This window comes from Caretta caretta, chromosome 9, assembly GCF_965140235.1.
Source record: "Caretta caretta isolate rCarCar2 chromosome 9, rCarCar1.hap1, whole genome shotgun sequence".
NCBI classification, from domain to species: domain Eukaryota; kingdom Metazoa; phylum Chordata; order Testudines; family Cheloniidae; genus Caretta; species Caretta caretta.
The window spans coordinates 80,820,387-80,892,475 of record NC_134214.1 but is presented as its reverse complement, the minus strand read 5'-3'; the positions used below and the strand labels follow the sequence as shown (position 1 = coordinate 80,892,475).

The window sequence follows — 72,089 nt, the reverse complement described above, 5'->3', positions numbered from 1 at the left end:
GCACTTCCATCACTTGGAACATGGGCCTATGTCATGATGATACAATCTGGCTTCAATTCTGCAGACCCAAGAGAAATAGAGAAGGTCAGGTAGAATATCTGAATTTTTGGGTCACATCTGAACCAAACCATCAAATTACCACTTCGGTGCCTGGCTTCCTGATGTGAGGGATCCTGCAGTGCAAGTTAAGAACTGCCCTTCTCCTTCTCCACTGTTGTCAGAGCATGAACAGCCAATAATATTTTAAGGTAAATTTTAGATCTGAATAGAGTACTCTTCCCAAAAGGCTTCACTCACATAATTGAAAATACCTTTTGTTCTTGCAAAACCTCATAACTCCAACCTGCAGTGATTAAACTGAAATTCCCATCCCTGATCCATTGGAACATGAGTCATTAATAATAACTGCTGTGTCGCAACATCGCATCCAGCCATCCTAGTAAACTCTTTTAAGAAGCATCTGCAATCACGTTATTAAACCAGGAAAGGCCAGAGAGGATTTGCTGGTCTTGGACAGGGATTTTACTTAAAATAACAAAGTTCATGTCATCAGAATTAAAAACCCAGCAACAAGACAACATCCGTATTGTAAATCCCAGATACAGTAATAAACAAACTCTGCGTTTTGTGTCTCTTTAATGCATGACCAGGTTACATTCAAATTACTCACAATCAAAGAGAAATTGGACGGAGATTTTTTCCTCTACTATATGCTGCAATACTAGTTTAGATCCAATGCATTATTCAAAAAAGAAAGCATTGCTTCAGGTTTATCTTGGTGAGACTAAACTCCTCTTCTGTGGCAAGATTCAACTAATACAATATGGGCCCCCATGTTATGAAGCAGTAAAAAAAATATTCCTAAGGAGTGACGAATGAGTAACTGTCCTCTGCAGCACATTGCTCCTATGCGAGGACACCACAAAATCAGGATCAGGCATTTGAGAAAGTCAGGGTTTTTGTTTTTAATGAATCAGAGGGAGAAGTCAAGTTTTGAAGACAAACTTGCTGAGCATTTTCAGATGGCTAAGCAGAGAGTCCCTTATGTTATAAACCACACGTGGATAAATAGAGGATTCAGTTCATGCTCTTGACAATGTTGTAATATATGTAGAGGTTTCCATTCCTTTAGCAAAGCAAAAGCCCCTTTGGAAGAGCGCTATAATGACATTTGTTAACTAGGATCAATTTATGTGGGGTACTGATGCCCAGGCTTGAGGTCACAGAGTGATCTCCAGCTTGTGTCAGTTCCAGCTTCCTCTTCTCTTCAGTGAACAGTTACTGCCCAGTGGGGCTTATTCTGGAGGTGAAGCAGGTGCTAGCTGCTTCAAAGAAGCAGTAAGCACATGTCACTGTCCAAGAATACCAGATTACTGATCTGTTTCAGCATGGCAATTTTAAAATATGTATAGATAGCAGAACCTCATTGTTCCATTAATGTTCAACAAAACTCTCCCTTTGCTCCTACAGTGTAAAACTGTGTGGGACTGTCATCCTGCAGAATTGGCATCTGGTGACTGGCACCAGATTCTGAGCACCTGCATTAGCCTAGCCTAGATGTCAGTAGCCACATTCCAATGCCCTGCCTCAGTAACTGTGTCCTCACTGGTGCTAAACTCCCCTGTGTGTGTCGCTAGAACTTTTGGAGTCTCTGTGTTACACTAAGCTGAGTTAGGAGTCTTTTGAATTGTGGGAGAACTTGTTTGCTCACCTGGGCACCCTGGGCTGGAGGGAATTGTGGAAAGGCATTGGAAGAGTGGCTAGCCTGTGTTCTCACTGCAAAATGAGTGGGTTACCAACCCAAATGAAAGTTGAGTCCGGTCTCTAACCCAATCCCCGCAGCAGGCCAGCTAGCCTGAGCTGGAAGCACTATTTAACTCAGGTAACAGGTTTTGGTGTGGGTAGAAAGGGAATTAGGGGCAATAGCCAAGTAAGAGCCTGGGATAACTGCAGTGAAGACATACCCTAAAGGCCTGGTCTACACTAGAAAATTACGTCAGTTTAACTACATTAGTCAAGGGTGTGAAAAATCCATACCTGTCAGTGGTGTAATTCAGCTGACCTAAGACCCCATGTAGACCACCTCTTGGGGAGATGGATTATCTCCACCGCCAGGAGAATCCCTCCCGTCAGCATAAGCAGTGTCTACACTGAAGCGGCGCAGCAGCGCAGCTGTGCCACAGTAGCATTTTAAGTGTAGACAGCTCCTACATCAACTCCATTCCCATAATGGAGCCTGAGAGAGTTGTGGATCAAGTTTCAATCTCCTGTGATGGCATCACCCAAGTCTTCCATAGATCTTACCTAAGTCCTCCTAAAAGACAGGGGTCATTCCCTTTTTTTTTTTTTTTTAAAGTAATTTTTTAAAATCCTCCTGGGCTTTACAATTTCACTTTTATACATGATCAAGAAGCACAAACACATTTTTGTGTGTGTTTTGCAGTTTACCTTTGAAGAACCAAATCACGCAAAATGGCCTATATTTCTTTTCACATTGAGGTTGGTGGCTAGGCATTTAACCTCCATCATGATTGCTTTTCTTCCTTTTGATTATTTGTTGAAGTTACAGTAAGCACAGGGACTAGGTCAATAGGTCAGCGTCGTGTTTTGTTATACGGTTTCTGATAAATTACTCTCATTAAGTCTGCCGTTTCTTATTCTACAATGTCCTAAAGATAAGGAAGGCTTCAACTGTGAGATAATTAAAGAAGGGCTGCAGCCTACTTTCTGAAGGACTGAATTTAACATCTTTATTTTTCAGTAGTATGTACAAACACACACACACCCCTCTCAATCTGGCCTCTGTTGTAGGTGCCCTTATGTAAGTTTAAAAGATTATGAAGCAGAGTCCAAAGCCTCTTGTCTCACCCAAACTGAGAGTACCCGATTTCTCCGACACTGGATGGAACATATGCAGCTGAGCAGAAGTATAATGTATTGTATATATTAAGTAAAAGTGGATTCATGCAATAAAATTCAAATCTGGATTTTGGATAGCACAAAGTTTGGAGGTGTCCAGATCTGGGATTTTACTTCAGCCCTTTATGAAGATAGGAACGGTTTGCAAAATTACATCTGAATCCAGTTTTGGATTTCAAACACCCTTGCAGCTGTGGTCCCTCAGATACAGGGGTAAGAAATGTGTGCCGGAGAGGTGTGTCCTGTAGTCAGGACACAGGATGAGGAGCCAGGAAGTCCAGAGCTCTAAAAGCAGCTCAGCTAATGATTCCCTCCAGGCCTTTTCGGTAAGTCACTTAAGTATTGTGACACTGAGCGCCACAGCACCGAACTTCTGGGCACACAGAAAAATCACAGGAACAACACTGTGATTCACAAACCCAAGTTAAGCCCCTAAGCTCCTATACAATGAATGGGGAGACAGACACCTAGGAATGAGATCCACAAACCATCATGCTAGTCAATGGAAGGTGCTGACAAGAGGGATGCACGCTAAACCCTGTCCTCTCACAGAGATAGGCACCTAAGTCTGGGCTTTAGGGAGGCACCTGTCTCTGCCCAAGAGTCACAGACCAGGGGAGATAAAAGTGTTCAGCTGCCTAAGTCATGTGCAGGGCCCAATCTAGTAGGCATGTTCAGAGGCCACCTACCAGACGGGGGCCCTCAGGAGAGCTCACACAAAACAGCCAGGAGGATGGAAAAAGGAGGTGGAGGAAACTGCTCTCCTTCAGCATAGTGGATAGGGTACTCGCTCAGGCTGTAGAAGACCTGTGGTTCAATTCCTGCACCTCTGCCTGACAAGGAGAAAGGATCTGAACAGGGATCTGCTACCTCTCAGGTGAGTGCTCTAACCACTAGGCTATAGTGTCATTCTAACTCTTTATCTGGCCCAATATTTAATTATTCAACTATTTGATTAAAAGTGGAACAACTTCAATAGGCAAGCTTGAAGGACATCAGAATATATCATACCCTAGTGGCTAAGGCACTCACCTGGCTATTTTGTGTGAACTCTTCTGAGGGGTCTGATCCAGCAGGTAACTTCTGAGCATGCCTTCTGGACCATGCCCCGCAAACACCTTAGGCATTTGGCCACCTGTCTTCCCACATTTGTGAATCACTCTGGGGCTTAGGCAGGAGAGAGGCACCTGGGCACCTAGAATGAGGCAGTGGTCTGCATGCCCAGACTCAAAAACTTAGGGGCCAGGTGAGTTTAGATACCTACATGGTTAGGTAGCAGCTAAGTTGGAGTTTTGTGGATCGCAGTCATGCCTTAGCACATAAGTGCCTTCATGGATCGCATCCTTAAACTCACTGCCTCAGTTTATGTCTCTGTAAAGTGGGGATGCTATGCTGGAAGTTGAATGGAACCTCACTGAAAGCTGGTGGACATAACAGTCACCTTTCATTCAGGAGAAATGTAAGCAGCAGTTAAGCTCTTTTTAGAATAAGATAGCTGAAACAATAACAACCTCTGCCTAAAGCACAGACAACAGGCAAGGCTGGTCAGAAGCTGAGTTATGTGTTTGCAGGGGGTTTCCCTCAGGGCTGAATGCAAGTGCTTGTGGAGCTGTGTGTGTGTGGGAGCAGAAGCAGTCAGCAAGAGAAACACTGGTGATGTGGCCATGAGAGAAAGCCAAGAGGGAGAGCTTTTGGGGCAGTGTTGGATGGAAAGAGGCTTGGAACTGTGAGCAAAGGAACTACCTTGGGTGGTTTGATTTTTTTACTGTATTTGTGGAAACAGGACTTTGTGTTCATTTTTTGTAAATAAACAGAATTGTACCAAGGAAATATCTGACTCAATCATCAATTTCTCCTCCTAATAGAAACCCACCAGACCCTGAATATGAGCTAATCACGGAGGTCAAAAGGGGTAACAGGGATAATAAAACTTACTGACTTAACCCTTAAATTGCCTCAATGAGCTAACAACTACAGTACTGCACTTTTATCTCTTTTATGCTCCTACAACTTAAAAGTACCTTTGTTTGGAACCATCCAAATAAGCTGCAAATAATCACCCTCCAAAAAGCAAAAATTAAAGCTGTTTTAATGAAGACAAAAGACAATAATGATCCTCCTCAGAGCAGTGAGTCTGTGCTGTGAACAGAGTGATGGGAGGATAAGGGGGGGTTGCTTGCAGAGTATTTGGTTTGCTGCTTCCATTCTTGTCTCTGTTAATTGGCATTTTGCCACTGAGTACAATGAGAGCAGAATGACCCCTTCACTGGTGCTTTTCTGAATAGGAGTTTGTGCTGCTTTTCTCTGACTCAGAAAATAGGGGTCTCTCTTGGAATTTCTATCACCAAACTGATGGGAAGGCAGAGATGATTTACCTACTCCATGATGGAGTCACCCTCTTAGGGTGACCAGATGTCTTGATTTTATAGGGACAGTCCCGATTTTTGGGTCTTTTTCTTCTATAGACTCCTAATACCCCCCACCCCCGTCCCGATTTTTCACACTTGCTGTCAGGTCACCCTACCCCTGCTTTGCATACCGACCAAAGCAACTCTGCCAGAGAATTCATTAAAAACCCTATCCTGGGATTCAAAGATCTTCAGAAGAGCAAACATGTTGCATTGGGAGTGGTTTGGACTGTACCAAAACCTTCCTGGAGAAGGATATCCCCAGACTGCCCTAAAAAAGTCCCCATCCCTTGTCCCATTTCAAATCTTACACACTGAGCATAGGTGCTGGAACTAGGGGTACAGGGGGTGCTGCAGCACCCCCTGGCTTGAAGTGGTTTCCATTACATACAGGGTTTACAGTTTGGTTCAATGGCTTTCAGCACCCTCACTATAAAAATTGTTCCAGCACCTCTGAGATTGAGCATTCTGCTATACTAACAAGATTCTTGGCACATTGTTCAGGAATAAAATGCAGGCTAATGTAACTATTTGCCCAGTGGTATTGCCTCAGTGCTTGGCTGTGGTAGTGAGAAAGCATATTTTATTAAAAGGGAACACTGAAAACTAATATATTTCCTAGTCCCTTCAGCCTCCCCTGTGCAGCACACACTCTCCTACTAGACATAGTTTAATCTTAGGCCAAAGGGGGAAATGATTGTAGAAGACCCTTGTTGAAATACTGGCAGCTGGACACTGCTATGACTTCGACTGAAAACATCACATGCTACAGGTCTCCTAGGTCACTAATGTGTTTTGGTGTTAGAATAGAAATTAAAACAGTCAAAAGACAGTATTCTTTTTAAATGGGATTCTTTTTAAATAGCTGCTGCCTCCTGGTGGGACTAAGTATGGAGTCACAGACAGGCTTGATCTCAGTCCTCTGCAAAACCTACACACAGCAGCCTGCAGGACAGCTGTTAACACGTGTGAGCTCCATCTCCTCATAATTTACTGGTAAGCTGAGACTCAGCTGCAAAGAATGAACATACAGACCACTTGCTACTGTGCTAAAGAGCAATAAAATATGGACACTGAATGGCAGTAAAAGAGTGCGGGGGGGAAAGCCCGGGGAGAAGTAGCACCCTTCTGATGAAGTGTTAAAGGAAGGTCTGTCTTGTGCACCTATGGTGATTCTCTAGTGAGTTGATAGATACCCAAACTTTGCCATGCCAAAACCACATTAGCAGCTTGCTAAGACCCTGAATACGACACCTCATTTGTACAGGAATTAGCATTTTTTAACATCAAAAGTAAAAATATGCAACATGCCTATTCATTTGAACTTGTATCCTCAGTTAACAGGAGTCACTGGCAATAAGCACCTTCAGTTGATCTGCTTTGTTTTACTCTTTGCCTTGTCAATAGAAGGAGAGGGCAGCTGCAGGCAACACTTTTAGGCCACCGCAAGCTGCTGTTGGTGCTCAGGCACTGTTCTGCACTCCTGTGATCCGCGTGGAAGAGAAAGATACCAAGTTACTTTTCCAAAAGAAAAAGAGGGTAACCCCAGTTTCCTGTCCAACATATTTATGTTCTCTTAGTGAAAGCTAGTGGGTGAGATCAAGTGTTGGGATTATGGCAGGTACTTTAAGAGAGAGCCATGATGCCTGTCATGACAGGTGGTGAGATTCAATGAAAGGGGGCATCCTTTCATTCCAGCAGCTGAATTCCATCTCTGGATATTGCTGAGCTCGTGATGGGACGGCTGCTCTATTTGTACACACAGGCCACCATTCTGCCCACAGATACACAGGTGCCCCCTTCCATTTACATCAGCATATCTCCAGGCAAAATTGAGTCCCTAGACTCTGTGCTGCTTATAGTCTTTTGTGCAACCCATTTCTGGATACCCTATGAAAGATATTTAAGAAAGCTAAAATTCTCTTTTATTAAGCCTCATAATGCTGCTCATTAAAGGCATCATCCTGCATTCCTTATACACCCCAAACTCCCATGCAGCAGGAATTTTGGATGTACTGGCCATGCAGGATTAGGAGCTAGATATCATTCCCTGATTCAAACATTTTTAAAAGTCTCGCCATCCCTTGGCACCACAGGCTGAGTTTGACGACAGGATGCTGCAGTACAGTCAATAGCTCCTTAAACCTTTTTGACAGGTTTCAGAGTAACAGCCGTGTTAGTCTGTATTCGCAAAAAGAAAAGGAGTACTTGTGGCACCTTAGAGACTAACCAATTTATTTGAGCATGAGCTTCATCAAGTGAGCTGTAGCTCACGAAAGCTCATGCTCAAATAAATTGGTTAGTCTCTAAGGTGCCACAAGTACTCCTTTTCTTTAAACCTTTTTGTCATTCCATTGACTGAATAATACCTTCAACCTTTCCCTCAAGCCTGGCATGCTCCCTTGCACTGTGTATCTACAGGACACCAGGCTCTGGTAGGATGCTAAGTGTTATCTCAGTTAAAAAGCAAGAGCCAGGTATACTTGCTCATACAGCAACTGCATAGTACCATCAGCAGGTATTTCCTGAGAAATACTAAATTTCTGCTCAATACTGAATAAAAGCCTGATGTTGCTTGATTTTCTATCAATCATAAAAATAGCACAAACTCTCTTTGTAACTGCATCGTAACAAAATGAAATGCAATGTGTGGGGACTGGATATTTACTTCTACACTAGATTGTTGTAATTCTATAACATTGCAATGTTCTAAAACATTGCAATGAAAACTGTAACTGTTCTTGAGGTTATTTGGTAAATTCCTGCATAATTATGAGGTACAGTCAATACAGCCTGTAATCACTATGAAGTTATAGGGTCTATACTAATGTGGTTACAAGCTATTTAGTGTCTTCTAAAAAAAAAAATCTGTGGAATTTTGACTCAGTGTCATTTGCACTGCAAGACGCAATTGCAGGGACAACGTCAGCAGAATTAAATGTCTGCAGTATGGATTCTTCAGTCTACATCACTGACCAGAGATTAGGGAACCTTTGTGAAACCTGCAAGTGACACTGACCAGTGATACTGATCACAGCCAAAGCCTATGCTCTGGAAATTCATCAGAGTTATGGCAAAGCCATAACAGTAGGAGATAGAGATTTTGGCCACTACCAGCTTTTCATCTCTGACTATCAGAATGCAGCTGGGTCACAAACAACTTTACATTTTTACTGAGCTTTTTACAAGCAAAAAGTCATCCCAAGGCCCTTTACAGGAAGGGAGGAGTGTTCATTTCAAAAGCTAAACAAATCAATGATGTCTTATGGTGAGATTTAAAAAACATGTAACAGTTTTAGAACCAAAAAGAAAAGGAGTACTTGTGGCACCTTAGAGACTAACCAATTTATTTGAGCATAAGCTTTCGTGAGCTACAGCTCACTTCATAGCTGTAGCTCATGAAAGCTTATGCTCAAATAAATTGGTTAGTCTCTAAGGTGCCACAAGTACTCCTTTTCTTTTTGCGACTACAGACTAACATGGCTATTACTCTGAAACCAGTTTTAGAACCATAATTATTTTGGTTTGCAAATATACATATGCAGTGTAAATTTAGTTATGGTAAAAGGAGCCGAACTGACAGCTCTGGAAACTGAAGTCCACTGTCTACAGTACTTGAAGAATTAAGTGCAATTCCACCAGTGGGTTATAAATCTCATTAAGAGAGCCCAATTAATTCTGTCTACAATGTTAACTGAGAAATGGACTCATTGATCAAGTACAGATGCTTATGCAGCCCTATGGTTAAAGAATATTGCAGTCTTAATGGAAAGAGAAATCAGAAAGTGTTCACACCTACTAAGACATTCAACAATTGTGTTTAAAATTTACCATAACAAAGGAAGAGATGGGCTACAATAAAAGCCTATCAGTGCTTCTCACACAGCACTATTTACGGTTCTGTGCAGCAAAGAACACCAAGACATTAGTGTTAGGAAATCTTAATAGTCTCTGACACAACTGGGTGGGCCATCCATTAGCACCGTCAAATCCTTTAAAAACAAATAACAGTTCAAAGAATTAAGCTGTTAAAAATATGAACTTCCTAGGCACCAAGTGGGACATGATAAACTGACCTATTTGGGAAAGACCTACAAAAAGAATTGTTTGTCTTGTGTAGCTATTATTACTTCTATTTATGCAGTGCCATCTTCATTTAAGTTGTGCTGTGTTTGTCACGGATTTCCATGCTGATTGGCTGATGGTGACAGCAGTTGACAGGAGCTAAACTGCTATCTATTACAATTCTGACCTTCACAGACATTTTCTGTCATGTCATTCTCTGCTATTCAGTGCTACCCTGTGCGAGAATATCATACCACTTCCTTAGCCATGGAGAACTGTATCTGCAACTAGGAGCAGGGGTTTGAATAAAGTCCCTTTATTAAAAGAAAACTTGCTGCTGTCTACTATCCAGGTAAGATGTGAAGAAGTTGAAAGCTTCAGCATAAAGATATAGATGTTCTAATAGGATTGCCTGGTCAGCACAGCATCAAAAGAAGTTCTCAAATCCACCAGCATGAATATTCATCCAGAACCTGGGTTAATATACAAGGAGTTTGCTGCTCTGATAGGAGTTGATCCTGCACAGTAAAGTGCTCAGAAAAGTCAGGTGCTTCTTAAATTGTGGATATGCTATCCACAGATATTCAGTCTTCTACCCTTGCAAAGTTTGCGAGGGCGATGAGACACATGCATCTTCCTGTGGTTTGATACTTAGCACTGTATTATACCCAAGAGCAATACTCTTGCTAGTTTGCTCTGCATTTGCTTTCTTTCTCATAGTATAACAGATGCACATGACACTATATTGGAGGGGTGGCCAAACTTACTGACCCTCCAAGCCACACACCACAATCTTCAGAATTTCAAGAGCTGAAGCACAGCTGTCAGGGCTCAGGGCTTCAGCCCCGCGGGAGGCACCTGCCAGATTGTGGGGCTTTAACCCCACTCCTGCTGAAGCCCCGAGTCCCGCCAGGCATGCCCTGTGAGGCTAAAACCCCAAGACCCCCCTCTCTGCTGGGCAGAAGCCCCTTCCCCACCACTCTGCTGCAAGGCAGAGGTCACAAGCTCCTCCCTTCCCCACCAGGGTCTGGTAGGTGAGGACGTGCAGAGCTCCAAGAGTCACATTTTAACACTAAAAGAGCCACATGTAGCTCACAAGCCACAGTTTGGCCACCTTTGCTATATTGCATGATTTATAGTTTAATGAGTATCAGAGTTGGCACCACATCTCGAATTACACTTGAATACTTGAAAGCCTAAACAATTGATGGCCACTGGTAATGCTAATACTTCATCATGCGTTGACTTAAATAAGTTCTAACGCAGCAAGTCTGTTGGTCATTGTGCGCAGGGATGTGAATTGTGTTTCCCACATTTAGTGCCAAACTCCCTGTAACATCAGCATTCAGCGTGCTCACTGCTTTTCACTTCTCCCAGATAACCCAGTGATCAGCCCTCCTCATCTGACCATCTCATTGTGGAGCCTTTGAGGACACGGAGGAAAAATTAGATGAAGAATCCAGGGACTCTTGGAAGCCCACCTAAAAGCAGATGCTAGTCAAGGTACCTATCAGAGGAACGGTTATAATAAGAATGCCCAAATGATGACTAGTGCTGCTCGAATAGTCAAATTCATGGTCTGTGAGGATTAATTTTTAAACTGGCAAGCAACCAAATTATTCACTATCTCTTCCCTGTCAATCATTGAACAAACTATTTGCTAATAATTCAGCCAGACCCCTGAAACCATAGGTGAAATCGGAGGCCTAATTACAGATGAAGGGGAAATTACTATTCTAAGGACATACAGCAAGACCTCTCACTTCTGACAATTTAGGATCTCATATGTCACCATCACCACATCTCAAGAACCCCACATTATACATGGTATAACTGAATATAAATGGGGAACGGTTGGATCTGTCTGTCATGAGCTGGTGTATGGACTAAAACTTGCAGTTCACTCAGCCCACAAAATAGCCTTTTTTTCTGACAGGGACTGTAAGATGGTACAGTAGTGATGCCTCAATATGTAAGGAAATTTTAAAAATCTGCATTAAGCGTATTAGACTATGCAAATTAAATAATAAACAGGCATCTGAGGCCATTGAGGCTGCTGTCCAGAAGCAGCACTTCACGCAGTGATTTTTCTGGATTTTTGATCTTTTGACACTATCTTTTTTTCTACTTTGTAACTAAAAATACACATCTTAGTGTGCAGGAGTGACACTTAGGCTGCATTGTTGTAACAGTGTAAAAATGCCTGGAAAAGGAAGTGGTAACAGGTATGATATGCTTGCATAGACTAGCACTAAATGTCAGGATATGTGCCTTACTGATGGCTGTGAAGATCAGAATTGCCACAGATGGCAACTGTGCTCCTGTAAACAGCTGCCACAGTCAGCCAGTCACATGGAAATCCCTGACAAACACAGGACAACTTAAATGGAAACAGAACTACATAAATTATAGGGGGCCAGTCTCCAGACACTGGAAATAAATGGAGTTCTCAGTTATTTCAAGTTGCATCCAAATTAGAAAAAAGTTCATATTTACCATTAAAAAATTATTTATTTTCTTTTAAAAAAAATTATATAGGAAGTTTAGTGCTGGAAAAAGCTGACAGCCTAGGACAGAGCCAGGAAACCCTGCATCTATCACCAGATTAGGCAATGGCTGTGCAAGCTTTGCTTCCTGCCATCTAATGGGCTTCAACCCTAACATGATTCATTACCCTCTAGGGATGAAAGGGAATTTCAGTCTCCATGGCTCATTCAGTCCTTGGCCTCTCTGCAGAAACTGCCCACAGGAGGGCCAGTTAGTGGTGGTTTCTGTGATGCAAACCTGGTAGTATGCCTCATAGTAAGGAAAGAACTGGACTTGGTTGTAATGAATATGAAGGAGATTCTTCACTGAAGTTGCTGGACCCAGGCACTGTGGCTGCCTAATGTCACCACAAAATGTCTTCTAAATTCATAGCTTAGACTAATCACTTATGGAAGGGACTGGCCGCAGACCACCAATTCATTCCACTTCTACAAGTGAACCAGTAACAGTATTACATGGTAGTGGCTTTAGGTTACTACAGCTTTGACATGGATTCGCAACCCAAAGGGGAAAAGTTCCATACTCCATTACTGCATCTCATAAGCCCATGCACACACTGCAATAACAGAGGAGCTGGAACCAAACTTTCCCAAAGTTAGGAATTGTACAGAACTGGAGGGGTTTGGTTCAAGCCCACAGGGAGTCCAGGGCAATAAGACAGCTCTGGTAATTCAGCCAGTTGGTCCCTGTTTTCCAATCCACTCCAAATGTACATGGTGCCCCAAGTTCAGACAACTGAATTTTAAGTCTAGGATACTATCTACCCCACACACCCCTTTTGATGTAGTATAGTGGTAGCACTGAAACCTGTTGCACAGAGATCAGTATGGTGCCATGTCACGAAGACTATAATGCTTAAGAAGCATCTAAAAACGGAGAAAGATGATGAATCTCTCCAGTTGACATAACAAGACATTAACTGCATTTAATGGGATTTGTGAGCTGATCTTTAGGTATGCTGAAAATTTGCTTTCATGCACAGACATTGGCAACCCCCGGTGCACTTCATCATTTAACCTGTCTGCCAACTGACTATTGGCTTTCTGCCATCTCCATCTTCCTGTAGGTGGTTCTGAGACCCAGTAAAGTGAAAGACATGCAATTATTCTTCAGAAATATCCATCATATTACATTGTGAGAAATAGTATAAGATATATATATTAGAGGGCTTATCCTGCTATGTACTCAAGAACTCTATGGTATGGTGATTCACCCTGCATGATAATGTATCCAACGTGAAAGGAATAAGAAAACCAGAAATGGGAATGTATTTTTATGATGAGATTAGGAATGTTATGAAGGATCTGTGTCTTGTCATAGCAAGGGATGAGGAGTCAGGACTCCTGGATTCTATTTCTGAGTGAACTTGGGCAAATAATTTAACCTCTGTGCTTCAGTGTCTAACTTACATGTTTTGTGAGAATTTAATGTTTCAAATATGCTTTGAGATTCTGTGATGACTCAATGCAGAATTTGGCCCAATATCTATACACTGTACATAAAAAAGCAACCAATCTGCTCAGAACAATACATGACAGTATGCATCACATGAACTCTGCCTAAACCGTAAGAAATTAGATATTTTAATAAATTAATATATATTCCATAATCAAGCTACATGAATTTGAAATTCCTGGTGCTAATGGGAACTCACTTAAAGTTATTTTTCCCCCCAACTATCTCAATTTTTCCTACAATCAATTAAAATGCATCGGAGGGAATGACAACTCTGCTTGGTGGTTGCAATACCATTCAATTAACAGCCATTAATGTGTGCGCAAAAGAGGAGCTGGAGGTATCTTATTGATATCTGATGGCCGCAGCTAGCTATCAAAAAGGAGCTGGTAGCATCAGCTCAGTTTCTAGTGAACTGCCATTCATATCACGAGAGAGAAGGATAAGTGAACAGATAATATAGTAATGAATACAGAGCTAGACAGACATACAGACAGAATATCAGATGTCTGGAATGTTTGCCTTAGTCTATCACCCAAAAATAAAAATATATCAGGAGTTTATTGCCTGTTCCCTGACATGCCCCCTATAGGGTGTGTATATGTACTGACATACACACACACTAACTCAGGGGTGGGCAAACTTTTTGGCCCAAGGCCCACATCTAGGTATGGAAATTGTATGGCGGGCCATGAATGCTCATGAAATTGGGGGTTGGGGTGTAGGAGGGGATGAGGGCTCCGGCTGGGGATGAGGAGTTGGGGGTGCAGGAGGGTGCTCCGGGCTGGGACTGAGAGGTTCGGAGGGCAGGAGGGGGATCAGGGCTGGGGCAGGGGGTTGGGGCACAGGAGGGGGTCAGGGGTGCAGGCTCTTGACAGCACTTACCTCAAGCAGCTCCCAGAAGCACCAGCATGTCCCCATTCTGGCTCCTAAGCCGAGGCACGGCCAGGCAGCTCTGCATGCTGCCCTGTCTGCAGGTGCCACCCCTGCAGCTCCCATTGGCCACGGTTCCCAGCCAATGGGAGCTGCAGAGGCAGTGCCTGGGGTGTGGGCAGCATGCGGAGCGGAGCCCCTTGGCTGCCCTTACACGTAGGAGCTGGAGGTGGGCCATGCCGCTGCTTCCGGGAGCCATGTGGAGCCACAGCATGTGCGAAGCGGGGCAAGCCCCGACCCCACTCCCCGGCTGCCCACTGGGGCAAACTCTGCACTTCTCCCTGCCCCCCCAGTGGGAGCTTGAGGGCCGGATTAAAACGTCTGAAGGGCCAGATGTGGCCCCCGGGCCGTAGTTTGCCCGCTCCTGCTCTAACTAAAGAAAATGTCCATCTGCTTGTGACCAGATGCCAAATTCAAGGTTCTGGTGCCACTTTTCAAAGCCCTGATGGGATAAGCCCGAGCTACCTAAAAAATTGCCTCTTCCTCCACAACTATGACCATCTGTAATAGCTAGTCTGTTCCTCTGGAACAGGGGTGCCCAAACTTGGTTTGTGGCTTGTTCAGGGTAAACCCTCGGCGGGCCGCGAAATGCTTTGTTTACCCGAGCGTCCGCAGGTACGGCCGCTTGCACCTCCCAGTGGAAGCGGTGCGGGCCAGGCCACCACTTCCCGCAGCTCCTCTGGAACAATGGAATGCTGAACCACAAGGGTGAGACTCATGCTCACAGAAGACTTCTCAGAAACTGGATTGTGATTGTGTTCTTCATTTAAACAAGAGATTAGAAAGACCATGACTCTCAATGTCTTTGAAATAACATACAAAGTCACTTCTTCAGCTTGGATTTCTCTAATAACGATAGTATCCAATCAACAGAGGGATTGGAAGGGAGAAACAGAGATCCTTGCTAATGCTTTTAGAATCTGTAAAAAATTCTTAGATAACGCGGTGATAAGCATGATATAAAAACCTAGTTAAATATTGTGTTTAAATGGTAGAGCGATAAGTTAAAACACAGTGTTTCCGTGGAAAGGTTTCAATTTCTAATAGGAGGTATTTACTGAAGTGTCAAAATCGCTCATCATTTTGAAACAGAGTCTGACAGAGTCCAAAAGGGAGCCAACCTATTATTGAGGAAAGCCGATTAGCTGCTTCCAGTTCTGATCTGAGCGAAGCCTGTGTTGAGCTCTGCTTTCCCTTGAAAAGCTCTCCCTGGAGCAGCAGGCTGGGAGTGCTTCAGAAAAGTCCATGGAAAAATCCCAAGTGAAAATAATAAAAAAGGGAGAAAACTCAAGCGTTTACTATATATGTTCTGGATTCACTTCTCTTTCAAACTCTACTAATTTCAAGGATACACACAACCCGCCTAAAGAAACATAACTACAGATGCACTATATTAAAGCACCCTGATATGCAAAGAATCTCCAAAAAAGCATTTGCGATATTTGCAAACTAACTATTTTGCACTGGGAAGAAATGCACATTACCTTGCAAACAGGTACACATGAAGGCAACTGGTTAAAAATCCACATGCTAATTAAAGCACTCTGTATTTGGGAAGAAATCTAAAAATGATGAAAATGGGAAGACAGACAATAAGATAAAGATAGAGGGCTGATTTTGTTCTCCCACTGGTGTAAATGAGGAGCAGGGCCGTCCTTACCCATACGCAAAGTAAGCAGCTGTGTGGGGCACCAAATTTCCTGGTGCCTTGCGCAGCTGCATGCTGCTCCAGCCCCTGCTCTGGCTCTTCCCCAGGGCCCCTGCTTCATCCCACCTCTTCCCCGCCCCCACTCCCCTGAGCTCTGCAGCAGGGCCGGGCCTGCACTCACTGGTGGCGGAAAGTGCAGCGAGCCGGCCCCAGCCACGTTGCGGGTGAGTGCTGGGGGGTGGTTCCACCCTGCCCCCCCACTCAGAAGACTGCCCCCTCCCCCCCCGCCGCAGGGGGGCTGTGTAGGGCCCCAGAATAGCTAGGGACAGCTCCGATGAGGAGTGTCACATTTCAGAGCAATTGCACCTGTATTTCCCCTCAGTGGTCCTGCAAGGGCATCCACTCTCAGGCTTCCGGATTCCATGGCCATTTCCTCTCTTGGGTTGAGACCAACATCTCTCTCTCTTCTGACCAGGGTATTTCCAGGTTGTACAGTTCCCTGCCTTCACTGTGTTATCCCCAGCAAACGACAGTTTGCCTGAGCAGGCCTGCTTGTTTTTTATTCTGACGTGGTTAACCACACACTTCTTTCTAAGCACGGCTATTTTATCTTAAGGTAAAAGCATTAAGAGAAAACATGTTAAAAACAATAAAATAACCTACATGCGTGCAAATAAGCCTACCAGAGATCACCCCAACCCTAACATGGACTCTGGCAGGAGCAGTCCTTCCAAACCCCACCCAAAAGGGTTTCCTTGGGGTTCCAAGTATCTCACAACTTCAGCTCAGAACAAGCATACAGTCTTATATGGCCTCAGTAGGGCCAGTCCTTCCAACACTTCCCTAAAGATTGGGGCCCTCTGTGCTAGATCAAGAAGAAGGACCTGAGCCTGTATAAAACCAGGCTATTTATCCAAAAATCCTTTCTTTGTCGGTTGGTCCCTGGAGAATTGAGTTTAAACTAGTATGTGTGAACCTCTCCAGGGGCTGGCTTCAAAGGCACTGATAACCAGAGCAATTTGTATTAGCATCCCCCTCCTTCTAGAGGAGTTACATACAATCCACAACAACACATACACAATTGCATTTTTAATATAATGGACGCCAAAGGTATTAAACCCAATTCAATAAGGTTTAATTTAATTCAGTAAAGTTTATCTTAATTCCATAAGATTTGTCCAGGATGTTGCAGAATATTGTTCAGTCTGTCACAAGCAGCAACTCTTTTGAATTTAGTGGAATTATACCAGTGTAAGGTAGAGGAGACTCAAACCTAAGGAACCCAAGGACATGGAGGTGCAGGCAGAGACAGTTATTTTGAAGACAGCTTAATACTGGAACAGGGAACTCACTGTGCTTTGTTATTGACCCAGTTTGCTTGCCAGTTGCTGCTTGATAAACAGATGACATATAGATTTCAATTGAACTTGCCAGAGAAATTGATACAATGTATAGCATGAACATCATGAATTTAGCTATGCAATTTCCAAAAGAAGAAGGCATCATACTCTCCGGAAATGTTTGGCATGCTGAAAAATCACTGACATTGCATTACATATTCTTGAGCTCACAAGCGTTACCATTAAAATCACTCTCTGAAAAACATCCTTTTTCAGATGTTGTTCCCCCCGCCCATTATTTTCCCATCAAGGTTTAAAAAAAAAAAAATTGTTTGATGGTGTGTTTATGTTTCCTCATCCAGAAAGGCGAGTCTATCATCATTTTGGAGTGCTGGTGGGAGGAAGTGGCTGCACTTTCCTATGGATTTTAATGAGCTCCTCAAACCAATTTTAGGACTGTCTTATTTGAATTATGATCTGCTTTGTGTCTCATATTTTGTTTAATTACACTGTAATCATAAGATGAGAAGGATCCAAAAGCATCTTACAGTCTATATATGCCCTTCCCATTGAAATGTAGCCAACTGTGAGGATGAACATGTGTGTCAGCTGTTTAACAGCATATAGGACATTAGGACAAAAAGTAAATAATATATCCACTTGAAAGTGCAAATTAAAATTAGGAAAGCACGATATAATTACTCAGCTTGGAATCTGGGGCTACTCACCAAGCCTAATACCCAAATCCTTGTAAAAACAGACTTGGGATCCTTAGTGATCAAAGTGGTAAAGTATCTTATTGTTAAGTCTCATCTAAAGTCAACGCTTTCAGCAGCTTAATGTCCTCTAGCACCACATGGAGGCAACAGATTTGTACTGACATGGAGCAAAAAATGCTAATTACTTGATCTATCACTTCCTTCAGGACCAGTGGTTTCCTTGGAAGTCTCTCATCCACATACTTACCAAGACTGATCTAACTTTGCCTATTGTCAAGGTTCCTTCCCCACTCTGAACTCTAGGGTACAGATGTGGGGACCTGCAGGAAAAACCCCCTAAGCCTATTTTTACCAGCTTAGGCTGAAAATTCCCCAAGGTACAAACTATTTTACCTTTTGCTCTTGGACTTTATTGCTGCCACCACCAAGCATCTAACAAGGAAAGAGCCCGCTTGGAAACGTCTTTCCCCCCAAAATCCTCCCAAACCCTACACCCCCTTTCCTGGGGAAGGCTTGATAAAAATCCTCACCAATTTGCATAGGTGAACACAGACCCAAACCCTTGGATCTTAAGAACAATGAAAAAGCAATCAGGTTCTTAAAAGAAGAATTTTAATTGAAGAAAAAACAAAAAGAATCACCTCTGTAAAATCAGGATGGTAAATACCTTACAGGGTAATCAGATTCAAAACATAGAGAATCCCTCTAGGCAAAACCTTAAGTTACAAAAAGATACAAAACATAGGAATATCCATTCATTCAGCACAACTTATTTTATCAGCCATTTATACAAAACAGAATCTAACGCATATCTAGCTAGATTACTTACTAAGTTCTAAGACTCCATTCCTTTTCTGTTCCTGGCAAAAGCCTCACACAGACAGAGAGAACCTTTGTTTCCCCCCCCCTCCAGCTTTGAAAGTATCTTGTCTCCTCATTGGTCATTTTGGTCAGGTGCCAGCGAGGTTATCCTAGCTTCTTAACCCTTTACAGGTGAAAGGGTTTTTCCTCTGGCCAGGAGGGATTTAAAGGTGTTTACCCTTCCCTTTATATTTATGACACCTATAAAAGCTGGCACGATCACAATACAAGACAGTATGGCTGCTTCTAAAAAGGAAGTTTACCTTTTTCACAAAATATTGTAGCCCCTCCCCCATCCCATTCTCTAGCTCAGTGGTTCCCAAACTTGTTCTGCCGCTTGTGCGGGGAAAGCCTCTGGCGGGCTGGGCCGCATCCGCAGGTTTGGCCGATCACGGCTCCCAGTGGCCGCAGTTCGCTGCTCCAGGCCAATGGGAGTGGGTGGAAGCAGCGGCCAGTACGTCCCTCGGCCCGCGCCACTTCCAGCAGCTCCCGTTGGCTGGGAGCCGCGATTGGCCGAACCTGCAGATGCGGCAGGTAAACAAACCAGCCCAGCCCACCAGGGGCTTTCCCTGCACAAGCAGCAGAACAAGTTTGGGAAACACTGCTCTAGCTCAATGGAAATAGCACCCTACTGTGTCTTCTTTCTGCCAGGCAGAGCATAATTAAAAACAGACACCTGCTAGTCACTCCATTACTTTTACTGTAATAAAATGATTCTTTTTTATGTGCAGTGGCTCATGACTGGAGTTCTAAATATTTTTTACCATGGAGTCCCTATTCCCTTCTGCCTGGCACCAAATACTTATGCAATTAAGTCACTTAATTTTAACAAGGAGCATGTCCTTCAGCCAAATAGTCCAGCCAAGATGACATAAACTGCATGTTTCTATAGCCTCCAGAATATGAATAATTCCTTATTTTCAAGATTTAAATAATTCTATAAAATTCAATGTTTACCCATTAGAAAAATTCTTCAGTTTCTCACAAACACCAATCTGTAAAATTTTTGTTCCATTTCATCTTGCGGCACCATGTAATTCCTGTCTACTTAAACCTGTATAATAATGATGGCTATTAATATTTCATTTGTGTGCACAACTTCTGATCCGCCATGGACAACTGCCAGTCTCAAACAGCACTAGGCCGCAGACCAGTCCATTTCCTAATTGAAGATATGGATTAATGGGAATTGAAACCACCATTTTCAAATGCAGCAAGCCCTCTGCAGTAACCCCTCAGAGAGGGACATATTCCATATCATTTTCTGGGCAATATTTTTAAGTTAAGCATTCTGTTCAATGATTTACAGAGTCTGGGTGCTACTTGGCAGCACTTTCAATGTCTGTGCTGATAAAGAAAAAAGTATTGATATTTTTAACTCTAAACACTTATTTCTCAGATTTCAAATATTTGAGTTCTAAAGTTTCTGGGTGAAAACACCTGCATATATTTCATTAATGAGTTACATAAATTTTACCCATCATCAGAGTATGGTATAAGGCCAGTCCACCACTGGGTAATGAATTTCATTATGAGAGCCCAATTAGTTCTATCCACAAAGTTAACTGGATTACAGTTACCTAGGAAATGCACACAACTATCAAGTATGGATTCGTATGCAGCCCTATGGTTAAAAGGGATATTGCAGTTTTAATGGATAGAGACATCAGAAAGCATTTACCTGTACTAAGACATTCAACAATTGTGTTAAATTTAAACATAACGTATGATGAAGAGATGAGCTGCAGTAAAAGCCTGTCAACGTTTCTCACACAACACTATTTATGGTTCTGTATAGAAACAATTCCAGTACATTAGTGGTAGCAAATCTTGATATCCTCTGACACAACTGGGTTGGGCCATCTATTAGCATCTTCAAATCCTTTAGAAACAAATACTAGTTCAAATAATATGCTGTTCAAAATATGAACTTCCTAGGCATCAAATGGTACATTACAATGATAAACTGACCTGTTTAAGAAAGACAAAAAAAAAAATTAAATAAATAAAAATTATTTGTACCCTGGACTTCAAACCATGTGAAGACCATACTTTCCCTGAATAAATGTCAAAGGAATAAACCTGTGAGAGTAATATATTTCATGCACCAAATTATGAATTTAAAAGGGATTGGGAAGATCAGGAGATTGAAATGAAACTTCAGAATCTTTCATCTCTAGGAAATCAATTCAAATCCTGACCAAGTTAGTAACCTAAAGTCTGATCAGTGAGAAAGTGTTGAATTGTGGGGGACAGTGTTTAGTGGTGAACTGTAAGGATCTATCAGTTTTTGTTTTATTTGACATCTTAATTAGTGATCTGGAAGAAACTGTGAAGAGGTTGGCCTAAGCTGGTGATGATTTATGTCCCAGAGCAAGAAAACAGGAAGCCTATCTTGAATTATTCCAGATTGTGTTCTTATTCATTTTGGAATCTTGCTATGCTCTTAGCTTCACTAAACTCCTGAGATGGAAAAACAATAAATAATAGTTGAATCTTTGGATTAGAGATGTATTAGCTCATGGTACAAATTTTCTTCATATAGATGGCAGACCTTTCTGAATATATATATATATATATATATATATATATATATTATATATTTTCTCATTTTCTCACAGTGGACCACAATTATGTGTGTGTTCTCCTTTCACTGTCACACCACCAACTTTCATTTTCTGTCACATGGATTATTTCCCCTCCCATTCACAATCACACAAAATCTCTGTAGCATCTTTAGCAATTTCACAAATGGAAAATAATACGACGAAAGTATGTAATGTAGGTGTCGCTTTTTTGATTTGGCAGGCTGAGTGGAAAGGAGAAGGGCCAGCACAGTGTGAGCAGCCAGCTTCTCTGTACATGCCAACAAATGCTCTGCAGTCCCACAGCCTGAGAACCACTGCTCCAAAGCATTTCCCATCCATCTCCATCTTGCTCTTTACTGTCTCTCTCCAATTATGCAGTCATTAGCCACACTGCGTATCCTCATCTACAGTGGCTAACCTGTCTTTTGTACATTACTCTTTTGTATTACAGCCATGCCCAGAAGCTTCCTTCAGGATCAGGGCCCCAGGGCGCTAAAAGGTGCCCAAGGCGAGACAAACATGGGCGAAGGCGAGGTCCCTACTTTGAGGATCTCAATCTAAACGTGACCCCAACCGCGCAAGCCAAACGCAGCGTGAAGCGTCCATCGGGACGAAACACGCCAACGACATGCTGGGGGGCAGAAGGCCAGGGCCCCCCCAGAAATCCAGCATCTGGGGGTGTATTTTGTCCCACCCCAACCTCCTGGCCCGCACTCCTCTGCTTTGTCTTGACTAAAGCTACGTGCAAACCAAGGGCGGGTTTTCACGGTCAGCCAACTCCAGGGAGCCCGGCGCTGTCAGGCCTGTGCGGACACGGCCCCGGAGCCAGCGGGGGCAGACGGAGGCCGAGCTCCATCCGCTGAGGCAGCCGGGGCCCGCGCCCCGCCAGGCCGCCCCAGGCGCTTTCTCCGTGCGTCGCCGGCCGGCTCGGCGTCCGGGGGGCCCCCTTGCCGCAGCAGCAGCAGCAGCAGCGGGAGCGGAGCCAGTCGGGCGGCTGGAGAACCGCGGGCAGCGGCCGCGCTCGGAACCCAAGTGCGGGCTGTGGGGAGGCGCCGCCGCCGCCGCCCCCGGGGCGGGGAGAGCGGCCGGGCCTCGCTGCCGGGGCAACGGGAGCGGCCTGCAGGAGGAGGTGAGGCCGGGGCTTCCCAGTTCGGAGTCTCGTCCCCCAGACCGGCTCTTCCCGTGCGGGGGCGGGGGGGGGGACCCAAAGCCCCTCCCCTCCCCGGGTTCTGGGGGCTTCCTCTGCTAGTGGAGGGGGGATTTTCGTGCAGGAGCCTTTGCAATAACATTGGATGCATCTTTGCCGCAGTACGTGCTGGCCTTTTACATCTCTCATGCCCGGTGGGATCAAGCCTGGCTTAGAACTCAAATGGGAAGTGGGCAAGGCAACACTCCAGTTTGCAGGAAGTTGGGTTAGCACTTGGCAGTTCCCTGCGGTATTGTCCTTCACTGTGTCCTTCTAGAAGTGCTGCTATGGAAGGGGGTGTGAGCGGGTTGGGATGTGCACAAGAGGATTAATGCAAAGCTTGAGTACACACTGCTGGTCTAAGTCCCGCAGTGGATGAGAGCAGCAGGCCACATTCATTATTTCTTCCTTACTCCTGCACTCTGAAGCAACTGGATGTAGGCTGCTTGGTTACATGGACAGAGGAGGCTCTGAAGTTTATCCTGAGCTTGAGAATTCCTGTCCTCGGCCTTGCTGTACTTCACTGTATTTTCCACAAGCAAAGTGCTTTCTTTGTGCTTTTCTCCAATTTTCAGGAATATTTATGCTATATAAAGATCCTTCAGCTCATTTAGGAAGAATTGGGATGGTAACAGCAATGTATTCCTGATCAATTTCCAATTTGGGTCACTGCATTCTGCCTCCCTGTATTTTCCCTTCACTTTCAATGGAGTACAGTGCTTATCACTTCATGTCCTAAAATGTTGGATAATTTAGCTGTGAATTGCCCTATCCCACCCCAGAGTTGGCTGCTTTTTCAGTCATGGGGCAAACGATCCCCTTATAGTTTGCTCTGAGATCCTGGAGAAAGTATATATTATGCACTGAAATTTTCAATTTGCTTTTCTCCCAATGGCACATCTTTTCCTTCCCTTTTTAATAGCTGCCTTTTTATTTCTAATAAGAACTACAGCTAGAATTTGAATAATCAGAATTATAGATCCCTAATATGTATTTTTCAGTGACAATTTAGTAGCTGTTATTACATGCAAATATATGGGTTGTTTTCCCCTGCACACACAGGATAAAAAAAATATTTGAAACATCATTGTCTGTCAGATTACAGGAGTGTCTAGGAAACACCCCCACGTGACATGCCCTCAACTCTGTTCTTCCCCTCTCTCAGCTGCCAAACCTTCTTACAATGCCTAATGTAATTACCTCTCAACCACCTCCGCACTGCCAAACAGTTCTGCAGCCCTTATTCAGCCCAGGGGTACTAAACATTTCTGCAACACTTAATGACAAACACCCCCTAAATCCAGTATATTTTTGATGGTAACTTACAACACCAACTTAACCAGTAGAAAGCATCCCCATTCCTGACGGCCATACTACCAAATCCTGACACGTCCAAGTCCTCCTGATCACAAGCAGCCTCCTCTGCTCTTTGTCACTGTCTTTTTTCTATTGGGGTGTTTAGAATTGTACACGATATCCTAGGTGCAATGTTACCAATATCACACAAGGAAAAACTATGGCCTCCATAACTCACCACATGGTACCTCTGCATTGTGTTTTGGTTTTTTTAAAGAACATCTTAATGCACAATGAGTTGCCAGTTTTCCATGTCTTTGTGAACTTATGTGATGAGCTCTTATTTCTATGTGTGACATAAGCCTAATTAACAAAAATGTGATCTTTGTAAAACCTTCCTTTGCTATAAAATTAGGGAGTGTTTTGAAAGAAGATGTCACTACTAGAATTCCAAGGGAAAAGAGAGCGCAGTCAAAAAAAGCTAACAATACTAGGAACCACTAGGAAAGGGATAGATAATAAGACAGAAAATATTATATAAATCCATGGTACACCCACACCTTAAATACTGTGTGCAATTCTGGTCACTCCATCTCAAAGAAGATATATTGGAATTAGAAAAAGTACAGAGAAGGCCAACAAAAATGATAGAGGTATGAAACAGCTTCCATAGGAGGAGAGATTAAAAAGACGGACCTTTCAGCTTAGAGAAAAGTAAGGGGGGATATGATATAGGTCTATAAAATCATGATTCATGTCAAGAATGTGAATAAGGAAGTGTTATTTACCCCTTCATATAACATAGCAACTAGCAGTCACCCAATGAAATTAATAGGCAGCAGGTTTAAAACAAACATACAGAAATACTTCACACAATATACAGTCAACCTGTGCAACTTGTTGCCATGAAATGTTATGAAGGTCAAAAGTACGTTCAAGAAAGAATTAGATAAATTCATGGAGATTAGGTCCATCAGTGGCTATTAGCCAAGATGGTCAGGGATGTAACCCCAAGTTCTGGGTGTCCCTAAGCCTTGGACTTCCAGAAACTGGGACTAGCTGACGGGGAGTGGATCTCTCAATAAATAGCCCTGTTCCGTTCCTAGCCTCTGAAGCAGCTGGCTCTGATCACTGTTGGAAGACAGGATACTGCGCTAAATGGACCATTGTTCTGACCTAGTATGGCCATTCTTATATTCTTAGGAAGTAGACTGAAATGAGTGATGTAAATTTTGTTCCCTTCCATCCAACAAGTTACATACCCTGCAAGCAGAACACACTTAGGCCATGTCTACACTAGTGAGCTTACATCGGCACAGCTGTGCAATTGCTCATGTAGCTGCTCTGTACAGATGGGAGAGAGCTCTCCTGTTGACATAATTAAGACACCACCAGTGAGTGGCAGTGGCTATGTTGGCAGGAGAGCTTCTCCCGCCGAGATAGAAAACCCAGCGTGGGCAACACTGATGGTGTAACTTATGTCGCTCAGAGGGGTGTTTTTTCACACCCGTCGGCGACATAAGTGATACCGCCAAAAGTGCTAGTGCAGACATAGCCTTAGTCTATGACTGTGCAAGTTAATTTGCTGACAGTAGTTCATCATTGGAAACGTGCTGCCGCTAAGACTGCAAGTGGTCCCGGTGCTGGTGCCAACAGAACAGTGTTGCTAAGAGATGTCCAGAGTAGTGCTGGGTGGTAAACAGTTTTCCTATTCTACATAGGAATGAACTTGAAATCTTTAGAAGCTTTTTGTGAAAAACAAGAACAAGAAACCCTCCTTCACTCATTAGCTAATAGCTCACTGGTTAAGGAACTACTTATTTGGTATGTGGGAGACCCTGGTTCAAATCCCTGCTCTGCCTGGGTCAAGTCCTGCTCTAAATTACACAGAGCAGAGATTTGAATCAGGGTCTTCCTCACCCTGGGTGAGTACCCCCATTCACTAGACAATTGGCTATTCTGGGGTTAAATTCCATCCTGGACCTGAAAAACCTTTCCTGATGAGTGTTTCATTGAAGCTGGTACATTCCTGCAAGAAAAATTTGATTTCAACAAATCAATATTTTTCAGTTAAAAACACTAAATCAAAAATTTCCTGAATAGCTCTAGTTCAGAACATGTGGTTTGTGAAATCCATTTCCAAATGAGAAATATACTAATTATAGTATCATAGTTTGTGATAGAGCTTTAAAAAAATAGTTCTTCCTGCACAGGAATTCAGGAACGACAGGTCTTTGAATGTTTCTTTTTCTTTATTTCAAACACTAATCTACATAGCAAACAGTTTCTTCCCTGATTTTACTTGCTAGTGCTTTAAATAGTTTGAGAATGTGCTGGCCCATTTGTAGTGTGTATTACTGCCTGAGAAGAGAGCACCTCTTTTCCTCGGGGTTTCCTCTAGAATCCTTCCCATATTCTTTGGCCTCATGTTACAACACCTTTTATTGTCACTTCTGTAGCTGGCCAAGGGAGTTACTACAGAGCAATTCAAACCATATCCCCTCCATGATTCCTTCCTCCCAAAGCCCTTAATAGAGAATTGAGCCTGCTGTTTGCAAAAGCGAGTATATATCTGCTACATCCTCATTATACTACACAAGACCTGCTGTAGTAGGAGCACATTTACTTTGGTCTGAAGTCTGTTTAGCTGTAATTTCGGCTTTCCAGTATATTCCAGCCTTGTGTGAAAGGTTGCTGCTAATACTTAATTCAACTTGTTTAGTAACTTACCACTTTGTATTGTAAAGACAAGGTGATGTTGGTTACATCTGATGTTATGAAGTGATTCCAGCTCAGCCAATCCATCATTATGCTGTATTCCTCCAGTTCCTTCCCCTTCTACCTTCTATGCCCGCTGTGGCTGAAGCTTCTCTTAACACCAAGATATTAGGTAAGTGTGTGTGTTAGAGTACTAATTGACTTCCAGCTTGCATTTCTTATTGTTATCCTCCCGTGGTCTTGAACTCAATAACCAGTTTCAATCCTGCATTAATGCTGCGGTAACAAGCAGAAGAATTACATTAATGTTTATTAATATTAGACGTTTAGATCAGAAAGTTCTTTTGATTGTTGGACCAGCCTAAAAGCAAAATAGAAACCCTTTTACAATCTGACATTGAGACCCTATCCTATTGCCTTCATAACCTATTCATCATTATGGCAGCCACTAACAGATCCAGTAGATAATAGGCTGTGAAACACTAATTTGCACTTCCATAAGTAGCTCTTAAAGCTTAATTCATTACAAACCATCCTAAATTGAGCCTCACAACCTCCATATGTGATATTTTACAGATAGGCAGGCCAAAGCCTAGGGCTTAATTTCAGAGGTGCTGAATACTGGCAGTTTCTGTCAAAGTTAGTTGGAGTTGAAATAGAGCATCTTTGAAAATCTGCCCATAAGGGCCATACATTCAAAAGTATTTAGGTGCTTTAATACCCAATTAAGTGCCTAAGTGGGATTTTCAAAAGCACCTAACAAGATTAAGTATCTAACATCAGTGGAAATTAATACTAGTTTGGTGCCTACGTTGCTTTGGCACTTCTAAAAATCCCACTGCATCTTTATGTGCTTAGATGCCTTAGAAATTCTGGCTTTTACCAAGCTCACAGTGAGTCGAGCATACAGAACTGCAAATAGAACCCAGGAGTCCTACTCTAGACACTAGGGCCCACAATGGGACTTAGGCAATGTAGCACTCAGCATCTTGGTGCCTAAAAGCTAGAAACTCACAGGAACAGCACTAAGAAAAGGAGTACTTGTGGTACCTTAGAGACTAACCAATTTATTTGAGCATAAGCTTTCGTGAGCTACGGCTCACTTCATTGGATGCATGCTGTGGAAAGTGTAGAAGATCTTTTTATACACACAAAGCATGAAAAAATACCTCCCCCCACCCCGCTCTTCTGCTGGTAATAGCTTATCTAAAGTGATCACTCTCCTTACAATGTGTATGATAATCAAGTTGGGCCATTTCCAGCACAAATCCAGGTTTTCTCAAACCCCGCCCCCCCCCCCTAAACCCACTCTCCTGCTGGTAATAGCTTATTTAAAGTGACCACTCTCCTTACAATGTGTATGATAATCAAGGTGGGCCATTTCCAGCACAAATCCAGGGACAGCACTGTGATCCACAAAGCTTGAGTTAGGTGCCTTGGCTTCCTGCTCACCAGGCTACAGAGGATACGTCTACACTGCAATAAAAATATCTGCGGCACCGTGTCTCAGAGCCTGGGTCAGTTGACTTGGGCACAAAGGACTCTGGTTGGAGCCTTGGCTCTGAAACCCCATGAGAGGGTAGCGTTTCAGAGCCTGAGTTCCAATCTGAGCCCAAATGTCTATACTGCTATTTTTAGCCTGCAGCTCCAGTCAATTGACCCTAGTTCTGGGCTGCGATGCCTTGAGTTTTTTATTGCAGTGTAGCCGTACCCAGAGGCATTCTCACTTTCTTTCTCTCTGGTCTAATGACTATTAAAGTATTTATCTACAGTGGAACAGTCACTGGAGCAGAGAGAGATTGACTCTGTAGCCTAGAAGTGAGGGCAGCCAAATGGGAAATGGGAGACCAAAGTCCAGTCCCTAATCCCCCTTCTCCAGTCTCTCTTTCTTTAGAGACATTGGAACAGTGTCAATAGGAGAGATTGAGGGAGTCCCCACATCAGAATACCATATAGTCAGTGGTTAGAGTATTCACCTAAGAGGAAACCCCTCTTCAAATCCTTACTTCCCCAGTTAGTGGATTTCTCTGGGGCTTAGGCAGGAGATAGGCATCCAGACACCAAGAGCAATGCAGCAGCATGCATGTCCAGAGAGAGAAACTTAGGTGTTGAGTGAATTTAGGCACCTTCAAAGTTTGGCAAGAGTTTTGTGGATTGCAGTAGAGCTTAAAAGTGGGACTAAGGTGCATAAACCTCAAATTTAGGCATGTAAATCCAGGGTTTGTGGATTGGGACCTACTGTCAGGAGCCACGGCATGGGAAATCATGTCCAATGGTTAGAGCCATAGGCTGTCAAGCCTGAGGGGTCAAGCCAGAATCAGTAACCAGGATCCAGAGCCAAGGGTCCAGTTGGAGTCAATAGCCAGGAATCATAGCCCAGTGTCCAGCCAGAGTCAAATAGCCAGGAATCAGAGAGCTGACTGAGGAGGTAGGAACAAGGGGGTCTATTTCAGTAGCAGATCAGAGATTTGCCTTGATGCACAGACTGTTTCTTGGTATTCTCTCCAGGCCTAAATAGTAGGTCTGGGCCAATCAGAGGTGACAGGAGGAGCTGCCAGTTATCTCTACCATTGGTGGTACTTCCCTGGATGTATGGTGCATTGACAGTAGCATTGCTGAGTCTGCCTGTTAGCAGGTGGAAGAACTGCCCCCCGAAGCCCTGTAGACCCATGGTTAAGTCCGACAAATCCCCACACCTAGATCATACTACTTCTCTGTTGATTTTTAATTTTAAAAGGAAGCAAACAAAATATTTCAGCAAAATTAAAACAACATTTAGAGTTTAGGGAAAGATGTTTCTTGCCATATGAACTTTCAAGAGTCCCATATTGAGCTAATATAAGAACTGTTTTGACTGCTAAAATAATGTTTGGGGATAGTATCTCAGGAATTTATTGTCTATGGGTTTAGAACTATTTTTGCATTATTAGCTCATTCAGATTTGACAGTAGAAATAATGACAGACATGGCTGCAGGAGGTGGACATTTGTGTTCTGAAGTATGGGGGAACAGGAGCAGCAGCTATTATTGATCAGATCATCATTCAGGGACACATACCATAAACCAGTGCAATGCCATTGAAGTCAGTGTGTTCCCAAGTGGCAGAATTTGGCCCTTAGTGATATGTAGGGTTTGTTTAATTAGGTACTACAGAAAATTCTTTCCTGGGTGTCTGGCTGGTGAGTCTTGCCCACATGCTCAGGGTTTAGCTCAGGGATCGGCAACCTTTGGCACATGACCCACCGGGTAAGCCCCCTGGCGGGCTGGGCCAATTTGTTTACCTGCCGTGTCCACAGGGTCAGCTGATCGCGCCTCCCAGTGGCCGTGGTTTGCTGTTCCAGGCCAATGGGGGCTGCGGGAAGCAGTGCAGGCTGAGGGATGTGCTGGCCATGGCTTCCCGCAGCCCCCATTGGCCTGGAGCGGCGAACCACGGCCAGTGGGAGCCGTGATCAGCTGAACCTGTGGATGTGGCAGGTAAACAAACCGTCCCGGCCCTCCAGGGGGCTTACCTAGGCGGGCCGCATGCCAAAGGTTGCCGATTCCTGGTTTAGCTGATCACCATTATTTGGGGTCTGGAAGGAATTTTCCTCCAGGGCAGATTGGCAGAGGCCCTGGGGGTTTTTCGCCTTCCTCTGGAGTGTGGGGCATGAGTCACTTGCTAGAGGATTCTCTACACCTTGAAGTCTTTAAACCATGATTTGAGGACTTCAGTAGTTAGACATGGGTTGGGGTTTATTACAGGAGTGGGTGGGTGAGATTCTGTGGCCTGCGTTGTGCAGGAGGTCAGACTAGATGATCATAATGGTCCCTTCTGACCTTAAAGTCTGTGAGTCGAGGTAGACTCGTATATGTTTACTTTGGCAAGCTGATGATATTAGCTAATACCTGGATGTGACTTGGTATCAGGTCAGGTACTTTCTTATGTATGTTGTAACTGTATACTTAGGATTGAGGACAGATGAAAGAATCCTAGAGGATTTACATCACAAAGATTATTATCCAGCTTGTCTCAAACAAAATGCCATAGGTGATGTTATCAATACACCGTTCCGATAAGTTTTTTTTTTTGTTTTTTTTTTACATAAACTGTTCAAGGTACATGATAACATTGACAGAGGTAACACTTTTAGAGAGGCATTAAGTCTCTGATCTTGTACCCATAGGCTTGCAACATGACCCATATAAGATGGATTTACAAATATATTTCTGTTTAGAAATTACAAATGCCTGTATCTAGACGAGGTTGAGATTAATGTGTCACACCATTCAGCCAACTATAATATATCCTTTTTTTTTTTTGCCCTGATCCTCTGCTATGGAACTCAGTGGGAGTTTTGCCATTAGCTTCAGTGAGAACAAGATCAAGCCCTTTGTATTCTGGTCTTCTGTTCAATGTTAGCTGAAGTTTAGGAGTATACTTAGAATATTGAATGCAACACATAATTTGGAAATTAAATCTCTATGTTGCAGACTTTTGCTTTATGGCATTGGGAGGGTATGTATTCAGCAGGGTTTACTAAGATCACTTTAGTGTTATAATTGTCAATGGGAAAAAAGAGTGAGCTATTGATTACGTGGGGTCTGATCCTGCAGTCCTTATGCAGGGAAAATTTCCATTGAGGTCAAAGATGGCAGTTACATGTGTGTCTGAATGCAAAGTTAAATAATATGCGTGAAATCCTGTCACAGTTGCAGTCAGTGGCAAAACTCCTATTGGCTTTAATGGATCCAGGATTTCACCTTATGTACGTACTGCAAACTGAAGCATTCTAATTAGCTGTGTGTCACTGTGTTAGTTGTGTACCCGTGTTTTGCTCTCTTATTGTACCAACTTAATGTTTGTATGTAGTGTAGAGTTTAAGTGTAGGCCCTGATCCTGTAAATACCAATGCTAGTGCATAAATTTAAGCACCTGAATAGTCCTGGTGACTTAAAAAAAAAAAGTGTCAAAAGAAAACAGCACTTATATACATAATTGGTCAAGGATACATTTTAAAAACTTGATCTTGCTTATTTTATCCTCTTCCACTAGGATAGTGACCTACCCACTATTTCCTTATTCATGAAAATCTTTGCTCCAGTTTATATTTTGGGTACTCCGTGAGACTACTCATGCTTAACATTTAAGCACCTGCAAATTTGCAGGATTAGGGCTTTAGTCATTCATTCCAGCATTCTTCCTTTACAGGAGTTATTTTTTGTGAATCAGTTTTCAAATGTTGCCATCATTATAAAGACTTTGTTCACAGAATAAATCATTTTAACATGGGAGTACCTGTCCTCAGAACCTTTAGCCTCAGATAAAGAAAAATAATGACTTTCTCTCCAAGGAACAATTGTTTTGTTAAATTATAATATTTTTTTCAATAAGAGTTTGAGCTGTATTTAAATAGAGGTTTGCCTTTTTTTTTTATTTGACTTGGCCATTTGAAGTTTGGAACTGATCTGTTTTACATGAATGAACAAGAAATGTAAATTGGATCTAGAATGGATGGCAATTTTTATTGCTCAAGAAATGTGGGATTAATATTTTATTAAACAACCTAAATTAAAGACTAGGGAAGGAAGAGTACCTGTAAGTACTTTATCATGTGGAGACATTTGTAGGCATAAAAATACTCTGATCAGGCTGCTTCTAATTCCCTGTTTGCTATGCTATAACAGTACCTAAATTGAGCAGAGCGTTTCCATGATTAGAATAGAGGAAATGATGGTAAATACATAATCCTAATGAAAGAGGATAAAGTAAGCACATTTGATACTTTAAAATGTATCAATGACCAATTATGTATGTGAGTATTGTTTTCTTCCTGCAGTTTGGGTTTTTGGGTTAGTTTTTCTGTTTGTTCATTTTCTTTTTTCAGATCTGGAATAAATCCCCATTAATTTGAGTGTATCAAGAGTTAGTTTGAGTGTGTCAAGCAGTTGATGTCTTTAATATTTTCTTTCTAATTTTCAAAACATAAAGCTGAGTAGTCCAAGGAAGCTTTGTATTTCTGAGTGGCCAGTGAGAGGGAGAAAAATTCACACAGCAACATAACTTCAATTTCTTGGTCACTTTTTCATATTCATATGAAAAAATATTACCCACAATTTAGTGTAAATTCTTAACATTAATTCTTAATACCACGGTTGCATGGTTTCTTTTTAAAGTCCTGTTATGAAAGCTAAACTATCGTAAATTATGCTAGAGAAGGCAGTCATCATAAAGGGTGATAGCCTGAATTTCTTACTTAGGGCTACAACCTTGTTTACATTGAGTAATACATTACTCCAGGAATAGTGCTTCTATGAGTAAGGTTGGTAAAATGTGGTTGTCTGTTTCTACTCAGGCAAAATGTCTATTGATTTCAGTGGGAATTTTGCCTAAGTAAGGAATTCATAATTTGGCCTAAGTCTATTCAGATGCCTGTGAAAAGTATTAAAAATAGAAATCTAGCTAATTTGACAAATTGTCTGGTTCTGCACATTTTTAGAAATTAAATGACATTTTCTTATGGTAGTTTTGATACCAATAGACTTCAAGTATATAGTTTAATCTTTTGTGAGCAACTACAGCGATAAGCCACATTTTGTACAGTTATGGCTAAAGTAATGAGCTGTACTTATCTGCAGTAGTAGGTTAAAGGGTAATGTACATCTGCAATGATGTTAAAATAAAATCACTTAAATTTTGATATATTGCAAATTCCTGAAATAACTATTTCAGACTCATATTTTGAGACTGAACTATACCTTGTGCACACGCACACACACACAGAGAAGGCTGTAACAACTATTTGTAACTTGACTGAGTAAATTGCACGGATGATTTACAGACCAGTAGTCCAGTTGAATCTTTCTAAGAGCCATGTGTAACCAAATCTGTTATGGGTTTTTCTTCTTATTATTATTTTTAGTATTCCACTTTGGTGACCATCCGGATTGAATACTCAGTGCTTTGAAGAGGAGTACATGGACTCAGGCCAGAGTTACAGCACTACTCTTTCAGATTATTCTGAGGATACATTTGAATCCTTCAGTGAGGAGGAGGAGGAGGAGGAGGAAGCCTGCAGGCAATATGAGAGTGAACCGTTTGAATCTTATTATTCCACAGTGGAGTTGGAGTGGCCTGCTGCTGTGTCAGATATATCTGAAAGCGTAAGGCAGTCAGCAAGCCAGGATGATGAAGGTATGCAAGGTTTCTGTGCATTTGAGTCAGTCCTCCATTCAATTTTGAAATTACACAGAAGGGCTCAGATCAGGAAAAATAAAATTAAAATATTAAAATTACATCCAATTTTCTTGCTGTGCACAGCAACAGAAGCTTCAAAACATTGGCTTCCTCAGCCAGATCTGTAAATATTGCTGAAACAAGACTTAATCAAGGTGTATATGAGGAGGTATAATGTACCAAATTGGTTGTTTAGGTATGGAAGCCCTTATTCAATCTTTCTGTGTGCTGGAGTGTTATTGGTAGGATAAATCAGTCTTAAAGATACCTTGACTGAATTTCCGTATCAGAAAAATAGCTAGACTGTAAAATAGTTTCCCAAGAGAATTATGGAAGCTCCATCACTAGGGACACTTAAAAGTAGACTGGAGGAAGACCTGAAAATGTACTGTTGTTGTAACCATGTTGGTCCTAGGATATGAGAGAGACAGGGTGGTTGAGATAATATATTTTATTGGACCAATTTCTGGTGGTGGAGCAGAGAAGCTTTCGAACTTTACAGAACTCTTCTTCAGGTCTGATCTGGAGAAGAGCTCTGTGTAGCTCGAAAGCTTCTCTCTTCCACCATGAGAAGTTAGTCCAATAAAATATATTACCTCATCTACCTTGTCACTCTAAAACTATATGTAACATTAACAAACCTACAGCAGGTAAGGGTAAAAGAAGCAGAGGGAGGGGGATAAAACAACTGACCTAATAGGGGTGTCTTCCCTCTTTGACATTTTGGTAGTGTTCACCATCCTCTTGCAGTCTCCTTTTCTACCCTTTTGTTTAGTCTTGGAGATACAATGATGACTTCAAGCCATTGATCAGCTGCTATTTTTAAACCTGTCACATTCTCTTGGTGTAAGGGTTTGTCCACTCTAAGATAAATAATTTTTTTTAAAAATGTGTTAGCTAAAGTGGTTTAACTAACATCTTTTAAAAACTAATATAGACAGAGTAAGTTGCTTTTTAACTTGTAGTTATTTATGTCATAACCCAGCCTCCCACTTTGGGTTCACCTTGTCCGGCTAACAAATGTTAAAATATAGTTAACCCTGTCTGAACTAGAATTTTAAAGTGTGTGAGTTTAAAACATTAGCTAACATATGCCTTTTATCCTAGTGCTCCTTAAGGTACGTCTACACTGCAATAAAAGATCCAGGGCACAGCCATGGCTGGCTTGGGTCAGCTGGATTGGGCTTGGGGGACGCAGGCTGCAAGGCTAAAAATTGAAGTGTAGACGTTCAAGCTGGGGCTGAGGTTAGAGCCTGGGCTTTGAAACCCCTAGAGAGGGTGAGTCTCAGAGCCCAGGCTCCAACCCAAGCCCGACCATCTACACTACAATTTTTAGCCCTGTAAACTTGAGTCAGTTGATCTGGGCTCTGAGACTTGGGTTTTTTTTTGACTACGGGTTTGTTATTGCAGTATAGACGTACCCTTAGTGTCTTTCCTTCCCTCCCTGACCCAACAATACGTTTGACCTTTCTCTTTACAAAAGTAATTTGCACTGCTACAGTTAAGGATCCAGCATAAAAATTATTTAGGCATGAAAGCTCCTTACTATAGGCCAATTATTGCCCTTGGATTCACATCTCTTAAATGGATATCGTGCACCCAAGGGCAGAATTTAGCCTTATAGATCAATGTGTCAAAGATCTGCGTAATGAGATAATGTTTGCTTTGGTGACTTGTTTATGCCACATTATGTAAGTGTCGTCTTCTTCTAGCCTTAGTTCCATATGTTTAGGGTCAGCTCTTCTAGTCCTTCCATCTGGGAAATGCCCTAGTTCATATGGGGCATATTAAGGACTCATTTAATTGATTTATTTGGCAGTTTTACAGCCAGCTGCCAGCCTGACACCATTCCTCGTCCTTTTTCAGCCAGCCTTGGGACCAGATACAGTGGAATTTAAGTGAATTGTCTGATATGTTACATTTAGTGACTTGGTTCTGGATCTCTTTTTTCATAGTGTATACATTTTAATAAACTATTCCTTTTTCTGCAGAAGGTTTTTTTTAGAGTACTCTTTATACAGCCAGAACAGCATATCTAGAGGAATCATCATCCAGCACACAAAAGTAAAATATGGCAGAAATTGACTGGTTAAAGGAATACATATAAAAAGTGAGACAGCCTTTTCTTTTAAAGAATACTTGTTAAAGAGGGGGGAAAATATGCAAGATTTGACAGTTTTCAGCTGTGCGGTATACATGTTTTAGGGCAGGTCTACGCTTAAAATGCTGCATTGGCACAGCTGCGCCATTGTAGTGCTTTAATGAAGACTCTCTGCACTGACGAGAGAGAGCTCTCCCATTGACACAGTTAATCCACCTCCCTGATAGCTGTGTTGATGGGAGAAGCTCTCCCTCCGACATAGGGCTGTCTACACCAGGGATTAGGTCGGTATAACTGCATTGAATAGGGGTGTGGATTTTCCAGTGTAAGTCTGTAGTGTAGACAAGACTTTAAAGCAGGGTTAGTTTGCAATGTTTTCCATGTAGGGGAGGGAGGGCCTGCTGAGTCAGATTCTCAAGTGTTGTAACTCTACTGAAATCACCATCAGGTCCCATTGAAAACAGTAGTATTTAAGGGAACTCAGTACACTGCAGAAGCTGCTCAGCATTCTGCAGATTTGGCCCTAAGTTTCAGTCTCTGAAAGTTTCTCTTTGCATATCCTATACCAGATTTTTCTGATGTATTTAGAGAAGAAAAATTTAAGATGTTCTTAATAGTCTGTAATAGAAATTAGGTAATTTTTGAAGGTGAAAATCCACAGATTTCCTTCATATGTTCCTGTGGCTTTGAGTTTCTTTTCTTACATTTAGGTAGTGTTCCATTTCACAGAGTGAAATTCAGTAACATCCAGGCAGAGATTTCTTTGACTTCTCCATTTGGTTTTACTTTGTCTCACTTCTGTTCTTTCAGCAATGCATTATTCTAAGCTAACTTATTTTTATAGGTGATCAGTCTGAGTTGTCAGAGTCTGCAAATATAGAAAAAGAGTTGACTGGAAAATGGATCAGCCGTCTCAAAAATAAAGAAGATAACACTAAGCAAGGCAAATCTATCATCAAAACACATACAGGTGAGTTCAAAATCTGTATTAAAATCATTGCTTTTTAAACCTGAATTTTTAATATTTTAGCATGTATATTTTCAAGTCCTGTCCAATAAATGAAAAAAAAACACATTTTTTCTTTCATTCCTCCTGTAAGTTTATGTTTTAGAGACACCTCTTTGCCTTCTGCATCTTGTATAAATTTATCTGTGAAATAGTAATATCAGAGACCCCCCAGGCACATTAGTCATTAGAGCTGCATGACTTTTTTAAATTGAGATTTGACAAAATTTCAATTTTAGTTAAAAAAAAAAAAAACCTTCAAAATTCTAATGCATTTTTTTTAACCAGCAGCTATAGATCGGGTTAGAATTTTTTTGTTTTTATTTTTTTTCAAAAAATTTGTTTCCGTTACATTTTGTTTAATGAGATGTACATTTCCCCCCACCCCTGCAATGGTCATTAGCTGCTAATGGTTATTAGCCCCCCCCCAGATGTTCTGGTTTAACTTGGATTTAAACTTGGAGAGTGGTCAGTTTAGATGAGCTATTACCAGCAGGAGAGTGAGTTTGTGTGTGTATGGGGGTGGAGGGGATGTGAGAAAACCTTGATCTATGCAGGAAATAGCCCGACTTGATTATGTAAAGAGTTGTCACTTTGGATGGGCTAGCACCAGCAGGAGAGTGAATTTGTGTGGGGGGTGGAGGGTGAGAAAACCTGGATTTGTGCTGGAAATGGCCCACCTGTTGATCACTTTAGATAAGCTATTACCAGCAGGACAGTGGGGTGGGAGGAGGTATTGTTTCATATTCTCTGTGTGTATATAAAGTCTGCTGCAGTTTCCACGGTAAACATCTGATGAAGTGAGCTGTAGCTCACGAAAGCTCATGCTCAAATAAATTGGTTAGTCTCTAAGGTGCCACAAGTACTCCTTTTCTTTTAGCTGCTCCTAATCTGTGATGTTTTTATTCCTCTCCTGCACTACAGGAGGCAGCAGTGTTCTTGCTTTAAAATGAACAACATAACGGCTTTAACCAAGACAATGTAGTATTATATAAATAGAGAGAGAGGAATGCTATTTGTATGTGTTTGGCATGCCTACAAGTGTGCTCTCTTCAGGGAAAGGTGTTTAAGTCCCTCTCAAATTTTTCTATGGAGGTCAGAGCCTAAGTTCCCTGTAAGCTGCACAGCTGCACAGCAGAATATTAAGCACTGTGCAGGCGCTCAGGTCCCGCCCGGGGACCTGCCAAGGGAGGGGTGCCCCTCGCCCAGCCCCCAACCTGCCACAGCCGGAGCGGCCCCCCGGCTCCAACTATGCTGCAGCCTGGGGGAGGGGCACCTATCCTGCAACCCCAGACCTGGAGCTGCAGTGCTGGGGAGAGGCGCCTCTCCTCTCCAGACCAGGTGCTGCTGCTGGGAGAAAGGGTTGGGGGGAGTGCTTTCACCCCTCTGTAGTCCCAGAGCACCCTCCTGCACCCCAAGCCCCTCATCCCCAGCCCCACCCCAGAGCCTGCACCCCCAGCCGGAGCCCTCACACCCCTGCACCCCAAACCTCTGCCCCAGCCCTGAGCCCCCTCCCACACTCCAAACCCCTTGGCTCCACCCCCACCACGTGAATTTTGTTATGTGCACTGATGTGACGGTGATATGTCGCACATCACCTCCATATTGCTGTACATAACAGAATTCATTCCGCACATGGGTGGGAAAAATTAGAGGGAATACTGGTCAGAGGCACTGTTTTTGAATTTTAAAAAAAGGATGAAACAAGGACTTTGCCAACAACAATTGAAGTAAAAATGGATTTTCTTGAGTGAACGAACTCAGAAGTTTTGTGGGTCATCCCTAAGTCCCTGATCCAGCAATCGGATCTCTGCAAAGTGAAGTCCTATGGTATCTGGGTCCCCAACCCTTTTTAAACCCTCTTTATTCACCATAAAGAACCAAAAAAACACCCCAAAACAAAATTACAAAAACTGGGGGGGGGAGGCATTAAGGGGCCACAAGCCCAAAATCCTTTTAAAATCACTCTTAAGCATTTGGTCAGTAGCCACAGAGTTGTGAATTCCTGACTTCCAGTCTGCAGCTCTGACTGTTCTAGTACAAAGCTCAGGAATGCCATATAAGACAGTGTGATGGTGTGTATCTACCCTATGACACTTGGTGTAGAATGCTGGCAATGATAGGGACCTACTAAAAGGTCCGGATAAGGAGGAACAGGTGACAAAACCCTCACGGCTGATATGGAGACAGAGAAGCTCCTGAAGTGGATGCTGGAGAGCCAGCAGCAGCAGCAAGTGGCCCAAGAACAACAGCAGCAGGCCCAGCAGATAGTCACGCAGCAACAGTTCCAGATGGCCCAGCATCAGGAGCAGCAACAGCAGCTGGTCTGGGAGCTGGCCGCCCAACACCAGGCGTGGAAGGAGAGCCTGGTTCAACAGATGGTGACGCTGTTGCAACTGACCAGGCTGCCTAGACTTGCCCTGGCAGGACCAGAAGCAGGGGACTTCTTGGCGGGTTACTAGGTTGACTAGGGCCCAAGTGGCGGAGGCAGTAGCCTTGGGAACAATTCACCCAGATCCTCCCCACCGGGGGAAAAGAGTGGGTGCAATGTCACCACCTGGCAAACCTTGCAGAGGTGGTATCCTTGATGGAGGACTATCTGACCGCCGAAGGCAAACAGCAGAACCCTAAACAAGGGAAGTCGGAGGGGCAGGGGCCAGACCGCCAAGAGGGACGCATAGGCCCCAAATGGAGAGGCTCCAGAACAACGTGGGCTGCTGCCAACCAGCTCACAGCGGGAGCCGAACCATACATCCACCCTTCTTTGAGAAAGAGTCCCATCAGGTGGACTTGGGGTACTGAGACCTGACCCGGGCATGGGAATACCCAAAAGCTGATGCTATGAGTGTGGTCAAGAGGGGCACTTCCGGTGTGATTGTTGTTTTATGGACTGCAGCCATGGCCAGGTGTGGGTGGCAGGCCACCAGGTCCAGAAAAGGGGCTCATCCAAACTCCTGGTCCCTGTATGGGTGAACAGCACCCCGGTGACAGCCCTCATCAATTCAGAGTGCAGTCAAATACTGATCTGGACTAACCTGGTGAAGTCTCCGGACCCGCTGGGGGCTCCTGTCCACCTGCAGTGCATCCACGGGGATGTACCACCATGCCCGACCGCCAGGGTGTGCCTTGATGCAGGGTGCCACGGTGAAGTATGCTGGGTTGGCTTAGCTCCAGCACTGGTGTACCCAGTGATCCTGGGACATGGCTGGCATGGTTCAGAGAAGTCCTGCGTGAGTGGGAAAACCAAATCTAGGGGAAGGGAGCCCTAGGCTAGCAAAGAGGGGACTTCTGGGCCCTGAGGGACCTGAATGAAGGTCCCCTGAACTGGCCAGAAACACCAGTATGATGCCCCACCAAAACCAAGACATTGGATGAAGCTGAACAGGAATGCTTGGCAGTTGATAGGGACTTCCTAAGGGAGAAGAGGGAAGACCTAACCCTAAGTCAGGCCTCGAAACACGTCACAGACCCTGAAGAGTAGGGGGGCATACACCAACGGCTACCCCAGGGGACACATTTTGGGGTCCATAACGACCACCTTTACTGGCTGACCAAGGACCCTCAAACACAAGAGGAAGTGTGATAATTGCTGGTCCTCTGGAGATTCCGACAAGTTCTGTTACGGCTGGCCCATTCGGTGCCCTGGGCTGGGCACGTGGGGTGAGAAAAGACCTTGCAATGCGGGGCTGTGACTAGGGTTCCAGGGAAGCCACACTGAGATTGCTCAATTAGGGCAAACTGTAAAGAATGGGACAGACAATCCCCAAAACTGGTGGTTATTCTAATACTTGGATTTACCAAAACAGCTTTTACAGTACCTTACTGGTTGCACAGAAGCCAAAACACAGTTCCCTTAAAGCAACCCAGCCTTGGGCTTCCATCCAGACAGCCAAGTCTAATATGATGAGGATTATTGAAAATCTTGTTCATCATATAAAAAGTTCTACCAATCCCAAAGGATCGGACATATTACCTCCAAGGTAAATGAATATTTCAGATCTTACCCAAATACACGCTTACAGCCAATTCTTATTAACTAAACAAAAATTGATTAAAAAAAGAAGAGAGAGAGAATATTGGTTAAAAGATCATTATACATGCAGACATTAATACAATCCTTAGGTTAGTTTCTGAGCAGATATGGTGAGCTTTAGAATGGCTAAGAGTCCTTTTTAGAATTAGTTCATCAGGTTATAGTTCAATGTCCAAATATTCAATTTCAGGGTTGTCCAGATGGGACTGGAGACCTCAGTCTTACGACTCAAACTTCCTGTTAATGAAGCTTAAGCAGATGTGAGATGAAAGGATCAGGTCCCAGAGCCCTTTATACATATTCCAGGCATCCTCTTGACCCATGCAGTGCTTGGGTGAACAATAGGCTTTTGAAATAACCTTCTATTTCCTAAGCATCACCAGTAATTAGCTACATGGATTAACATAAGGCAATTGCCTATCTCTGCCATTTGCAGGTGGTTTGCTATATACTTCAAATGTTAATGTCATTTAAATGTTAATATCTTCTTTTTATCTCTGAATTAAGAGAATACAGCGATAGACAGGAACTATTTGATTACATTCTAACAATATATATGTAAACACACAAAACCACAAACATCTGTCAATATGTCTCTAAAGGTTGAATCTGGATCAATTAGCGTGCAAGTTGATTAACCCTTTCTGGCCCCTGTCACAATGGCACTTCGATTCTGGCCCGGCATGCACAGGGAGGTATGAGACTTTTGTGCCTCATGCCCATAGTGTCAGCAAGCCGGCCTGAGGGGAATACTGAGGGCAGCCCTGATCCCACTACCAGTGGTCGCAATGCCTTTGAGAGAATCGGCCTGGACTTGGTGGGATCCTTGGAGAAGAGTAGTTCAGAGTTCTGTTACATACTTGTAGTTGTTGATTATGCGACCTGGTACCCGAGGCTGTCCCACTATATGCGACCACAGCCCCCACCATAGTTGCTGAGGTCCACAAGATCTTTACCAGGGTTTGGATGCCCTGGGAGATACTAACAGACCGGGAAACAAATGTGTTGTCTAAAATGATGGCAGAATTGTGCCGCCTATCAAACATCTGAGCCTTCAAAGTGGTGTACCACCCACAAACCAGTGGCCTGGTAGAGAGGATCAACAGAACCCTGAAGGCCATGCTCAAGAAGTTTGTGGACGACGACCTTTGGAAATGGGACAGGCTGCTGCCCACGCTGTTATTTGCGGTGCGTGAGGTCCCCCAAGCTTCTACGGAATTCTCCTAATTTGTTCTCCTTTATGGGAGACAGGCCAGGAGAATCCTGGACCTGTTCTGAGAGCATGGGAGAAGTCCAGGGTCATGGGGTCGATCCCCTATACCTTATAGGTTTAGGAATGTCTCCAGAGGCTCAAGGGTTCGCACAGGAGAATTTACTTCAGGCACAATGAACCCAAGAAGTCAAGTACAATCGGGGGACCAAGCTGTGGACCTCTGAGTCCCGGAACAGGGTCCTACTCTTATTGCCATTGTCAGTGTCCAAGTTACTTGCCAAGTAGCAGAGATTATTTGAAGTAGTTCAGAGGGTGGGACCGGTGGATTAAGAGATCTGGCTACTGAGATAACTAAGGGATCTCCGGACATATCATGTTAAGCTCCTGAAAGTGTATGAAGGCCTGCTGATCACCCCTTACCCTCCCAAACCCAATTTGGGGCCGCTGTATTGGGAAAGACCTTGACCGGAGCAACAGCTACAATTACAACAGCTGGCCCAGGCCTTCACCACCATGTTGTCATCTCCCCCAGGCAGACGGATGTAACCAGCCATCATATAGTCACCAGCACAGGGCAGAAGGTCTGAGACCACCACCGTCTGCTTCCCAAAAGATGTGGGAAGTGATCTGGAAGGAGCCTGAGGTGATGCTTGCCCTGGGAGTCATGGAAGAGTCTCAGAGTGAAAGCCTTGCGGGACAGTGAGGTTCTGCATAGACTTCAGAAGGGTCAATGCCATCTCATGTTTCAATGTCTACCTGATTCCATAGATAGATGAACTGCTGGAATGGCTGGGAAGCGCAAAATTTTTATCGACACTAGGCTTGACCAAGGGATTCTCGCCCTCTGACCCCGACATCCTGAAAGAAGATGGCCTTCCCTACATTGTTCAGCTTATACCAATTCGTTGCCATGCTGTTCGGACTGCATGGGGCCGCAGCCACATTCCAATGGCTGATGGATTGACTGCTGCAGCCCCACAACTGGTATGCGGGAACCATTCCTATTTTATCTGGACTTTCAAACCCTTCATCCTCCAGACGGACACCTCAGAAGTCAGAGTTGGGGCAGTACAGTCACAGGAGCTGGATGGGAAAGAACATCCCATGCTCTGCCTAAGCCAGAGACTGGTCTCCTGGGAGAATAAATATTCAATAATCGAGAGCGAGGCCTGGGCGGTGAAGTGGGCATTCAAGGCCCTGAGGTATTATCTGATAGGGAGCCCCTTTCGCCTCATTACGGACCATGCACCCCTCCGGTGGATCAACACCATGTAGGACACAAATGCCCAGTTTATGCGGTGGCACCTCTCCCTCCAACCCTAAGAGTTCAGTGTACTACATCATCCAGGCAGGGCCCATGCTAATGAACACTTTTTCTCCCTGGTGGGAGGAGAGGATGAAGAGGGAGGGCCCTCGCCAGGTCCTATCCTGAGGGGAAGGGTGTGTGACGTGGTGTATCTACCCTGCGAAAGACACTCACAAATACAGACTCAGGTTTGTGGATCATATATCATCAGTAGGGGAGAGGCACTGAGGATTTATCTGGGGAATCCCTCTAAGACCACTGTTTTTAAAATACGTCAGAATAATATAATTTTCTCATTTAGAAAGATCTTTATACTGCTGAGCCCACTAATTTGCGCTCATTTAAGGAGTGATAAACAATGATATAGCATTAAGGAAATCTTTCGCCTTTGATTTTTTTCCCCTCAGGGTTTAATCCTTTGCATCCATAACTATATTATTACCAGTGCAGTGAAGGGAAAAAATGAAAGGAGGCGAGAGCGAGGGGGGAGAAAGAGTTTCATATGCTGTGGTCTAAAAATGTCTATTCCTCTTGGAGTTAATAAATGCTATAGTCTGTAGCCGTGAGAGCCTCTTATTGTTCTATCTACTTGGAGACTACCTTGATTACTTCTTAATTGTTTTTTTACATAATTGAAGATGAGCTCATCTAGTACTACACTGCTGTATAATTAATGTCCCATCAGTAAACTTAGTGAAATTCTCTCAGTATACACATTGAAATATTACTCTTCTGGTAGTGCAGCAAAAATTTTCCAGATCTTACCAGTGACATTGTTAGATATGAATAAATCACATGCCTACCTATGGGAATACCCTGGAATAATCTTTTATGTTTTAAGTTGTAGTTTTCCTTCTTTCAGGTTCCAGATAAAACTGGGATATTTGCTTTAAGAAAACAAGAACTCTTCTCTCTTTATTATTCTTTCCTTCTTATCGCCTTAGCCTGTTTTATTGAGTAGATGCACTTCAGAAATGACTGTATGCTAATTATACATAAGAAGATGTCATAGACCTATAAAAAATGACTAACGTTAACTATAAAATTTACCACGAAAAGCAACAATTCCTAAATTGCAGACGTCTGTATTTCTGAAACTTCAACTGGGAGAATTTAATAAAAACATTTAGACAAGTGCTTAATTTAGAAGTCTAATGTCACCTCTGTGGGCTCGTCTACGCTAAGCTTTTTCTCTTAAAATTTCTCCCATATGGTACCACTGCATCAGTTGAAGCAACAGCGAGAGGTCTAATACATCCATTTTAGCCGCTGGGCTGTCTAGAACTGTTCTGAACAGAGTTTGATGACATAGTGGTTAAAATACACATCAACACTAGCACTTCCAGCATCACTGGTGTGGAGGGAGCTGCACCAGTGGTAGCAACACAGGGAAATTTTAGAGTAAAAAAGGCTAGTCGAGATACAAGCAGTGAGTACATGTAAACTTCTGTTGTCAGTGAGGTATACGTGTTTTTGTATGTGCATAGCGGAGAACGGAGAGACCTATTTCTGTGCATCTGAGGATTTTTTTTAACCTGGCCTCATATAGCCCTGTCCGCTGAATAGATCTAGTTTTTCATTTTTGTGTGCACAGGTTTCCACATGCCCAAAGACAGTAACTATTGACATATTTAACACACTACCCAACTAGGCTTTAAGGAGCTGTAAGGTTGAGAGGCAAACAGTGATCATCTTGTGCTGGTCGATAGCCTCTTTCATCTGAGGACCTCTCCGCATGTAACATGCATTAATGAATTAAACATCACAGCATCCCTGAGTGGTGGGTGGGTATTAGCTCCCATTCTACAGAGAGAGGAACTAAAGCACAAAGAGACTGAATGACTTTCCAAGGTCACACAACAAACCTAAAGTAGTGCCAAAAAGAGATCCCAGACCTTTGGACTTTGCCTTTGCTGTAACAACTCATCCCTGCTTCCTGTCCTCTCTGTGCTCTCAAGAAAAGCAAGACAATGCAGAATAGTTAAGGCTGACCCATTCTGTTGTACTTAGATCTGACAAATACATGAAGGGTTATGGAATACATAGAAACATATGAAGTGTCACGCCACAGTGAACTAGTCAGGTACATTGCCTCTGGCTGATATTCTGGTTCTGATGTCAAACCTAAGTAAACAGGCTTGTCATAGGAGGGGATTCAAGAGGCAGGTTTTGGTGATGGAACCCTCCCCCCGCAGAAGCTGTGGCATGGCAGCAGCCTGCACTGGAGAAGGGAGAGTTTGGACAGAGTAGATCACACATAGGCAAAATCCAGTGGCTGCATACCTGGACCCACTGTCCTCTCCAAAACCTCCAGCACCATGGATTACAGTTCTGCAGCATGTGGGGTGTGTGTGTATATAATTACTGCATGAGCCCACAGCAACCTGCTCCCCTGTGTGGGAAAGGTCAGGGCAAGAATTCTGTCTATTCCCGTTTGAATTGCAAGATTTTTGTACGGCATTGGCTTACAGTTGACACTCAGAGGAAGGGAGAGGCGTCCCTCTCATAATGTTCTTGATTGTGCAATATGATTTCAAGGATCTGCTTCTTGACCAGACTCACCCTACCCCTTCCAACATGGACAGTTTGTTCCCTGAAACACGAGGGAGATATATACATTTGAGTTCCCTGCAATAGCTGCACACAATTGACCTAATTAAGAACACAGAGCCAGTCTTCTCTTTTAATCTGCCTCTTATTAGTTTGCTCAACAATTTTACTGTTGTCAGGTAAAATAATAATATATGGCACCTTTCCTCCAAACAGATCCTAAGACACTTCACAAATATGTACAATGCCACTGAAATCTGTCCGCCTCTGAGGTAAACTTCTAGTGCACAACCATGGGCTGTAAAGGAAAATGAGGAACTTTTATGGCCTTTGCTATAATGGAGGTCAGACTAGATGATCACAGTTGTCCCTTTTGGTCTTAGAATCTATGAATCTATAAACCCTCACCCTTAAGAAAAGTGCTACTAAAGCGTTAATGTCCACAGAGAGCCAATAAAGCAAAGATAAATACCTTTGTAATGTCTCATCTGGAAGACCTTGATCCTGCAAGGTGCTGAGTGCCCTCAAGTCCTGTTGACATCAGCCTTAACTTAACCAGGCAGGAGGCATTCACTCCTTACCAGATGTGGCTCCAAATGATCAAATACCTATATTTAATAATAGTAACCTGATTTACAAGCTAGCCTGTAGCTGCTCTGTATTATATACTATACACAAATATTGTGAACTCCTTTTTTGTCTATTAGGCATGCAGCCTGTTAATCCATATCTGAACTGTCTACATATTTAGAAAATTTTGAAAATCTATCTTGATATGCAGAGTTAAAATCCTTCTGAACAGCACTTATCATTCAAGCATGGGTGCTGCTTTTCACAATTAATTTTCCTTTACCCATTTTACAGTTTCTCTTTTTAAAATACCAGAAATTGGTAGAACAAAATAACAACAAAATGCTTGCCAAGTTTCTAGTATTAAATCAAAGTCTGATTTGAATGACAAAAAGTGCAAAATAAATCAAACACTGGAAAACTATACATTTCCTTTTATTTTATTTTCACTTATATAACATTCAAACTGTTTTTTCTAAGTGCACTTCCATGTGAAAAGCAAAAACCATGTAGGTCAGTGAGTTATAAACCACAAAGCAGGGTTTAAAATATAAACACAGCGACTTGCTTATCTACTTGGTGTGTGTTCAGTGCCATTATAATGAGAGCGGCTGGGTGATTCAGTTTGTTGGGCTTGAATTCCCTAATGTTCAATGTTTTATGATCTTATGAAGTATGTAAAATACAGTTCTATTTTGATGCCCTTCTCCGAGCCCCTGAAAATAAGGACTTGGGGATGACCCAACATGCAGGGTTCTGGGAAACCAAGCGTCAATGAAGCATGTTTCTGGAACAGTAATCAGCACTGTCAGGGATTGTCTGTAGAGAGATACAGAGTGACATTTATGTCTGCCACCACAAATGGAGAGTGAGCATTCAAGCATGTCTAGCCCAAAGATGGAAAGAAGAGAGAAAAGACAGAGAAAAAAATTGTATTAAAACCAAACACTCTGTGTATGCCCTTTCTTAGCGTGTGAAAGACAGGCAAATACTGTACATACATGTAGGGGTCTGAAAGGATTAGAGATTAATAACAATATACAATGGTATGGAAGACCAGGTTTTACAAATTTACAATTTGTATAACTTCACTCATTCTTTTTTATTAGCTGCCTCTTGTTTCAGTAAAATTTGAGTCCAAGGTTCTCCAACTGTTAATTTTTAAAAAATAGTCTGACGTTGATTGTGTCTGCTGAGACATTAAATCAGTGACTTACGATACGTTGTGCATCTAAGAGTCAAAGATCCCATTGCTTATTTAAAGGAATAAGGGACAGTCTCACTGCTCTTGCCAACCTTCTTTCTCACAATACATTCGATTCTTATTTCTAGATTCATAGTTTCCACATCCAGAAGGGACCATTGTGATCATCTCTAGTCTGACCTCCTGCATGGTGCAGGCCACAGAATATCCTCAAAATAATTCCTTTTTGAACTAGATCCTATCATCTAGAACAACATTGTCTTGATTTAAAAATACCCAGTGATAGAGAACCCACCACAATCCTTGGTAAATGTTCCAGTGGTTAATTACCCTGTTAAAAGATTATGCCTTATTTCCATCTATATTTGTCTAGCTTCAACTTCCAACCATTGGATCTTGCTGCTACAGGGTTCTAAAAATCCACAGGTGAGCATGAGCTTTTGCTGGGTTCATGGCAGCTAATGTGTTTGCATAGTCTGAACTAACATGTGCTGATGCAAATCAGATGTAATGCCATTTAAGTTAATGAAGTTAGGCTGGTTTTAAAATGGGGTGAGATGTGGATTGAACACCTATATTTTACTTTATTAAAATTTAATATATAACTTGGTAAAGTGCTACAACAGAGCTGGCATATGGAAGGCCATTTAATTGAAAAAAAATACATTTAATTCCATTTTAATTCAAATGAGCCATATACATTCATGCAGGCCATGATTTTAGTCATTGCTTGACAATGATTCTATGCACCACCTCCCACCTAGAATATTGCTTCTAAGAGGAATGTGAAAGTTTTTAGGGCAGCCTCGCAAAGTGGTGCATATTTACCAGCCTATGCACAGAATCTTTTTACCCAGCCTTAACATGATGATGAAAATATATATTTTACATGCCCATAAAAAAAGACAAAGAAAAAAGAAGACTCCCCCTTACCCACGCAGTTTAGTAGGTAAATAGATATTGGCAAAGAAGATGTAGATGTATTCCTAGGACAGGGAATAAATGTTCAAAAGTGTATGGGCTGTGTTTCTGTCCCTAAACCCTGCCTGAGAAATATTTAAGCCCTGCCTGAGAAAGTCCTCTATTGCTCCGATCCTCAGAGGTTCTGTGAAGTTACCTCTCACTTGATTTTAAAAGGAACTAGGTTTGGAAAAGAAACCCTTTCTTGGGAGCTTGAGCCTGAGAGGTGCTGACCACCTACAGCAATTCTGAGGATTATGACCAGAATTTGGTTGAGTGACTTAAGCCATAAGCATGTGGGCTCAAAATCAACCTTAAACTTGCAGCTTCCTGTTAATCATTTGATATTGGCAGACAGAACACCAGATTAGGGGGACCTGATCGGGCATGGTATTTCCTATCTTCCTATAATTTCTGTGCTTGACTGAGAATTAAAGACTATATACATAGACTTCGGGAGAAGTTGCTTAAAAGTGACCCGAAGAACTTTTTACTTTTCAGAAACTTCATTCAGGATTCTGTTTTTCTCTTGCCATCAGGTGATGGTAGAATTAATTCCAAAAGTGGCTGAAAGAGCTGTAATTCCTTATGGTGTTTTTGGTGCTTATGATGCTGTTAGCAAAGGAAGAGCTGAGTTTTCAACTGTTTTGCTTTCGGCTGTGTTAATTTGTAATTTTTAAGTCTGAACATACTATCTGTTATTGATTTGGGATTCTGTAAAAAAATTTCAGTTCCTTACTAACATGTGTTAAAGAAAGTATGTGCAATGACCGGGGAATGTGTGGGTCAGGCCTAATGGTCAGAGCAGAGGGTCAAAACCAAAGACAGAGTCAGGTACCAAGCCAAAGGTCAGAGTCGGAGTCAGGTGCCAAGCCAGGGGTCAGAGCCAGAGACAGCGTCGGGATAAGGCAGAGGAGCAGGGGCCTGGAGCAGTACCAGGTTTACCATGGCGCCAGGCCCAGAGTCAGAAGGGAACAGAAGGGGCCCCGGCCAGCCCGATCCCCTGGCCAGTTGAGCCAACCAGGAAAGCTGCCCCCGCCCCTGCTCCGCCACTGCCCCACCTCTTTCCCAAAGCCCCCAGCCCTGCCCCCATTCCACCCCTGCTCTGCCCCAGCCCCGCCCCCATTCCAGCCCTTCCCCTGAGCAACGGCCCGGGGGACTGCAGCGGGGTCAGGCGTGCCCTGCACTCACTGGGCGGCGGGAAGTGGAGCGACCCGGCCCCAGCCCGCTCTGCTCCGCTGGCTCCCAGCCACACCACCAGTGAGTGCTGGGGGGCGGTTCCCCCTTGCCCTCCAGTCCCAAGGCTGGGAGCCAGAGGAACAGAGTGGAGCGGGTTGGGGCCGGGTCACTCCACTTCCCGCCGCCCTGTGAGTGTGGGGTCGGGCCCGCCAGGCAATCACCGGGCGGCAGGAAGTGGAGCAGCCCGGCCTCAGCCCGCTCCGCCAGCTCGTGCTGGGGGACGGTTTCCCCCCTGCCCCCCAAGCCTGGGGAGGAGATGGAGCGGTGGGGAAGGGGCATGGGATAGAGAAGGGGATGGGGGAAGAGGCAGGGGAGAAGGAAGGGGGTGGGATGGGATGGGGAGGAGATGGAGTGATGGTGAAGGGCCATGGGATGGGGAAGAGAAGGGGTTGGGGGAAGCGGGGGCAGGGGCAGGGGAAAAGAGGCAGTGGGGAAGGAAGGGGGTGGGATGGGGAGGAGATGGAGTGATGGGGAAGGGGCATGGGATGGGGAAAAGAAGAGGATGGAGGAAGTGGAGGCAGGGGAGAAGGAAGGGGATGGGATGGGACGGGGAGGAGATGGAGTGATGGGGAAGGGGCATTCGATGGGGAAGAGAAGGGGATAGGGGAAGCAGGAGCAGGGGGAAAGAGGCAGTAGGGAAGGAAGCGGGTGGGATGGGGAGGAGATGGAGTGATTGAGAAGGGGCATGGGATGGGGAAGGGAAGGGGATAGGGGAAATGGGGGCCGAGCATGCGGATCCTGTTGGCAGCAGCTGGCACTCCCCGTTAAGCAGGCCATCAAACCCTCACCCTGACAAGCTCTACCTCCCCTGCATCTGTACCACCCTGATGAGCCCCCCAACACCCTCCCCACTGAGCCCCAACCACCTACACCTGGATTCCCCCCCAAATAGCCCCCCCCCCCCCCCGCTGCTGAGCTCCAACCACTCTCACTTGGTCCCCCCTGCAGATTCCCATTGCCCCTGCACCGGGAATCTCCCTCTGCATCCAGATCCCCCACAGAGATGCCTGCACCCAGACTGCCCCACACAGAACCCTCTTACCCCCATCTGGATCCCCCCACACTAAGTCCCTTTGCACTTGGATCCTGCTGCCAGGCTGAGCCTCCCTGCCCACATCTGGTGTGCCTGGCGCAAAAGGGGTAGGGCCCCAGGGTGTTTCTGTGGCAGGCATGGCCTTAGTGCGGTGTCAGGGTCAGATTCAGCCTCACTGCCAAGTCCCTGTCCCAGGGGGGTGGGGGAGGCTGCAGGGTATTCTCCCACCTCCATGCAGCCAGTGGTCTGTGCTCCCCACTGCCATGGTGGAGCTTCCACATTTATTTATTGTAAAAAAAAAAAAAGTAAAAAAATTGCAGAATTTTAAAATATTATGCACAGAATTTGATGCAGAATTCCCTCAGGAATATGGGGCTCTGTACAGCTGTGATGGTGAGACTGTGAAGGGGGTGCTGGACAGTATCTGTGGGTGGGGGAGCTGGGCAGGGGTATGGTGTGAAGGGTGCTGTGCAGCTGTGGTGGAAGGTCAGCGGGAGGGGTCTCTGGGCAGGGGGTGCTGGGCATAGCGGGTCCGGGGGCATTGAGCATAGGGATCTGTGGGGGAGGTCTCTGGGAGAAGGGGCGCTGGGCATAGGAATCTGGGGGGGAAGTCTCTGGGTGAGGAGGTGCTGGGCATAAGGGCAGGGCACTGGGCAGGGGGGCAGTGTGGAAGGGGCACACTGGCAGCGCAGGGCTGGGCGGGCCAGTGTACGTCTAGCAATTGTGGGTTTGTAAACAGTGCCCTTGTGCTGGGCTAAGTGGGGCCACTTCCGCTGCGCAGCGCTTCATTGCCCCCAACCGACCCCTCACTCTGCAGCCCGCCCCCCATCACGTCTTATTTCCCCAATGGGGGCCCACAGTTATGTTTGGTGCCCCGGCCTGGAGTAGTACAGGACAGCAGGAACTGGGAGTAGGTGGGGGTCTGGAATGGGAGGACAGGAACCAGGAGCATGCAGGAAACAGGAGCAGATAGGAATGGAGGGCTCAGGAGACAGGTAAGCAGGAAGCGTCCAACATCACAGCCAGCCAAAGGTTCCTCTTGTGCAGACAATTTCCTGTTGTTACTTCCTGGTTTATATAGTACTCCTTAGCCAGTCGGGGGGGCTGGATGTTTCCCCCAAGCAGGAGATTTGGAGACGGGGCCCTCTATGAGCTAGTCCTTCCCTGGACCCTTCCCTAATTACTCAGGTGAGCTGCTGGGTGGCCGTCGTGGCCTGAGGGCTGCCTGTGGGCTTGGGTTTGAGGCCTGTGATCCCTCACGGTATGTTGTAGATGTTAGGGGGCTTATTCCTTCACCCACTTACTTCCCTGGTCCTTCTCGCATGAACAGAGAGCAACAATACCCGAAGTCCAAAGGTGCAAACAATTTGATGTTTATTGGGGTGAACTTCCAGCAAGCATGATTCCAGTTTCCTTCCTTAGTATCCTCCTTCCCAGCTCTGACACCACAGAGCCTTACACCTGTGTCCCTGTTCCCATTACTACCCTGAGCCAAACATGATTCCAACTTCCTTACTCCCATTCCCTGTTCCCATTTCCCCCTTTAGCAAAACATGATTCCAATTTTCTTACCCCCATTCCCTGTTCCCATCTCCCTCACCCACATGCCCATGCCCACCCCCACCCACACCCAGTCACTTCCTCATTGACTACAGATTATATAGTAAAACTTGAGTTCTGCTTAGCTATACCTTAACCAATCATTTTCCTGAAATTTAACTAACCAATCCTAACATATTGTAACATGATTATGTAACCAATTATATCCCACCACCTTAATTAGTTTACACCCAGCAAAATTAATTATACAGCAGACAGGAACAATCACAGAACCAGACAGAGATTATACAGACAAACAATAGCAAAGTGGGAACTACAATGACAGGACAACACAGAAGCGAGGATTTCACATCCCAGCTATTGATAAGTGAGTTCTTGCCAGACAGGATGCTATCAAACTAAGTTTCCTTTTACATTTTCTAGGCACTTCCCTTTCTCTGGAGGTGATAGGAACTATCAGGACAGGATTGTATTCCTAACAGCTGAATAGCACCTTATTTCAGTGTGACTAGTTTGGAATGTGAGGATGTGACTGTTTGCTTCCCAGCTTATGGCTGCCTCTGCTGCTTAGCCAAAGGCCTTAGCCTAAGAACAGGGCCTCAGACTGTCACAGTAAGAGAAGGCCCTTACACCAGCAGACAGTGATTTTGATTCTTTCTTTTATACCTCTATCACTAGCCAAGTGATAAGAATACACCTAAATTCTTAGAGTACAGGCCTTTGCAGACAGGCCTGAATATCTATATCCTAACAGTAGATATGTATCTCTGCGAAATAAATACACTCAAGTACTGAATTTTTGCACTGGTAGTTTTCTTTTTTGCTTTATCCATTCTGAGTGCAGTACATGTGAACATGTGCACAGTTGATTAGTGTAATTAAAACTCGATGCCTCTCCAATGTATCAGTCCAACTTTGTAGCACGGCCTATGTGCTGCACTTGTAGGGGAAAGGACTTGATGGCTGCAATTATCTTTTCCAGTCAAACATCTATGATCTTACCTAAGAAAAAGGCAATTTTGTTGTATTGCTTTTAAAGTGAGGATCATTCTTATTCATGTAAGTGGGATATGAGGTAATACCATTTCTTGCTTTGTCATTAGTGGAATTGATACACTGAGTCATAAGGAGGAATAAATTACCTTGCTATAATTGATTCTGAACTGTGGCTGTTACAGTTCACTCACTTTCTTTGTCATCCATAAAGCAGGGCTTACTGATTTCAACTTCACTTAATCTTAAATATAGATCGCTTGTTTTTTATAAAGATAGGCTGCATTTCTGAAAGGATGTTCTGTTTCTTCCATGATTCCAGAGCTACATCTTATAGACTTCACATTAAATTCATCACAACATATTTAAGAGGAATTTTGTATGATAGCTTATTATTTTTTAATATTTGTATTGTGGGGATGCCCTAAGGCACCAGACAGAATTGGAGCACTACTGTGCTAGGTGCTAGGATGTAGCTCTGCAGTCTTGGTGTTTGTCCCTGAGGAAGACTTGGTGTCTGCCCTGAAGAGTTTACAATCAAATTTTAGACAAGATTCTACAAAGGAGTGGAACAGCCTATAGGAGGGAATTGTTACAGTGGTACAATTACACTGTCATATAGACTTGGCAGGGCACAGCTTGACGTTTCTGAATAATATGAATTTAAGCCCATACAGTTGGGTTTTGGCAATCATGGAAAAGCAAGTGGAATGTGGATATAGAGAAATACTCTTTATCCTCCATAAAACACTTAAAAACAGTGCAACAGATGAAAGCTGCATGGAGCCATCACTCAACAAAGCAATGCTGCTAACGAAATACGCAAATAGTAACGACAAGAAATTTGTTACTCATTTTATCTGTTCTTTATGGGCTGGATCCAGTGCACATTGAAGTCAATGGAATGACTCATAGTGACTTCAGTGGGTGTTGGGTATCGCCTTAAATTCATTATTATGCTTCTATCTTAATTGTAATTTCTCACTTTTTTATTTATTATTAAATGCCACCTGAAAGGAAGAAGGAAATGAGAGAGTGAAAGATGATGTTTAAACAGAATCAAATAAAGAATTTATTAAATGAGCATTGAAACTTGGGAGGAACGTGTTTGCTATGAAATAACATTTTCCTTAAAAAATGTGTGAAGATGAACTGTAGATTATAGAATATATTTTAAGTGTTTTCCAGCAGTTGCTTTTAATAGAACTGTAACTAATAAATATGTGTGTGGTTTGCTATCGGATCTGGAGTTCTTACTTCAAATGGTAATGCATTTTGCACTAGCAGATTGCAGTTCCTGCTAAGAAGGGGTTAAATCCAAATTAAGCAATCATATGGTCTCCATTAATGTATTTAGTGTCTAAACTAAGGGTAACTTCTGTATTGTTTTATTTACCACATTTACTTTTTCTCTTCAGTAAATCTGCATTTGTCTTGTGTGCTCTACATGAAATACTTTCTTTGCACGTGGTCTTTGTCTTCTCCCCTTCCTTTTGGACTGTGTTTCCTTTTTGGTACATCATAGAGGTGTTTATACTTTTCATTTTTTCTAAATGGATTATACCAGATTTACATGTAAACATTGCATTGCTATTATGAACGCAAATACCTTCATACCTGATGTTGCAGGGTTTTTTTTTAACTACATGATAAGAGGTCACAATAGTTAGAAGACTTGGGATTCTTCTCTTCTCTGATATAGTAATTGCGATTTTTGTTTTGATGTTGACAGAAATTACTGAAGTATCAGATGAAGAATTGGATGCCCTGCAGTCTTTTTGCACCATTAAAATAAGCCAGATCCATCATAAGTTGAACTCTAAGCAGTCAAACAGCAGCAAACATAAACATCTGCAGCATGGATTCACTTCAGAGAAGCCTGTGACAGATGACTTGAAGTGTACTATTCCTGATCAGCTAGTGAACAGAATCCATCTGAAAAATATCAGTGAGACAATGAAACAGGTACTGTAACCAAAACATAAATCATGCCAGTTTGTTGGTTGGTTGTTTGGTTTTGGAGGGCTGCTAAAGAAAAATTTGAAACTATACGGGCCAAATCCTGCTGTCCTTACTCATTCAAAACTCCCATTGACTTCATTGTGAGTTTTGCCTTAGTGAGGACTGCAGGATTTGTGTTTCTGATTTTCTCATTAAGACCACGCTGCAGAAACGCTTTTCGTAAATAATAAAATTATATAAAACGTTGCCTACTGACAAAATGCTGATTTTTCATTGAGACATTTCATACAATATGAGTAATTCACAGAGGCAGGGGTGGATAGTTATTGTCAACCTCTATGAGCGTTAGGTTAACTGGGGAGTAGAGTTGTAAGTGATGCTTGTCAGGCTGCCCTTGCCCGTTGTGTACAGAACTGTTCTGGAAGTGACTTGTGGAGTCCGGGGGCAGCATCAGAGAAACGTGCTCACTGTCCAGGAGAAGGTTTGGCATCCCCATTATAACAGTTGGTTAATGTACAAAGTGGCATTGGCTCTGCTCAAAAGAGGTCAGAAGCTGTCTTGCTACTTCAGCCACAGAGAGTTGATAGGATTTCAGTCAAAAGAAGTGGTAGATGACTGAAACCTCCCGGGCAGCCTGGGAGAGTAAAATATGAGAGCCCTGCCTCTCCCCTTTTGTATAAACTCTTTGTTGTAGTCCAGAATTAGGACTGGCTATCAGGACACCTGCACAAAAACAGAAATATGTGTAAATATATAATACATTCTGAGCCAGATTTTGCCTGGCTGCAAGAAGGGAGGGCACAAAAAAGCTCACCCCTTATGCCTCTTCTTTGCCCTGGGTACAGGGACCGGCCACAGTTGCAGTCCCTGGTCTTTCCTGAGGTCATGCTTCTCTAGGGAATATATGAATGTGGGCAATAGGGGAGTGTTTTTTCAGAAGAGTAAATATTGCTGCATAGATCTTCACCTTTTGGTCACTTGGCTATGGACGTATGTGGCCTGTGGCATGGTTTAGCTTTTGATTGGAAAACTGATATCCGTGTTCCTAGATAGAAAAGATAATATCCACGGAGACAAAGGTAAAATATTTTAGCACATAGGTATGACTTTAGCCCCTGTCACTGTGAATGACACATTAGCAAAATATCTTTTAAGCTAAGATTACGTGGCAAATAGTTGGCTTTTATTTGTCACTCTTTTGCACGAAAAACAGGAAGTGTTTAGACATATTTTAATAGAAACATTCCTAAATGCCTGATCTTTTTTTTTTTTTTTTTTTGCCAACCTTTAATTTTTAACACTTCCCTAAAGAATGAAATGTGCCTAATAGAATCTGGGTTGCATCAGTGAGTTTGGTAAGATGTGCATGTGTCATTTTAACAGTTTGAAGGGCTTTTCTTTTCTGCCAGCCCAGTGCTCCTTTCCCATAGGACATGTACACTGAGACAAACAACGCCTCTTTCCACTCTGTGTGTGTCAGGAATCACAAAACTGTTGTTTATTCTCCAATGATCCTTGAATTCTAACTTTGTATTTGTAGGGGGGTTTGAATATGTTACTGTGACAGTCATCACCTACAGATGCCTTTACCCATAAATCTTGGTGTTGGAAAATATCTGTGCCTCGTTTGAAATGGGTACAGCATGTCTGCATCGGAGAATAATTTTGATAGAACCAAAAAAATGAGTGGTGAATAATAATTGCAGTCATGTATTTTGCTTCAGTTACTATCACATACATTTGCTTTAATTTACTGCCATACAGCATGTAAAAGTAATTGTTAAACCATTCATTGGCTAACCCTGTGCCAAGTGAGCAGAGAATACTGGGTTTTTTTAATTTGTTTCTTTCTTTTTGGTGTTTTTGAAAGTCAGTTCCGTGACTGTGACAACCTAGCAACCTAGTGACAGAGGATGTGGAAAAAGCTAATGTACTCAATGCTTTTTTTGCTTCTGTCTTCACGAACAAGGTCAGCTCCCAGACTGCTGCGCTGGGCATCACAACATGGGGAGTAGGTGGCCAGCCCTCTGTGGAGAAAGAGGTGGTTAGGGACTATTTAGAAAAGCTGGACATGCACAAGTCCATGGGGCCGGATGCGTTGCATCCGAGAGTGCTAAAGGAATTGGCGGCTGTGATTGCAGAGCCATTGGCCATTATCTTTGAAAACTCGTGGCGAACGGGGGAAGTCCCGGATGACTGGAAAAAGGCTAATGTAGTGCCAATCTTTAAAAAAGGGAAGAAGGAGGATCCTGGGAACTACAGGCCAGTCAGCCTCACCTCAGTCCCCGGAAAAATCATGGAGCAGGTCCTCAAGGAATCAATCCTGAAGCACTTAGAGGAGAGGAAAGTGATCAGGAACAGTCAGCATGGATTCACCAAGGGAAGGTCATGCCTGACTAATCTAATCGCCTTCTATGATGAGGTTACTGGTTCTGTGGATGAAGGGAAAGCAGTGGATGTATTGTTTCTTGACTTTAGCAAAACTTTTGACACGGTCTCCCGCAGTATTCTTGTCAGCAAGTTATAGAAGTATGGGCTGGATGAATGCACTATAAGGTGGATAGAAAGTTGGCTAGGTTGTCGGGCTCAACGGGTAGTGATCAATGGCTCCATGTCTAGTTGGCAGCCGGTATCAAGTGGAGTGCCCCAGGGGTCGGTCCTGGGGCCGGTTTTGTTCAATATCTTCATGAATGATCTAGAGGATGGTGTGGATTGCACTCTCAGCAAATTTGCGGATGATACTAAACTAGGAGGAGTGGTAGACACGCTGGAGGGCAGGGATAGGATACAGAGGGACCTAGACAAATTGGAGGATTGGGCCAAAAGAAATCTGATGAGATTCAACAAGGATAAGTGCAGGGTCCTGCACTTAGGATGGAAGAACCCAATGCACCGCTACAGACTAGGGACTGAATGGCTAGGCAGCAGTTCTGTGGAAGAGGACCTGGGGTGACAGTGGACGAGAAGCTGGATATGAGTCAGCAGTGTGCCCTTGTTGCCAAGAAGGCCAATGGCATTTTGGGATGTATAAGTAGGGGCATAGCCAGCAGATCGAGGGACGTGATCATTCCCCTCTATTCGACATTGGTGAGGCCTCATCTGGAGTACTGTGTCCAGTTTTGGGGCCCGCACTACAAGAAGGATGTGGATAAATTGGAGAGAGTCCAGCGAAGGGCAACAAAAATGATTAGGGGTCTGGAACACATGACTTATGAGGAGAGGCTGAGGGAACTGGGATTGTTTAGTCTGCAGAAGAGAAGAATGAGGGGGGATTTGATAGCTGCTTTCAACTACCTGAGAGGTGGTTCCAAAGAGGATGGTTCTAGAATATTCTCAGTGGTAGAAGAGGACAGGACAAGGAGTAATGGTCTCAAGTTGCAGTGGGGGAGGTTTAGGTTGGATATTAGGAAAAACTTTTTCACTAGGAGGGTGGTGAAACACTGGAATGCGTTACCTAGGGAGGTGGTAGAATCTCCTTCCTTAGAAGTTTTTAAGGTCAGGCTTGACAAAGCACTGGCTGGGATGATTTAATTGGGGATTGGTCCTGCTTTGAGCAGGGGGTGGACTAAGATGACCTCCTGAGGTCCCTTCCAACCCTGATATTCTATGATTCTATTCTATGATATCGAGAGCTTCATTTTTTTAACTGTTTTGAAATTACAGCTACTTACCTCCTTCCACTACACTAAAATGTAATAAAAAACAGCTACTAATAAATTTGTTACAGTCTCTGAGCCTGACTCTTCTTTTGCTTACATTGGTTTTACTCTGGTGTGATTCCGTGGAGTTAGTCCTGATTTACATCTGTGTAAATGAGATCAGACTCAAATCCTATATACATATATATATTCTGAGATTTGTATAAAGCCTTTAAGCACTCTCAAGATTTTGTGCTAAATAAACTAACACAGACTTTAATAAATATTGTTATTCAACACTTAAAGGAAACTGCTTGTACAATTTTACTTTGGTTTTAATTCAGAACTGTATATACATATTTGAACCAATATCGCTTTAGGGTTCTTTTTCTTCTTAAAAGTTGTGGCGATATTTATTATCTTTTAAAAGAGGGCATGTAGGTTTCAGTTCGCCTACTACAAGAAAAATCTGGTGTATTACCAATCCGCGATATGATGGCTGAAAAAAATCAGATTAACCTTAAATGAAACAAAGTTACTGCTGCTAGAAAGTGTAGCACATGGGGGAAAGCAAATGTAATTTAGTGTAAAAGTCATTCAGACCGGCTCATCAAGATGATATTGTGAAAAAGATTATGAAGTAATTTATGGCTCCCTAGAAGAGCAAATCTTTCTCTTCAAAATATCTGTATTTTTTATTTGTTATTTTTTAATAGAAGCAATCATCTTACTCGTTCATTTTTCAACTTCTCATCTTACAGCTGACAGAAACTAAACTACACCAGCCTTCACAATGCCATGATTGTAAGAAAAAATGGACAAAACTGGCCAAGAATAACTTTCTCAGACAAAAGAAGACTTTAGTGGAGAAAGCTTTACTCCAAGATAAATTAGAAGAACAGATTTATGTCAAAGTAAGCAAATGTTATTAAAACAAACACTCCAGTGCATTTTGTACACACTTGCAGTTGTGGAATCCATGAGCCAAATTGCATCCTGATTTATGACCATGCACTCACATAGACTTGCATGCAATGTGAGTCAGGGTGGAATCTGGCCCCATGTTGTTACTAACCTGCATGGGGCTAGATTCTCACCTTGTGCTGATCATGTTTATGGAGCTAGTCTGATTTACATCAGCTGATAATCTGACTCACCATTTTCCAGAGGTTTTTTATTTTGAGCATGTCTGGATTGATTTTCCATGATCTGTTTTCTGATTGGCTAGCCAGGAACAAAGTAGTAAATTATATCATTGTTCTAGGATGCCTGCTGGTTACATCGACACAGGCTTCCATCCCATTTTCGTGCTTTTCAAGGAATGGGGTGCAAGGTGACTGCCGCATTGCATGGATGCAGAGGCAGTTTTACTGTCGCAGAGGCTGTTCCTTCTGCTCTTTCTTAACCATTACTGTATTATGGTGCTGCCATAAAAAGTGTTCTCATGGGGTTTCAGCTAGAAACCTTGTCTATTTTTCCTTACAGCTTCAATGAGCTCAAGATGACAGCCACCTTGTGGATTGTAGATTTGGAATGCAGAGGTTTTTCGTTTACAATATTCTCCTGCTTGGCATGCACACTTCATCCCTTATCTTATGGATTCTCAAATCATCTTGTCTTGTACCTGAAGCCAGTTTTGTAGTTGCTAGTTTTCCCACTACTCTTCATTCTAAACTATCTAAGTATTTACACCATGCTCATCATCAAGGTTCCTGCGTACCTGATGTAAGGGAGGGGAGTTAGACCTAGTGAAAACTAGCCATAGACTCAGGGAAAGAGGAGGAAGAGTGGCTCTGCAATATGCTCTTTCCATCTGTCAGTGTTACAGAAGCCCTTCCAACCCCATATTCTGCTATTCAGACTTTGTTTTTCTGTATTATGCCTGGGGAGATGGCTAGTCTACAGCATACTTGACAAATCCAAAGGGATTTCCTCTTGGAGGATAATGTTGACCTGATTGGCATTCTGTCCCATGGATTCCTACTTTCATGCTAGGAAAGCCTTCTGGAGCATAGGCAGCAAGTTATATCTCCACGTGGTGCCTTGGCATCAGCAATATTCAGAGACCAGGGGCCCAGCTCCACCAATATTTGGGGCTGGGTGTCCCCCCCAGCCCCACCTGCTGCGTGCGCCTCCTCCCCTGCTGTTGCCCCTGACTGTAGCCTCACTGGGGGTGAGGGGTGGGGCTCCCTCCTATGAGTGTCCCTGCCTCCCCTTGCGGATCAGAGTGTCCCTGCCTCTGCCTGCAGCTCCATGCTGCCTCCCTGCAGCAACTGCTGCCACAGGGTCCTAGCGCCCCCCATCTCGACTGCCAGGGCAGACTGACTCTGAGCCTGCCCTTCCACCTCAGACCCTTCCCTTTTCCTGCGGGACCCTCCACCAGCACAGGGGGCCACCCCATGCCCGCAGTCACCGCTCCTGCCCCATGCTGGGCAAGGAGGCAGCCCCATCCCTCACCCTCAGTGCGAGGCTACAGTCAGGGGCAACAGCAGGGGAGGAGGTGCACGCAGCACCCACCGGCACCCACCACGGGGCAGGCGAGGGAGATTCCTGGACCTGAGAGAGGCCCTAGGGGCACGTGCAGTGACAGTGGTGGGGGTGAGTGTGCTGCTGGGGAGGCAGTAAAGGGCTGGGCGAAGTCCTTCTTTCTGGCCCCTGTCCCGGAGCAGCCTGTCTGCACCCCAAACTCATCCCCAGCCCTGCCCCACGCCTGAGCCCACACCCCCAGCCACAGCTTTCACCCCCCCGCACCCTCAACCCTCTACCCTAGCCCTGAGCCCCTCCAACACCACAAACCCCTCATCTCCAGTCCCAGCCAGAGACCTCATCCCCCGCACCCTAACCCTCTGCCCCAGCCCTGAGCCTCTCTAACACCCCAACCCCCAACAGAGCCCTCACCCCCTACACCCCTACTCTCGCCCTGAGCCCCTCCCACACCCCAAACCCTTCATCTGCAGCCACACCCCCCAGCCCTCACCCCTGCACTCCCTGCCTCTGCACCCCCTCCCATCCCCAAACTCCCTCCCAGAGCCTGCACCCTGAATCCCAATCCCCTGCCCCAGCCTAGGGCCTGCAACCCAGACCTCCTCCCCCACCCAAACTCCCTCCCAGACCCTTGGGCAGGTGGGGGACGGACTTTGGGCAGGGGCGGGTTCTGGGCACCACCAAAAATTATACAAACCTGCAGCCCCTGTAATCTGGAGTGGGTTGCAGTAGGCCCTGACAGCATGGGCCATGACATGTACCTAGGGAGCTGAATAAAGGCAGTGAGCCTCTCTGTCCCTGTCCCGTCCATCTCAGATGTCCTGAGATCGCTGGGATTTCTCTGGTTTGCTGGCTCTCACATCCTGTTCACTCTGATGTGGGGAGAATCCTCGTTCTCTGATGCAGTGTTCTTCAGGATATTGTGAGCTATAACTTATTAAATTTGCTGGCCCTTCTATGGGTAGCTCTGCACAAGGGATAATTTGGCCCTTAAGATGGCCCGTATCATTATAGTACGTGACAGATGCATACTCACTGCAGTTTTCTTTTATTTCAGGACTCGCTTACACTTATAGGAGAAATACACAAAAACCTCCCCAAGCTTTCAGAGGATCCAAGGAGCATATGGCAAAGACTGAATGAGAGAGGTCAGAAAGTGTAGGGCCTGGTTGTGATGAGCATTAATCAAAGAATGTAAGAGCTGGCAAAAATCTTCTGGTGACACTCATGTGCCTAATGCCTCCTAATGAGAACTGTTTTGTTAGTGACAAACTGATCAGTGGGTAAATATCCTTGCAGGTAGAACCAGATATTCACAGAGCACAAGATTCCAACCGACAGTCCTGCTATGTGTCCTTCCCGAATGCAAAAGCTGCAATACAGTGTCATCCAACCAAATACATTTTTCAAATTATGGAAGCTGACATTTTTTTATTATTATTCTGACAAGGAATAACTATTGTTTTTGTGGGTTTGCTTATGGGATTTCAGAGCAGCTCACTGCTTCTTCCATCTGTACAAAAAATAGATGGTTCTGTTTTTCTGGGTGGGGAGGTGTAATTATTGGGCTTCAGCTCAATCTTTGCGTTGTGCCTCCTGTTAAATTGAAAGCTAGAGCCCCAGGTGGAGGAGAGAAAGAGACGGTTGCAGAGTAACTGTAAAAGGAATAAAATGAAACTGGGCATTTATAGAACTGGAATAATGAGAATGTGAACTGAAATAAATCAGTAACCCTGAGGATGCCAATAGGACAAGAAATGGCATTAAATTAATCATAGTACCTGTCTGGGGTGGATATTTAGAAAGAGAAAGAAAACAAAATACAGAATAAAACTGGAATAAAATATCAATTAAGATAATATTTTGACTGTTTTCTGAACTTGCTGATGCATTTACTGTCACTGTCTATCGATTCCTGAAAAGGAATGTCACTATCTCATTGAGATTATCTCTGGGTGAAAGTCTGGTACGACATAGGAAGTCCAAGTAAAGAGGCTTTGCACAGGAGATCTCTGGGGGCTGGAAGCAGTGAAATCCTTCTGCTCACTCCAAGCAGGGCATGTAGACAGCAGAACCATGACCACTACTATGGTCATCATCATGGCTTCCACTGACAGCCGTAGCACATTCCATCATCCCACATTGGCAATGTGTAGCCAGTGGATCCACATGAGTTGCAGACTCGCTGGCCTCTGTAACCTCCATGTTTTCAGCGCATTTGGGCCTTCCACAGCAATTGAGGATCTAGGTAGACATTTGTCTATATAATGTGTATATGAAGGAGATCACTGCCTAATAGTTCAGTGGCTTGTTAAGACATTAGAATGGTACTTTGGTGTTGCATTTTTTTCCCTTTTGGTAAAAGAAAATCTATTGATGGGGTTGATTTGATGTTCTGTTTAAACAAACTACAGGTATGTAGGTGTTACATATACTATGTACTGTAGTTATCAGATCAGTGTACGCAGGGTTGTGTGTTTAGCCACATGGTTTCACGATGCACGCATCAATATAAAGCATGAAAATAAATTAGGATGGAGGGAATTAGAGGTTCACTTAGATTATCCTTGATCTTGTGGTATGAATAACCTCCATGAACGATTTCATTAGTTTTGCCTGAGTAGGTGAGGCCTTCACGGAATCTCTAGAGCAGTCTTAAATTCTTTAATACTAGCCGTTCTCATTCCTTCACTGGCAGCTTATTCCACCTTTTAGCAACCCTCTGGGCAAAGTAGCCCATCATAAGAACTCCCATTAGCATCACTTTCAGTTTTAGATCACAACTGCAACTTATATAGCTATCTTATATGGTGAACAAGATGCCACTGGATTTTTTTGTTAATGCACCATCCTTAGGTATCTTAAAATCCCCCTCCTATCTCCCACTTCTATAACCCTGTTCACATTAGACATTCCATCTCTGCCCCATTTGTCTTGTGACTCCACTCCCCCTCCCTTCCCAAACTCTGCCTAATTCTTTGTTGACTTTTTGGAACTCCATTAGCAAAAGTTCACCCGTTACTCAACATAAGGTCTCATAAGGGCTCTGTTATTGAGCAGTGGTAGCAAAGTACACACACAAAAAGGGAGGCCATGCCTAAGACCCTCTGAAAATTTACCCTTGCATAACACAGTGCAAAATAATACATCTGTGTAGCTTTGTTTCACTACTAAAAACAGGGAATATTAGATACAGGGTTCTAAATACATGTGGACAGGACACAACAGTGCATTTGAGCTCTGCTTTTGGTGTTTAGATTGTCACTGGAAATCTTGAAGTATTTCTTTTTAACTCTTAGTTGTCAACTCTTTGTAGAAATACACTGAATTATAAGATCTTTGGATCAGGCACTTACCAATTTTATTTTCCCGCAGTGCACCATGCACACCCAATTTAGAGAGGCAGTTCAGAAAATTCATTTAAAAATTCACCAGCCGTATGGTCTGTGGTGTGTATCTTTTTCTGCTACTCAGTACTGCAGGCTTAGAACAGTTTTGGAGTTCTTCTCTTTCATATTTTATCAGCAGTAACTCTGGGATCTGAACACATATTTTCTGTTCCCAGGTTGCAGTTATTGCTGATGTACAGTATGAAGCAAATGAGAGAGCTTGCCCTGTAAATTACTTATTTCATACTCCTGCAGAGACTGAGACTAGTAACCAAAGAATTTTGACATGGAGACCACAGAAAGGCGCCTAGATCAGTGCTCTTCCTTTTATACTCCCCACAAGCCATTTATTTTTCTGAGAGAGATTTTTGGTTTGATCTGGAAAAACATCTTTAAAACTGTGATCAAGAAAAATTTATTCATCTGGTTTCCTTGTCTGTGCTCATTGGGGTATAAAAGGAGCAAGACTGATGAGGGGCGAGTCATACAGTAAGTAGATGTGTCACTGAAACAAATTAGTCCATCCATTGTGAAGTGTCATTTAGAGTTTTTCTTTTTTGGTTTTCATACTGCACACTGTTACCCTTTTTTAATCCTCTGAATGATTCGTGAAGTACTAGAGTTTATTGCTATGAACATCTTGCAAATGCAGAAATGATTTGTTTTTGTTGCATACACTGATTTATTTTACATATTCATTGGTAATGGTTTTTGTGATGCTGCACTTTATTTGTTGCTAACCTCACCATGAATGTTGCTGAACTGACGACCTGAAAGATTATTATCCTGAAAGTAGCACCAGACTGATACAGCATTGGCTACTATGGCAGTGCAATCTCCCCCTAAACTGTCACACCTTTCCCTGAAGAGATAACCTCTGAGGGGATGAAGTTAACTCCAAGCCCATTTATTCCTTAGCCTCTTTTCTGAGCACCAATTATAGGAGTGGACTCTATGATATGGATGCTTGCCACTAGGAGATAGGCCAAAATATCCATTTCATTCCCCATAGGCCACTGCAATGCCTTTAGATGGTTATGATGTTCGATTGCTACTGACCTGGACTGGATTTAAACAAGGGCAGAGGTGAAAAACTGTATATCCAATTTCGGATCCCTTGTGCTATCTGCGGCTTAGCTAGTTTCTTTACCAGTAAGCCTTATAGCAGTCTTAAATTTCTTCATTGTGTGCAGGCACACTCACTGGGAGAGAAGTTTAGAAGTGCCACAAGCTCTCTAGTGCCCCCTGCCTTGTCAGAAACTCATCCCTGATCAACAACCTACATAGCTTCATTGGTGCCAAGATTATACAAATTCACCTTTCCCTCCTTGAGATACCTTTCTCCGTAGCCAGTGTCATCAGTGCCGATGAAGCCAGTCCAATCCCATTCATTCAAATTGAAAGTTTGTCAGGAGCGTTGAACTGGTGGTAATGAAGTGAAAGGTTTACTGCTTTAAAGAATAGTGCCCTCCTGTGGCGATGAATCATCATATTGACACAGTGCCCAAATTCTACGCCACTGCAAATCTGGACTATATCTGATTTCAGTGCAGTTAACCCAGAATATATACCCTGGTATCGAATTTGAAAGTTGTTCTAATATGTATATTTTTTTAAATAATAATGTGCCCTGTGTCTTCAGGTCACAACTTAAATATTATCTCGTATAACAAAGAAATTACCTTTTATTGTCTCCGCTAAATAAAAACTTAGCTGGACACACAAACATGTGCAAATTACTGCTGCATACAGTATAGGTGTTATAGTAAGTGGCACTTTGTTAAAAATGTAAAATGTTTCAGAGTTTTTTTTATTTTCACGAATGTATATATCAGTAATGTATGGATTAGGTTTTCATTTTTGTCCTCCCCAGTCTACTGTCCCTTTCTCTCACGTAGTTGATATGCTGTAGGTCTTTACCTACACAGACTCGAAAATGGGATTGATGAGTTGTGCGGGGTGGTGGGGGGAATGCCACTTTGCCCGTTCCCCAAATAAGTTAGTGGGTACCTTGTTCTTTTCAGAACATGCCTTTCAAGTTGCTAATAAAATAGATCAGGGGGCCCTATGAAAGCATTATCCACCTTCTGGACATGGGCGTTCACTGCTTCTTTATTTATTTATTTTGTAACAAAATAGTACTGTTTGTTCTCACATTGAATAGTGTGTATGATCCATAAATACATTGTAAAATAGATCTGTAGCATGTAACAGAGTCTGCCTTTAGAATATCCCATGAAAATCCATATTTTTGTTGTTAGCACTGTTAAGAACATTTACATCTTTAATCTTCTTGCCAGTTTTTAAATTGAACTTTTTTGCCTACAGAAGCAAGTGTACAGCATTATCACAGTATTACAGCTTGTTTAAAAATACATACAGCACCAGCTAATGATAATTGCAAGCAAGCTATATACTTGAGCAGGGTTTTTGTTTGCATTTTTTACATATTTTCTACATTTTAAAACAGCTACTTATACTGATGTTATATCCAACACTTTGTTAGAAAATATTACTTACATATGTTACCCACAATAGAGTCGGCATCTTTTGCATGACATAACATTACAGGCGTCAAAAATAGAAACACACCATTGTAAGCCTGGTTAAAAATAATTGCAAGCTTTAAAAAAGTGTGTTCAGCTTGCATGCTCCTTAATAAGTCTGGGCCCATCATGTGAGGTGCTGAGTGCCCTCAATTCCCATAGAAGTAAAGTGCCATCAGAACTTTGCAGCACTGGACCCTAAACAAAATAAATTGAATGATTATCAACATACAGTCTGCTAGCAAACATAGGGCTCAATCCTGCAAGCCCTCTGTGCATGGAACTCTTCTTGAAGTCTTTGTGAGTTCTGCCCCAGAAGGCTTTCAGGACTGGGTAGTAATTGGATAAAATCCTGTGGACCTTACTCAAATAAAGCTCCCATTAACTTCTCAAATTTTGAGCCGGATCATCTGCTAATGCAAATCATCATCGCTCTATCAACTCCCGTCAGCTATGTTGATTGGAACGAGCTGAGACTCTGGCCCTTTGACTGCCATGGGAATTTTGATAGAGTAAGGACAGCAGGGTTTGACATACTGTTTTTTAATAAATAAAATGCAGATTAAAATACATGGTTGCATTGGTTTTACTTTGCACAAATGAGACAACTGAATATTTTTGACTTATAATAAAGCTGTTGGAAATTTCCAAACCATTAATAATTCTTACAAATTAGGTAAAACCAGGATATATTTAGGTGGATATTTCAATATGTAACTTCCAATAGTTAGTTATTTTTCACTTTCAGGTGAAACTGGGATGAAGGGATTTAAGACCATTAGGAACTGCCTGTCTGATTTTCAGGTAATGCAGGAATATTTCATGTTCGATTGATTTCTTTTATGAAACAAGTCCTGACATGCTTTGGAACATGCTCTTTTCATGGTCTCGCTGATATTCCTCTTGCGCTTTCTGCAGTCTTTTACCCCTCAGTTGCCACTTGTGGAAACAGTAGGTCACTAGGGATGTCATTATCAAAGAGAAAATAATGATCAGCACTATTGTCAGTGCAACCGTGGATGAGAGGGACCCTTCTAGCTGTTTAGTTTCAGTATCTCCTGTTGCATTCAGCTTAGCAAAGTTTTCATATTCTGTCAAAGCCAAAAGTGCAGGTACAGGAGTTTCATTGAACTTGGGCCTCATTGGGATTCAGTAGTTGCCCTCACTCACTCAAATTTCTGAAAAAACATGAACTAGGATTCCCACATAGCCCACGTTGTCCACAAGAAATTTTTTTCTCAGCTTCTCAAGGCATAGATGGGGCTCAGAAGTATTGTTTGTTTATGAAGCCATGCAGCTTATAAGGAAGAGGATGTGTCAGAAAGTTAACAATGCATGTTATCTATATCCAAACAGTGTATAAGTCAGAAACTGGTGCTCACTGTCATCTCTGTCAGAAGAAAAAGCTGTTGATCTCACTGCCAGTTTTTGAATCTTTGTTTTCTTGAATGGATAATTGGAGAAAATCAAATCAATTTTCCTGTAACATTGTGGTGTCAGGGCTCCTCCTCAGGCTTAAAGGAAAAATAAGCGCTACAATGAGCACAGTTTACATCTTATGAATTTGCTTCACAATGAGTGTTTTCTTTCCCCCGAAGTATTCCCCAAAGAGAATAAAATCCAAGGCAGATTTTTTGCTGAGAGGCGGACTTGGTTTTTCTAACATTGTAGTTTCTAACAAAATCAGTTACAGAAAAAAATCTTTCATTCTAATGAAGGCCTTTCTTTCCTCTTCTTTAATATTTGTTCTCACATTCACCTTGTCTGGAAGAGATTTTATTTTTTGTTCTTTTTAAACTGGAAATTCAGAGATGTCATCACTGATTGCAAAGCTGGGGTCTGGAAAAATTACCTAGGTTAAGAATGACATAGGGTTAGATAAGAGTTTTGCTCTCGTCAGCTGTCACCTGAGCTAAACGCTAGAATCTTAAAGACTTGATTTTGTATACTGTGATATAACTTAAAACCACAAGAATTGTTTTATTTCTGTTTGCCATGAATATTGGCATAGAGCCCAGTCCTGCAAAAATTTAATCATGCGAGCAGTTCCATTGAAGTCAAAAGGGGCAAGTCTAGTGAAGGACAACTGGTGTGAGGAAGGGTTTGCAGGATCAGAACCTCACTGTGCTTCAGATGTCATTCTGAAGTTCAGTTTAAAGTCAGGAGGGACCATACTCTGCTGTCCTGACTCTGGCAGAACTGCCATTGAGGTCATTTCTTTCTCCCTCCAGTCAGGATAGCAGGATTTGGTCCCATAAGATTTTCTTTTGGGAAGGAGAGTGATGAACATTTTTAGAGCTATTTATTTGAAATAACAGATTGCTTCAAGCCCCCTCCATCTGACTTCCAAGTGCTTCAAGGCCAAAATTAGGTCTTGGAGATGTTGCATCACAAGCATTTGTTCTAAGATTCTCCATATAACAAGATGCAGTTGTAACAGATCCTGCTTCTGGAAATCTGTGGCTCACCCCACTCAGGCTAGCAGAGAACTGATGGTCTGCTTTACTAATTAACAGCACTTCTAAGCCATTCTTGACTGTAATAAAGACTGTTTACTATAGATTAGCATTCTATTGATGTTATAAGATGTAAATGAGCAGTTCTTGCCAGTTAGAAACAATATGTTCACAGAGTGAAAAATAAATGTCTATTTTAAAGAAAGTTTAAAAGCCAGCATTTAGTTTAGCTTAGGACAATAAAAAACTTGTTGGTAAAGCTGATTGCAAGTTTATTGCATATAAGAAAACTATAGGTGGGGAACACCTAGCTTCTTTAATGAGTAAGTCTACTGGTTGCACTGTTCAGAAAGGCTATCTCAGGAGGTTTTGAGCAACAATGTTATTATAATGCTATCCAGCTCCACAAACAGCACCATTGTCAAGCAGCCGAAGGCAGGAAACTGGGATGAAGGGATTTAAGACCATTAGGAACTGCCTGTCTGATTTTCAGTGTTGCTGTAAGCCCACCACCCACTCTGAAGTCCATGGGCATGGAGTATGCTCAGTGCCTCTGAAAAATTAGGTCTTGTCATACCTTACCCAGCCAATCATCCATCTAACATAGTATCCCCTCTCTAACCGGCTTTTACCAGATACGTCAGAAAAAGATGTAAAATCTTCATAAGACATCCAGCCAGGTGTACAATACTATAATGTGAAGATGAGTGGGGATTCTTCCTGGCTCCATTTGACAATCAGTGAAGGTGGCCATGTTTTCAGAATCAAAATTGGGGTGGTTTTATGTCAAGATATTTTAGGACTGTGAAATAGAGCTCTGAATTCTTGCTCCTTTCTTTGGTTGAAAAGTAACAATGGTCTTGTGGTTAAGGGGAAGTTCTATGGCCTATATTAAGGATGTGGTCAGACTAGATGATGACAATGGTCCCTTCCGGACTTAGAATCTGTTTATCTGTAAGGCAACTGGATTGACAATCAGAATCAGGAGGTCTCAGCGTTCAGTTCCTAGCTCTGACACAGTTTCCCTGTGTGATTTTGGGCAAATTACGTATAAGAAAACAACAGTGATAAATAATAATCTGCTTCACCTGCAGCAGTGGAGTAGCTCAAAGAAAAGCTTTTCTTTGCCTCTTCCCCCTGCACATCTCTATCCATTGCTGCCCTCCCATTCATGCTTCTGGCAACCATAGAGAGGAGGGAAGTGAGAGACAAAGGGACCACAGGGTAACCCCTCCTTCCCAGCCGGAGCAGAGCTTTTGCACTGCCTAGACTGGAACGTCAACTCATCAGACACAAACTGCAGTGTTGTCATCTGACATGTCATGACAAGAATTGACCCTGAACACTGGTTGAAGCAAAGCCAATACTCCTTATATGAAGAGTTTGACATGTTAAAAAAATGTATAGCAGTAAAACTAGCTCTGGAACAAACACCTAGTAATTATAAAAACCTGCAGGAAATACCCTTTCACACAATGTTTAATTAGACTGCGGAACTCAGAGCCACAGCATGCTGAGACCAAGGATGTAGCAGGATTCAAAAAAAGATTGGACACTTTCATGGATAACAAGAATATCCAAAGTTATAAAAAGTTAATGCTGAAAAACAATGTTGGAAGGAACATAAAATGTCACGTTTCAAGGTTTAAGCCAATCTCAAACTTTAAGAGAGCAGGAGGAGACCTTCATAGAATACCAGATTAGCCCCCTTCAGACTGCAAGGTTTCTCGTACCTTCTTCTGAAACACGTGGTGCTGGACATTGTCAGAGACTGGACTAGATGGACCACGGGTCTGATCCAGTCTGGTAGTTCCTATGTCCCTATTAATGTTTTGACTGATGAAATTAAAGCACAAGATATTTCAGGGATCCCTGCAGACACTGGGACAACATGTGAAAAATCAGAATTGTTCCAGGATGTATTTTACAATCAGTTTATGTTCAAAACAT

At 43.2% G+C, this 72,089-nt stretch overlaps 1 protein-coding gene and 2 long non-coding RNA genes across 4 annotated transcripts in view; 1 reads left to right on the top strand and 2 right to left on the bottom strand.

Moving 5' to 3' along the window:
- The first annotated feature begins 22,076 nt into the window (after positions 1-22,076).
- Positions 22,077-63,607, top strand: C9H8orf48 (chromosome 9 C8orf48 homolog). Of its 2 annotated transcripts, XM_048864777.2 has the most exons (7): positions 22,078-22,612; positions 26,713-26,855; positions 33,583-33,854; positions 36,842-36,967; positions 55,397-55,629; positions 60,026-60,178; positions 62,806-63,607. In XM_048864777.2, exons 3-7 carry the CDS (start codon positions 33,638-33,640, stop codon positions 62,908-62,910), a joined length of 834 nt encoding a protein of 277 aa, XP_048720734.2. In that variant the 5' UTR covers positions 22,078-22,612; positions 26,713-26,855; positions 33,583-33,637; the 3' UTR covers positions 62,911-63,607. The 2 variants fall into 2 exon arrangements, with proteins under 2 accessions (XP_048720735.2, XP_048720734.2); XM_048864778.2 differs by lacking the exon at positions 26,713-26,855 and having other exon boundaries at positions 22,077-22,612.
- Positions 55,048-56,767, bottom strand: LOC142073227 (uncharacterized). Its single transcript, XR_012669994.1, has 2 exons — positions 56,441-56,767; positions 55,048-56,349 (listed from the first exon to the last, which is right to left on the bottom strand). It is a non-coding gene; the product is annotated as an uncharacterized LOC142073227 (long non-coding RNA).
- A 3,624-nt stretch (positions 63,608-67,231) lies between the features above and the next one.
- The window catches only part of LOC125642876 (uncharacterized), a 13,472-nt gene continuing 8,614 nt past the window's right edge, over positions 67,232-72,089 (bottom strand). Inside the window, exon 2 of the long non-coding RNA XR_007358522.2 lies at positions 67,232-69,535. This is a non-coding gene — a long non-coding RNA (uncharacterized LOC125642876). The remainder of the gene's footprint in view (positions 69,536-72,089) is intronic.

Excerpts from the sequence above, each read along its gene's own strand:
- C9H8orf48 (XM_048864778.2), top strand. The coding sequence starts at position 33,638 with ATGGACTCAGGCCAGAGTTACAGCACTACTCTTTCAGATTATTCTGAG. Across the intron at positions 36,968-55,396 it reads TATCATCAAAACACATACAG|AAATTACTGAAGTATCAGAT; the intron begins GTGAGTTCAAAA and ends TGATGTTGACAG. Across the intron at positions 55,630-60,025 it reads TCAGTGAGACAATGAAACAG|CTGACAGAAACTAAACTACA; the intron begins GTACTGTAACCA and ends CTCATCTTACAG.